This window comes from Setaria viridis, chromosome 2, assembly GCF_005286985.2.
Source record: "Setaria viridis chromosome 2, Setaria_viridis_v4.0, whole genome shotgun sequence".
NCBI classification, from domain to species: Eukaryota; Viridiplantae; Streptophyta; class Magnoliopsida; order Poales; family Poaceae; genus Setaria; species Setaria viridis.
In genome coordinates this window covers 7470270-7542136 of record NC_048264.2, presented here as the reverse complement: position 1 = coordinate 7542136, position 71867 = coordinate 7470270, and the positions used below count along the sequence as shown (strand labels likewise).

Below are 71867 nucleotides of genomic sequence, written 5' to 3'. Positions count from 1 at the left end.
GCCTTTGAGATTTATTTGGAATTTCTGAAATTGCAATGGGCTAATCCCATTATTTCATCAGCTCCTCCATCCCCGGTGAGCGCCATGGCAAACATCATCGATCACGACGACATGATAGGATGCACCTGAGCGTTATATATGATGTCACCCCTACACACCATAGCCGCCACCCACAAGCACCATCGCTGGTAACTAATAAACCAGCCTCGATACCCTGCCGAGCCGCAATCAGGCATCCCGGCGCAAGGCAAGCAGGTTGAGGCTGTAGGGTATTCCAAGTTGCCTTCCATTCCAATATACTAAATAGGAATAAATGAAAGAATCCTTTGCATACTAAAGCTACTTTTTCTTTCACCTCCATCTTGTATTTGCGTATTGCTAGTTCTGAGCAGCACGGACAAGGTGGTGGTGCCAATTTATAGTCCTACCCTCAAGGCATTGCTCTGGGTATTACTAGTCGATCAGCAAGGAAGCGTGCATGTGACTGCATTTGTAACACTCAACCGCAAGGGTATATACAATTTGCGACAAACATAATGCTGGCACAACCAACAAGCGTAGCCAAAATATTTAAGAACCAACTCCCCAGAATGCAACCGATGAAAGTTTAGTGCGACCGGGATACATTCTCCGTATAATTTGGATATAGACACACGACTGAATGATGACTCCAGGCAAGCTATGTGCACAAACACGGTTCTCCATCCCAATGTCTCCTATTACCACTCTCTCATCAGATTAGATCCTATATTTGTCTCAATTATATTCCTCTCATCCATTCCTATGTTACCGTACGTGGACATGCCAAAAAAGAACTTTTTGTGCTAGATGTGGATGGACTGAAACATTATGCTTGCTTGCATGCTTCACTTGAGAAATATGGAACAGTATGTATAACGGAAGACATCATATTTTTTCTTTAAAGAAAACACATTATAGTTTTTTTTCTTTAAAGAAAACACATTATATATGGTTGGTGGGGAACTCATATGGATCTGATTGTGTTTTAGATATCAGGTTTGAGCATATCTTCTTGCTCCAAAAGATTCTACACCACTATTCACGCCAATTCCAAACTCATCTGAAGTCAATTGTATCGTTGATTATTATTAGTCAGAGAAAGATGAGTAATACATACAAATTATGATTGCTTAATTTACTAGCTAGCAGGCAGGCCTCATTCAACTGATTGATCGTTCGGTACGATGATGCATCTGTAAGGTTCTAGGTAGCTTGATTTTGTGGAAGAGTAGCCTGCACACATCTACACCACATCCCGCTGGCTCTGAGGCGTTCACAGGGTAGCTGGCTGTCAAGGATATTTCTTGAAACCAAGGAGGATCCACACAGTCTGCTGCTGCATGGACTTCCAATTTCTCTAAGGTCTCTTCATGCATCCACGTTGATCCAACCTCCCAGGCCGCACTCAGCTTCTAATGAGACAGTCCCATGATACAGCAATAATACCTGTGGAAGAAGAGGAGACAAAGCCTCGCAGTAACCTATTTCCTAGTGCCTATCATTTCTACGAGAGAAGCTTTGTGCTTTTTCCTAGCTAACTTTCCCTGCAGCATCTTACCCAACTTCAGTGCGGTTGCTCTTGGTAGTGACATCTAAAGGGCATACATAAAGGACAAGTAAGATCATGTCGTTGGCGTGATATATAATCAAATACATTATAGTGCGGATAAAGCAGATAATTAAGCTTGTTGTCGCATCATCCAGGGCAGCACATAAAACCTTCTTTGGGGTCTGATTTGCCTCAGTTTTCCGTACCAGGCAAAAAAAGTCTCACGGTAGCAAGTTTCCTAGTGCCTATCATTCCTTTGACTGAGGTTTTGTGTTTTTCTCCTATCTCCCTGATGCACCTTACCGTCAGGGGCGGATCCAGAACGGGACTGCGCCCCGGGCTGAGCTGTTGAATCACACCTAAAATAATCTAATTTTATCTCCTAAACCTCATTTTGTTAGGCTAAACAGCACATAGGTTAAAGGGACTCCATGGTCTCGCCCCGGGCTGCAGCCCGGGCAGCCCGGGCCCTGGATCCGCCCCTGCTTACCGTCTATGGCTCCCTCGTTAGTTTGCGTTAGCTATTACTAGCTCTTAGTACCGACAACCAAAGGGCATAAAGGATAAATAAAACGTGTCCACAGTGATATATGATCAGTCATATAATAGGGTGGGTAAAACTGATAGAGTATGTTTTTGTCGTCACATCATTCAGTCCAATACATAAAATCCTTCGTTGGAATATGTTACTGACACTCTAACTAGGGACTGAATTGAAGAAGCACCGTGCTGTGACGAACAAACCATGTATGTACCATGCTGGTACATGCTCGTGTGGAATTCCTAGTGTACTCTACTGTACGCTTGTGCACTGTGCTGATGCATACGGAGAGTCTGTTTTTAGCAAAAGACTAATTAAGTGAACTGGCTGGAAAGACTTTCTCTATCGTGTTCCATTAATTGCTCCTCGTGGTGCATATATATGCTACAGCTACCTTTTCTTTCTCTTCCATTTGGTATTAAGTAGAGGGGTTGTATGGCATTGTTCGTCGCTAGCTCCTACATCAAAGACATGGCTACAGCCGGCCAACCGGAAATTTTTTTTCTTGTGCTGCGCTCCATTCCCATTCTACGCAGCGCAAGACAGCAATGTTCACAAATGTGCAGTATGCAATGCGTTCACAAATGGGAAACTAGCTTTAGAAATAAAAAATGAACAATAAGTTAAGAGGTTAATGCGTTTTTGAGAGCTACAGCTCCCACTTTCGTCGTCCTTGAACCCACACTAAATTGACAAGAGATTCGACATGTCACTGCTGTGAATCCATTGGAGCGAAGGTTGTAACACTCAAATTGATCTTTTTACATGCTTCTTAAGACATCTTTCAAGAGTGAACCAGAAGCTTTTTTCTTTGCTTTAGTGTATTATGATCTCTTTAGAGTTAGTACTCCGCCGTTCCAAGATATTCTTTTACGAGATTCCTTTTGTTGGAAAGAGGAGAGATAGTTTTTCTGAAATTGTTGATGAGCGATGACATTGTTGAATTATGTCCCCACATTGTTGTTAGTATATATGGATAGGAAAATATGTCCTTGAAAGAGATCCGAGGCCACGGACCCAGGGCCGCTGTGGTGGTGTGGTGATGGTGACAGCGAGCAAGGCTTGGAAATACGTGCTTTTTTCAGGTTAGGACTTGTGCTTCATTAATCACACGATATTACAATATATAGTTGTCTGTTCTTCTCTCGAGTGCAAAATTGTCAAGACTCCAAACTATTGCCAGCTCTAGCTCTAGAGTCAAACTAATCCAAGCTAGCTAACTTGATGAAGTTGTTGCTGCCGGGGCTCCTGCCTCTCCAGAGTGCGCAAGTTGTAACCGGTGCCGTCGGTAGGTCATCTCGGCCAGCATTTTCAAGTTGTAGTTATGAATGGATGCTCTGTCACAGCACGCACCGTCGAGTGTTCTTCTAAGCCCCGGGATGTGCACACAAGCATCGAGTATAATGACCGTACGGTACATCCTCGAGGCCGTTCCTGTATGCCTTCCATTCCAATAGACTAAGTAAGAATATATGTGTTCTTTGGAACACTATATATAGAGCCTACTTTATCTTTCTCCTTCAATTTATATTTGGGTGTAGCTCTGAGTACTAGTGGAGACGGGTGAAGGTGCTACATATCAAATATATTGTGTTACTTAAAGGCGTCGGGTACAATCTGAAATAAATTAATATGTTCACATCCACAAGTCTGAAATCAATAGACATAATCGAAACATAAGGGCCCCAGCCCACTCCCGAATTACGTAGAGCGACACCATTCATAATCCCTCGCTAAATACAGCCCACTACTATGGCCTCGAACACTAGATATATATGCTAAGTCTTATGATCTGTGCTGAGTGTAAAGATTGGGCTGCAAAGATTGCTGAGGTGATGAAGAATCAGTTTGGCTTGAAACTAAGGGAGCAGGCCTACATGTACCAGCGCCCATATCCTGGATGGTTTGATCAAGTGGCAATGCCACATCGGTACCGTGTTCCTGACTTCGCTAAGTTCTCTGCGGAGGACAACATGTCTACAAGGAACACGCCAGCCGATTCTTGGCTCAGTGCAGGAAAGCAGCTTCTATAGATGCACTTAAAGTACGGATGTTTCCGTTATCACTAACAGGTCCCGCCTTCACATGGTTTTCAACATTGGCACCCAATTCCATTAATAGTTGGGAAGATTTGGAGATGATGTTCCATAAGCATTACTATGTGGAGGCTTAGAAGATGAAGCTGACGGATCTCATAATGATGAAGCAGACAAACAGAGAGCTAGTGGCTGCGTTTGTCCAAAGGTTCGGAGAAGTGCACAACAAGTGCTATAACATGTACTTAACCGCTGGACAGTTAGTGTAATTGGCTTATCAAGGGCTGCTAGACTCTACTAAGGAAAAGTTTACTCATCAGGATTTTGACAGTCCAGCACATATGGTGCATAAGGTTTTGGTTCATGAGAGCTGATTCCAAAGTCCATGCAGGAATAAGTATGGGGTCTCCAACCTCAAAGCATATGATTCATCCGATGAAGACTCTGATGCTGATGCAGAAGTTAGTGTTGCAGAGTGGGTTAAGAGCAAGAAGCCAATCTCATGCCCATGGATCAAAACTAATACAAAGACATATGACTTCGACATCACCAAAGCCGCAAGATCTTTGACCTGCTGTTACAAGGACAGATCAAGTTACCTTCGGGTCACAAGATTCCATCGGCTGAGAAGCTCAAAAAGAGGAAGTATGGCAAGTTCCATAACTCTATCACACATCATACTAATGACTGCAAGACTTTCCGTCAATAGATCCAAATGGCTATAGAGCAAGGAAGGCTTAAAGTTGATGACTCAAACAAGCCGATGAAGATCGACAAGCATCCGTTTCCAACTGTCAATATGGTGGATCCTGCATCAGTTGACAAGAAAGATGAATCAAGACTTCGGACAATTTTGCTCACGTCAAAGAGGGCAAAGGAATCTAGCGCAGTAGACCCAAGGGTGCAAGTATCATCCGAGGAGTTCGAAAAGAGAGTGAGTTGGGCTCAGGAAGTTGAGGAAGCTGAAGTCAACCGATCTGTCAGGAAACCAAAGGTGACTTCCAAGTTGCTAATTAACAAATACCAGCATAGACAGGAGGCTCGTGAAGATAGGGAGGAGGACAACAGAAGCAAGTTTGAGTCACATTGAAATTGTCCTTTCTTCCAATACTGTTGGAATCCGAAGCTGAGGCTACCATCGGCTGTTAATTGCCCAGAGTGCATCTCACAATATCAAGAATATCGTGATTCCAAGAGACAATGCCGATCAGTGCATGAACATTTGGAGTATCAGTCTCCAAGGCATCGTTAGACAGTTGAGGAATTTGATGGAGAGAACGAGGTCAATCTATGCATGATAGGTTGAGTTATCCTCCAAGGCGCAGATTTGTGGTCATTGATGAATCCAAGGAAGAGCATATCAAGTAACAAGAGAAGTTGATTCCTGGAGAACGTTGGTGTCCAGAAGGTTTGACCAAGACTCAAAGAAGAAGGGTTCAACACTTATGCTACAAGGACCAGCACTAGGAGTGGTGCGTCAAGCAATCAGACAAAGGCAAAGAGGTATCGGCTGAAATTAATATGGTTTTTATATTGCCTACTGAATTTGGGATCTGTCATAGTGATGAAGAGGAGGTTACACAGTTGGTCCTGCCGGCCTAGCAAGCTACATTTGATAAACTGGAGGTGGAAAAGCATCAACACTTGAAGCCTTTATATATGAAGGGACATGTTGATGGTCAACCGATGTCCAAGATGCTGGTTGATGGTGGTGGTGCTGTCAACATTATGTCATACGCTACTTACTGCAAACTTGGCAAGACTCTAGAAGATTTGATTAAGACAAACATGGTCCTAAAAGACTTTGAGGGGAAGAGATCAGAAGTCAAAGGGGTCCTGAACGTTTAATTGATGATTGGTAACAAAACCTTGCTTACTACCTTCTTCGTCATCGATGGCAAGGGTTCATACAATCTTCTAGGTCAAGATTGGATTCATGCAAATTGTTGTATTCCATCCACAATGCATCCGCTGCTTATTCAATGGGATGGAGATATGGTGAAAATCGTGCTGGCTGATGAAACCACTATCATCGCAGCAGCTGATATTCCTTTCTGGGAGTGTGACAAAGTGCATTGCTTGTCTGGAAGAGTCTGGGAGGAATATGAATTCATGGATGCTGCAAGGTTCTTGTTCCAGATGGATCAAGTAGATGATGAGGAAGCATAGATGAAAATATGTCTATCGGCTGACTTGTTAAATTTTAATATTCATAGGCAATAAGTTAGAGCTGACAGTATGTAAAAGCCGATGACCAGCTCATCGCCTTAGATAGCCAATATCTATTGATATCGCCTTTAGCACAAATGTGTTTTCATTTGGAATGGAAAGTATTGTTGATACAAGTTGCATTGATAAGTTTTGTCGTGTGAACTTTTTTCATACTACTGGATTACAGAAGCTGATGATTGTAGTCATCATCTCTAAGATAGCCGATATCTTGGGATATCACCTCTAGAACAAAAATACAAAGAAGATACAAGAGGAAGCGCAAGTTTGACAAGAGGAAATCTTCTTCTATCCCGGCATCTTCGAGAAGCTTGCTGGAGATGATAATGGAGGTACACCACAAGAATTCTTCTCACATCGTGATCTCCTAGCTTCACAAAAGAGGGTGTGAAGGAAAGGAGCATCCTAGTCTATTTCACGAGAATTCTTCTAGCATCTAGAGGTCATGGGTCTTTTATGAGCTTCAAATATTATGAGCTTCCAGCCTACAAGTCCTATTCTTTGAGCCATGGTTCTTGGTGATGGAAGTGCTAACGCTAGTGGCATATTTATAGCAAGATTGCTAGAGTGCAACCAAGGCAGTACAGAGAACTTGTGAGTTGTAATGGCGGGAATCTTTCAGCTTTCACGGATTGCTAGAGTAACAATGTTCTCGTGGAGTTAGGCCTGGCCTAGAGTGGTAAAAGATGATTCATTGCGATAGGTGAAGAAAAGTAAAGATGGTATTGAAGGGTCGCTTTCAAGGGGTGAAATAATTGCGCACAAGTTGAGGATAGAGATTAAAGCAGAATTAATTGTTCTTTACAAGACCTTTTCAATGGCCTCTACTGCGCGCAGGTGGATCTAGCCAACATCAGCTATCAACTTCAGGTCTTCTTCGTCAGAGCCTGGGATATCATTAACTTGCTGATGTTGACAACGCATTTGGTTGATGGAGTGAACTAGTTCTTTCTTCTTCTCCTGGATGGCAATCGGATAATCATTGAGCCGACCTTGAGCTTCTGCTATTACTTTGTTCATCCAGTCAAGTTCAAGCATCAGCTAGTCTCTTTCAGTCTCCAAGGCCTTTAGACTTTGCGCATCTGAGGAGAGAGAGGCGTCAAGGCTATCAATTTCTTGTTTCAACTCTTTGGCCTTCAACTTGACAGAGTCCAATTGAGCACTGGCCTGACGATTAGCTTGTCTGTCGGCTATGCGCTTTTTGGCTCTCTGGACTTCGAAATAATGCAATTCAATGAAGGCCGCAGGAGTCAATGATGCCATTAATTCATCGGTCAAGTGGGTCCTGATTTGCCTGAATAACCTTTGGATCGGCTTAGCATTTTCTAGCAACACAGATGTGTCTTGACGCAGCAATTGTAGAAAAGTTGATAGCTGATCCCTGATGTCTGGATAGTTCTACATTGAATGGCTTGTGCCACTATCCTTCTATGCTGAATGAGAAGAGGTCTAACATTGAGGGATTGGTAGCCTGTGGAGAAAATTGGTTAGAATAAGAGTTGAATATTTTAACAAGTGTAGACAATTTACATACCTAAATAGGGATTTCTTGTTGTTGGATGCGGCATTCAGAATCTTCCTCGTCGGTTATGATTTTTGGGGGTTGTAGAGCCGATGGAGATGTTTCTAGCTGAGTAGTCCTTTCTTTAGCTGATAGTTCGTCCTGCAAATAAGCATGGGTTAGAATACGTTCACACAGAAGCATTGGATTGCATGGACTAAGATATTACCAAGGGAATCTCTTGGATCAGTGATTGTTGTCGGTTCAGCACAAGTTGCTCTTCTGGGATTTCTACGTCCAACGTTGGAGCCGATGCTGATGTTGATACCGATGTTGTCGCTGATGTTTTCATTAAGAGCTGGTTGAAAGAGTTCATCAATGCAAAACAAGGAGTAAAATAATTACTAACTAATACTATTGTAGTCCCTTTAACTATGCTTTTGAATTTTTAGTTGTAGATACTGTATTTGGACAACCTAGAATGCCAACATTAGATTGAGCACATGGACACTCCTCGTGCAAAGTCCTTTGATCAAAACATGATAAAAAAGATAATCAGTGCCGATAGGACCAAAGATCAACAAGGAAAGGCTACATTTGGACTGGAACTGGTTCGGTCTATTCACACATGTTCTCTTTTATTATGTAAATTATTCTCCGGTATTTTCGACATGTATTAACACTCCCCCTAATTCATTTGGTGTGTGCAGCTTAGGAACAGCATCGATACTTGCTACCATACAACTCAGAACCCATCTTCAAATACCCTACCAAGCATTGAACCATTGGCCACAACACGTTTCCCTAGTTGATCAGATTAGTTTCGGGCCTAGGAAGACATAGGCAATGCTAGCCTTGGCAAGTTTTGATGCCAAAGCCAAGAAAGCATCGAGCCATGTTACCATTGGGCAACAGATGCTATCGGATGCACATCAGGCAGCCATTCGTACTCTGCAGGCAATTTTGAATGACGAGATGCATAGCAACAATAGTGAAGATCAAGATAATCAACCCCATGCTTGCGATGGAGGTAGTGAAAATAATATTGTCCGCTGCCATCATATTGATTTACTATTTCAATATTTTCCATATTCTATCTTAATGTATGCAGCTCAAGCCAATGATGTCGACATGTATGATGGCCACAGTGCACAGAATGTTGGATCTGAACATGTATTTGGTGTGCCAATTATTTGACATAAACTAATGGAAAATGACATGTCTTCTGGTATATCCCATGGCAATTGTTTGTTGACAGGTCCAAAAAATTAGAGCATGCATTTGAGAAATTATGTCATCCCTTATTTCTTCCCGAAAACGATATTTTGCAGTTGATGGTTTGACCCAACAAACATGGCTAAAGGCATGCTATACATGTTTGTCTTGTATGTGGTGTCGAATGTAACCACATCTCCAAAATCTCTATATTCTGCACGCTGGCTTGCATGACTCCAGACCACATTCTTGATCACATTTTTACTATCTACTTGTAGCTCGTAGTATAAATAGTCATTCTGGGCCTTCATCTCCCTGAAAAACTCAAGCAGCTTTGGTATATCATTTTTCCCTCTCCTCCCTGGCAGTTGTAGCTTTCCTGGAACCATGAACACATACATCACCTGAATTACAATGATTTCCATGTATTCAACCATAACATCAACACTAGTAAATCTGAAGACATTACCTGTTCCTTAAGTCCATTTCAGTGAATGTGAAGTTTTGCTGACCACCACATAATTCCGCCAGAACATTTATTGTAGTGTTGTGGGAAGCATCACACCTATGCATTTGATCAACAATACCCATTACTATAGGGTCCTTGTCCTTCTGTATCCTTAAGAACTGTGTTACGGTCGGCGAGGGATGCAATGGATGATTGTGCTCCAACCTTATCCTCTCAAAGAACCAATAGTCCTTCTTCAGGTTCCATTTAATCTTCACAAAAGCCTTGCATTCACACCTCATTGACATTTTCTCACGTACCCTCTCCTCACCAGGCTTCTAGTAATCCCAGTGTCTATGTTTGTTGGTGCGCCAATTATTCGACATAAACCAATGGAAAATGATATGTCTTCCAGTATATCCCATGACAATTGTTTGTTGATAGGTCCAAAAAATTAGAGCATGCATATGAGAAATTATGCCATCCCATATTTCTTCCTTGTGTTTCAGGTGGCACAAACCAGGAGCTTAACCAGGGCATTCCCGAGGGGTTGCAACAGAACAGGACCGAAGAACAAGATTTACCACCCTCCGAGGCACTACACGATAGTTTTGCTTATCACAATGTAATTCACTAAACCTAACTACATGTTCACTTCTGGTTCTCATAAAAAAAATTCACTCATTTAATGTCCCAACTGTTATTTACCATAACTCACCCCCTCCCATCAGGAGAATGTTGACCTTGACAAGGAAATGGAAGGTGATCTTTCACCCATTTGTACTCAGGTTACAAATTCAGTAACAACACTACTATTTTAGCGTCAACCGTGGCATCTATTACACACATATTTGATTCTTCATATCTAGGTTTACACAGATGTGACGATTGATCACATCGTGCCTCCTATTCCAGCTAAAGGAGACTCTGTCGCAGCCTTGCCAAATGGCAGTATGCATTCTTCTTAATTCTTTTCATCATCATTTCTCCTGCTACTTATTTTATATCACTTGTAGGCACCCACAATATTGTTGCCAAAGCACCCCCACACCTGGATTCCCTAGTTGACCTCGTAGATGCATCTACTACCGTTACTATCCACCCACAAGCTGCAACTACTGACTTGAATATATTTTTGAATACTATATCTTTTTGAATGATGCATCAATCTGACAGTAAATTAATCATTCTTGAGTAAATTACCAGGCTTCCACTTAGTAGGCAACCACACTACTTAATTCTCGTGCATTTTCTTACTGGTGCCTCAATCATACAGTAAATTTACTGGAAGATTTAACTACTTCCTAAAAAACTGTGAATTTACCACTTCAATTACTGAAAATAAAATGTGGTAAGCTAACCATATAGTTTACTATTTTAAAAAACTTAAACTAATTTACCGGATTATAGTCTGAAAGTTCCGTCAATGGTTGTTTGTGTTACTGTAGTTTTGAATGGTAAACTATGTTGCAAATTAACCGTACAATTTATTAGATGACCATGTGGTACACTATTTTTCCACTGCATTTACCATGTGTTAAGTTAATTATATTTTACTATTTCTTAGATGACTTACATTTATTTACCAAGACATAGTTTGGAAGTTTTGACAGATAAATTATGGTAAGTCTTGATCGATAAATTATGTTGTGCAAATATACATGTTACGTTGTTTCCTGCAATCATACTGGTGTCCACAGTACAAAATATAATACTCTTTTTAAAAAACAGGAGATGAGGAAAATATACAAGCTGCAACTGTTGACATGACTATACTTTCCGTACAGGGAAAATATATATATGTATGTGTGTGTGTATACGTACGTACGTACGCAGGCAGGCATGCATGCATGTATGCATGCATGCATGCATGCATGTATGTATGTATGAACGAACGAACATAGGGTACGGTTGAAATTGAATGGATAGCGTGTGGAAGGCCATCCTGCTGCTTGGCACCGGCAAGAATGCAACTGCAGCCAGTTATCATAAGACAAGCTCAGGGGCGACAGCATGCCGAGATAGCCATGGAGCAGGAAGTCGTACTGTCACGATGGATGGACCCAACACAAAAAGGAATATGGCTGGCCAATTATAAATTTCCGAAATGACGCCCCCAATTTGGAAATTATTATATGGCTTTGTGGAAATTGAGTATCCACGTTTGAATACAGAGATTTGATCGTCCACGTTTGAACGCAGAGGTAGCCTCAGTGTACAACATGCGGGGTGTTTGGAAGGTGGGGACAAAATTTTAGTCTCCCACTACCGGAAACAGTAAATTCGCCGAGTGTAAAACGTGTGCCGAGTGCATTTTTTCGGGTACTCGGCAAACACAGTCTTTGCCGAGTGTATACAACGAGGCACTCGGCGAACATAATACACTCGGCAAAAAGGAGGTTTGCCGTGTGCCAAAAAACAGGCACTCGGCAAACAACTCCTGGACACTCGGCAAAGAAGACACACTCGATAAATCAACAGTGCGTGCGTCGCACGTGCGTCGTCCGTTACCAGGTTGGGCCGGCCGTTAGACCTTTGCCGAGTGCTTGCCGTTCGACACTCGGCAAAGTGTCGTTCGCCGATTGCAACCCGCACACACTCGGCACACTCAAAACTTCGCCGAGTGCCTCGCCCGGACACTCGGCAAACTCAACACATTGCCGAGTGCCACCATAAAGGCACTCGGCAATACCAAAATTTCGCCGAGTGTTTTGTTCGGCACTCGGCAAAAAAAACAAAAAATTCCCTCCAACAGCTTCCACACTTTTTCTACTCCCCACGTAGGACATTTGGTTATACATATTAAAAGTTGGTCTATTTTCGGGTCTGTTTGGTATTTTTAATGCTTTGTTTGCATTAATAGGGATTTTTTGATTGAAGTCAAATTTTAACTTCAAGTACTTGAAATAATGGATTGAAATCAGTGAAAAAATCATATTCATATTATGGAGACCGGATTGAGGTCTCAACCAGAAAATGAAAAGAAATTTTGAACATTGTTTTTAAAAAACACGACCACGAACCTGTGGTTCAATGGTTGTTAAATTGTAAAAAAACCAAACGAAATCTGAAAATCACAAGATTTGTCAAGATGTCATGATATTATGTATGGAGGTTGTGGTAAAAAATTGAGAACGTTTCGCCCAATTTCTGACATATGATGCTTAGAAACCGACTAATCTCCTAGAAGGATTCATAGAAGTTAGAAAGGAGCCAATAAGATTTGGTGTCCAAGTGACACTTGAATTAAGGAGTGCCTTCAAATCTTTTTGTATAGGCAACATACAACACAGATTGGTTCATGTCAAAATTTGGAAATTTTTCGGATGCGTTTGATATCTTTTATTGATTAAATGCAATTATAGATTTTTATTAGATATAAATGGAATTTGAGCTATAACTGCATGAAATAATGGAATAATATCGGTAGAAAACTAATTTAACAATTTTTGAGTGATTTTGACACGATTTTGAACAAGTATATTAGAAAAAGGTCACTAAAATACGTTATTTCATGTAACGTTTGCCAAGTGCACCCATAAAACACTCGGCAAAAAGGATAGTTTGCCGAGTGTTTTCTGGGTGCACTCGGCAAACTAGTTGCACGGGCCCACTCCCTCCGCCTCGCTTCAAATAAAAAAATCCCTCCTTAACTTTGCCGAGTGTCGTAGATCTCAGCACTCGGCAAACACTACGGCTTTGCCGAGTGCCCCCGATCTGGCACTCGGCAAAGGACATGCCCTGCGCGGTTTCGGCCCTTTGCCGAGTGCCAGATCCCGGGCACTCGGCAAAGATTCGAAGATATGTCCAGCACTTAGCGTTTCGTCGAATCATTTCCGCGCCCTGTTGCCCCACCCGCCGGCCCCCGCGCCCGCCTGTGCCCCGCCCCGCCGGCGGCCACCGCCCCGCCCGCCGTCCGCCACGTCCCCGCCCGCGCCCCCGGCCCACCCGTCTCATCCGGCGCGTGCGCCCCCTACCCGGCGCGAAGCCCGACCGGCCACCCCGGCCGCCCGTCTCCCCCGGCGCGTGCGCTCCCTGCCCGGCGCACCGCCCGATGGACCGCCGACGCCCCGGCCCCGGCGCCCCGCCACCGGCGTCCCTTGCCCCGCCGGCCGCCCATGTCCCGGCCCCAACGTCCCTTGCCCGGCGGCCCCGGCCCACCGGCCGCCCCCAGCGCCCCTTGCCCGGCGGCCCCGGCCCACCGGCCGCCCCCGGCACCCCTTGCCCGGGCCCGGCACCCCTTGCCCGGCGGCCCCGGCCCACCGGCCGCCCCCGGCGCCCCCTGCCCGGCGGCCCCGGCCCACCGGCCGCCCCCGTTCCGGCCCCGGCGCCCCCTGCCCCTGCGTCCCGGCGTCCCTCACCCGGTAATGAATTTTTCTTTTTGAATTTAGGAAATCTGAATTAGAAAGGAGGTTAAAATTAGAAATTAGATATTAGAAATTAGATATTAGAAATTAGAAATTGTAGGGCTTTAGTTGTTGAAATTATGAAATTGTAGGGCTTTAGTTGTTGAAATTAGAAAATGATGGTTGGCTTGGGAATTTAAGCTATAAGAATGTTTGTGGAAGTGAGCCATCGTGCCATTCCTTGTTCTGTACGTGTGGTTGTCGGCCATCGTGCCGTTTCATTTGATGCAGGTTATGGAAACCTCCACGTGCAGGGGAGGTGCTGCCGAAAATTTTAGTTGACAGTTGTATGTTTTTTTTTTGCAGGAGAGGCTACGTTACCGTCCTCGAGTCGTCACTTTGTACGATAGCAAGGTGAGTCATCCTACACATCTATTTCCGTATGATGGTCGTATATCACGTAACCTAGTGATGGTCGTATGTACGAGATTAATTACGCTTAATTCCGTTATTTATATGTCACACACTTCATATAGGTGCCTCCGTGGTGGTGCCGATCCTTTACCCGGTGCTAGGAACAAATGGTGGACGTGTGGTTGCAGCCTGGGTGGTTGGAGAACCACAATGCCTGCCGGGAGCGGCGTCTGCAGATGCCATATGCATCACACCATCAAGGCAGCCTGAGCCTTGATGAGTACAAGGAAAAATGGGTACGTGAATTCATTTCTGTTTTCTCAGACATAATACTGCATATTTTGTAATCATTTCACATTTTTTCCGCAGACTTCATCACATGATGGTCAGGAGTGCTCCCGGTTCAAGGCATGGGTTATGTCCAAAAAGGGCAAGGCCACGGCAGACATCGAATTCAACCCGGAGGACCCGCCCGAGGCGTACAGCCATCCCAGCATCCACAACCGCGTAACCGAGTACACAGCCATGGCGAGGGAGGTTCACGGGCTAGAGTTTGATCCGAGCTCTCAGGATATCGATGCTGAAATAGTGATGAGGGTAGGAGGAGGGAAGAAGCATGGCAGGTATTGGATTGGAGATAGCGTGATCGACACTGCCAGTACTCCCACTCTCTCCCAGATCCGAGCAAGGAGCACGGACTCGAGCCCCGCGATACGGCCACGGCCTACCGCTGCACAGCTACAGATGCAGGCTCTGCAGGTTATTTCTGTTTCTTTAATTTTTCATTCATTTTGTACTTACCTTTTGCTTGACAATAAGTGGTTGGGATGAAATATTGTAGGCCCAGGTGGAGGTAGAATGGAAGCAGCGGGAGGAACTAGAGGCGAGGATCGAGGCGGATCGGCAGCTTGAAAGGCAGAGGACGGAGCAGATGTTCCAATATATGCAGAGTGTTTTCCACAATTTAGGTCAAACTCCACCACCTATGCCACCGAACCTCTTCCCGCCACCTCCACCACCTCCTGCAGCTACTCCTGTGAGTCAATCTCAACCTTACAATCAATCTAGACTTAAACTAAAAACTACAGGCACTACAAACTTCCACTAGAATTACTTGTTTAGACTATGAAATCTCTTTAACTAAATTTGTGCAGAATCAATCGGCGGCGTCCAATGCAGAATCTTCCTGGGGGCAGTGGCCACCTGCACGTCCTCCTCATCCTCCTCAGTGACTTGTCATTTCTGTGTTTGTGATGCAAAACTTGTGAATTACTTCTTTAGACGAGAACTTATGAATGCTATTTGTGTGCTTATGAATCCTGTGGTGCAATTTATATGCTTGTGGTGCAATTAATATGCCTGTGCTTCTGTGGTTGTTTTTTGAGAGGGGTCCTTTATACCTAACATTTCTATTTTGTAGTAGGTATTAGGACACTTTGCCGAGTGTTAACACTCGGCAAAGAGGCCATTTCTGGTACTAGGAGACCCCTTTGCCGAGTGTATTCGCCAAACACTCGGCAAAGGGGTCATACATTTTGGCGGGAGGGCTTGTTTGCCGAGTGCCACAGGGTAGGCACTCGGCAAACAGGGTCATTTTGCCGAGTGTTTTGAAAAAAGCTCTCGGCAAAGGGGTCATAAAAAATGGCGGGCCGGGCTTGTTCACCGAGTGCCTACCCCGTGGCACTCGGTGAAATTATCCATTTTGCCAAGTGTCTGGCAAAAACTGCACTCGGCAAAGGATAAAATAAAAATAGCGGGTGGGGCTTCTTCGCCGAGTGTTTGGCTAAAATACACTCGGCAAACAAGTAGACTTCGCCGAGTGCCTTTAGGAATACACTCAGCAAAGCTAACGTCTTCACCGAGTGTCGGCCGTCAGACACTCGGCAAAGCTTCCGTTGCCGTACAGACTGTTAACGTCTTTGTGCCGAGTGTTTAATTTTGCCGAGTGTATTTTGGCACTCGGCAAAAAGTTTGCCGAGTGCCCGACGATCGACACTCGGCAAACAGCCTGTTTGCCGAGAAAAACTTTGCCGAGTATACTTCGCCGAGTGTTACACTCGGCAAACCTTTTGCCGAGTGTAATGGGGCCTTCGCCGAGTGCCTGGGGCACTCGGCAAAATAACTGTTTCCGGTAGTGCCCGTCACATAGAATGTTTTGACACTAATTAGAAGTATTAAACCTAGACTAATTATAAAACTAATTACACAACTCCTAGGCTAAATCGCGAGACGAATCTATTAAGCTAATTAGTCCATAATTTGACAATGTTGTGCTACAGTAACCATTCGCTAATGATGGATTAATTAGGCTCAATAGATTCATCTCGTGATTTAGCCTAGGGGTTCTGCTATTAGTTTTATAATTAGCTCATATTTAGTCCTTCTAATTAGCATCCGAACATCCGATGTGACAGGGCTAAAGTTTAGCCCCTGTTTCCCGAACAACCCCGTAGTCGGGAGCTCTTGCATATATAGTATATGCAACTTTGATTTTGCAGGACTAGTGAATAAGTGGCAGTAAACTATTGATTAAACTAGGAAAGCAATTAGTGCTCTTAGGAAATAGAAAAAAATGTCATGATCCGAAGATGACGACGTGCAATTATTTTACTGAAAAATAGAATGGGAACAAATTGTATGTATCAACATGATTTAATGCGACGGAAGATATGCAACGGTAATATCATTGTCATATGGTTCTTAGAGACTGCCATTTAGACATGATATAAATCTCTCATATAACAAGACAATAACAAAGATACCCCCATCAAATGGATGGTTAGATTGGATCTATAAAATACTCTACCTACCAACGAGTGGACACCATAATTAATAAAGAAGATCTATACGTTTTAGTACAAGCACCGTCGTAATTCATGCCCCTAGCTGCCCTTTAGTTCACTGCCATGAGGAGCATGAGCAATATAAAGTGGAGGAGATAGAGCAGCCCTTTAGTTCGTCACCACTGGGAGAGCAACAGTAACATATAACGGCTGGGAAAAAGTGGGTAAGGTGCAGAACTAGAGGAAGAAGAAGAAGAAAAAGATGTGTGTAAATCGACATATAGGAATAAAAGGCTCCAGGAAATTGGCTAATACAATAGTATCCTAATCCATCACTGACAGCATCGGTCGCACTAGCTAGGAGAAGATTCACACCTTATGCAACAAGGGAGTACAGCAGCACATAATCAATGTGTCAGCCACGACCTTGCGGAAACTAAGCTATATATGGCTCGTGCTCCAAGCGGTCTTGCGGGAGCCCACAGACCCATCTCCTTCAGGAACCACGACCGGACCCCCTAGCGGCACCAGGAACGGGCCACATTGCTTGGAAAAACTGTCAGACAGTTGCATCCATCGATCGCTGAATTGAATCCAGTGTGAAACTTCAGCATGCAGTAAAATTCCCTGCCACGTTTAATGGACATGGAGAGATTTCAGTGTTACTGTTTATGTACTACTATTATGGGGCAATGCAGCAGTCCTCTGTTTCTTATTTTCTTTTTTAATTAATATTGTACCTGTTCATGCAAAACTAGGTTACACCATACCGAACTAACGAAGACCTTCACGGGGAAGGTCAGAATTGGGGAAACTAGCAAGGCGAGAATGCATGGCACTAGCCGTCGTGTTTCTTTCCTTGGAAGAAATTGAGGCGCTCTCTCTCTCTACCGGTCTCTAAGGGAGAGGAGTTTATATTCATGCATGGGAATAGATTATAAATGGCATGATACGAGGGTTCGAGAATATTTACATAATCTTTAGCTGCTGATACATGCATGGCACTCATGTAGGGGTAAAAGAAGGTAAAAACTTAGGCTGCCCAAATGTGGCACAATCCTCCTATGGACAGGCTGTACGTCTTGGTAACCGTGATAAATCCTCACCTAGGCCTCGGTCTTGGTGGCTGATGTGACTTGACTTGTGCTGTGATGCAGATCAAAGAGTAAACATACTCTTGTTCTATCCCAAGGATAGCCACCCAATTTCTCTTGGCCAGCTACGCCATCTTGACTGGCGAGGATCTCCGATCTTGAACACCATGTACATCGCGTCAATTATAAGGGTGTTAGCCCACAGACACCAATCTAAGTAGACTTCCCCGGGCTTGGGCCCTTAGCGTTGCTTTCCAAGGCTTAGCATCCTGCCTACCTGCTTCTCGACCGTATGCTCAATGCTTCGAGGCTGTGAACCCAAGATATCTTTGAACTTTTTAATGTCTGTGTTGCATGAACTCCCATGTAACAATATTTTCCCAATAGTACTTGTTACATGATATTTTGCACATTTGCGTTCAGTGACGGAGCCAGCCATGACTCCAGGGGGCTCTTCTTTTTCCTGTTTCTCCTAAAAAATGGAGGAGGGCTTCATTGTTTTTGGGAGGTAGGGGGACTTGAGCCCTCCCCCGGGACCCACCGCTGAATCCGCCGCTATTTGCGTTAGTTCTTAATTAAAGTTTAAGAATCATGTAAAAATATTGTTACTCGTCTTTCTGGCAAAGAACATATCAACTACATGAGCAACCATATATATTAACCCTAGGATCAGAGTCCCCACTTTTGCCTGGTTGTCGGAGGCATTTGATATGCTGCAATAATTAAGATCCACCGGACAGTTTGAGACTTGCACACGTGAAATCACTGATGGCAGAGACCTGCTTGATAGCATATATTAGTTCACTCATCTCTCATCTCTGTGCTGCTCCGTAACAATTCTCAGGTCTTGCATTTAATTTTTCGTTCATCCATTGTCGTTTGGAATGAGGATCAATATATGCAAGTAATAAGCGAATCTGGAAACCATGTGCGATGTTTACGACACCACTTTTTTTTTTGTAATTCTTGCACTCACGAGCATAAACCTTCTCCCACAAAGAGATGAAGTGCAAATACTGCAAGCGTAATTCTAATTTGTTTTTCAATTAATATGCAAATTACAACCTATGCTGTTAAAGATGATACAGCCTCAAAGGCTGAAAAGCTAAGCACGGGTGTTGATTTGACAGTGAGCAGTGTACATGAAAATCTTCTGACGGTCGTTTCTTAAAAGGAAATTCAGCTGTAAGCTTGCCAAAAAAAAAAATCTTTCCATATATCTGTGTTGCAATGACAGGCAGCTTACTACCGTTCTGTTAGTTGATGGGAAATTATTTTGGTTTGCATCTGACACTCTTTGACGAATTATTGTTAATCTGTTTCTGCTACAACTAATTTATGCAATTTATACAACTACTGTAGTATTGTATCGAGATCTTATTTTAGGTTCTTTCCCTCACAAAACTCTATAATTAAGAAGCACAACTGAATATTAAAGAAGGAGATGTGATTTCAGGATTATTGCAGCTAGTAGTGTTACTTGTGATCAGGAAGCAAAGGAGTTGCAGAATAGCAAGTCCTCTGTATGCAGTAAAGGCAGTTCAGGCACTTAGGTAGGTCTCCAGACGCAGGGCCCTATTCCTATTTATTTGTGAAAATACATAAAGATGGCATGCACTGATGCACTACAATATATAACCAGAGCTAGAACAAGAATTATTCCAAATATCACGTCGTTTTGGTCTCACTCCTCAACTCTCTTGCGCTAAAAGTTCTTGCCTGCTGAACAAGATCGATGGTCTCATGTTTGTCAGAAACCTGTTTGAGATATGTGTCACTCATGAGAAATACTGCAAGGCCAACTCATCAGCATCCATCACCAGTTGGAATGAGGATCAATGGATGGACGTAAGCGAATCTAGATATGATTTGCAATGTTTTTGGCACTATGTTTTTTTTAATTATTCTTACACTCGTAAGCATAAAACTTACCCCCGCAAAGAATTGAAGTGCAAATACTCAAGTAAATGACAACCTACACTTTTAAAGATGATGTAGCCTCAAAGGCTTGAAAAACATCCAGGCGACCATTTTTAAAAATTAAATTCAGTTGTAAGCTTGCAAAAAAAATTAGTCCTTCAACGTAATTGTGTTACATACTTACATGACTTCTTTTAACTATTTGGCTTCGATGTCATGATAACTTTGCACAAAAAATTTGATGTTACAATTTATTGGTTATGGTATACTGAAGTGTGGTAGTTAAAGGCAAATAGGAACGGCAGTAAAGGCTGCTCAGAAATATTACTCAGGATAAACTATAGAACAAATGCATCACAGACAAAATGCCCCATTGCTCTTGATTTTTTATCTTTCTTTCCTAAAAGTTGCCTGGCATCTTAAAGTAGCATCTTTACAAAAAAAAATTCCTAGAAGTCCAAAATCATCTTGACCTACACTGTGCACGTGCTCTTATTGACCATTAACCAAGATCACAATGAATGCAGATCACTCGCGGTAAGCCAGCAATTCAGATGGCCTAGTTTTTTCCCCCAGATCAATACAGCATCAGAAGGACAGGACCATATATATTCCAACCATGGTGAACTCTCTTAAAATTCGGACGTGGTACTATGCCATAAGTCCATAGTAACGCAATTTTGCCAATTCCCCACTATTTTCCTTGATACAGTAAATGCCTAATGGGACTGAGAAGTGTCAGGAAATTTGTCCTCACCAAAACTGAAAGTTTGGCCGCACACACATGAAGGTACTCGTCTACTATAGGACCAGATGTGCACAATGTTTCATTATACTTCAGCAGGGTGCCTAGTAACTGGACAACACTGCAGATGTCATGAATCTCATTCTGAGCATCGAAGGACAGGTGAGCTTACATTTTTTGAAAGGAAGGAATGTACTCTCGTTGATCAGAAACTTGAAGGTTTAGCTCCTACATCATAATGTTTATAACTTTTAAGTTTTGATTCCGTATTTATTAACTCAGCTACGTCGAACCTCTTTGTAACTCGACTGCACAAATGAAGTGCAGTGCACGTGTGAAATAGAATGAATCGAGTAAATCCCAGAGTAAAGATGTCATTTTAGCAGGTAAGCTTACATATGGGTTTTAGCATATCAAACATTTGGGAAGAGAGGTAGAAAGGCAAGGCCTTCAAGCATCTTAATCACTTTACAAATTCTTTTTTCTAAAAATTTATTGTAGCGTGGACTATTTCAGTGTGTACTAACACAGTTATCTACATGTAACCTATATGTGCCAGCTGAGCTGATTGAACAAGATCGCATTTAGTGAGGAGCAATTGTAGCAGGGCAGCATCTTAGATGCTCTTTTATTTCAATATTAAAATGTTGTAAAAACAGTGTAGTTACTTATATACCAACCATGGTGACCTCTCTAAAACTTCAGACCTCTGGATAAAGCAATTGTGCCGATTCAATCACTAGTCACCTGTATTCTGTGTTAGGAATTAGAAGCATCAAGAAATTTCTCAGCACTGAAATCCTCCAAATTCCACTTCTTCGACCTTGGAACACCATGCTACCAGTGGCCTGTATGCAATGCCATGGGATTGAGAAGCATCAGGAAGTTTCTCCTCACTAGTTTCTTCTACCTAGGAACACCACACTTTCAGTTTGCACTGACTTGCGATGAAGACTACTACTTTAATAGCTCCAAAATAGTCTTCAACGCATTTCAAGAACCTCCAATGTTTGACAAAAAAAAGAGAGAGAGAAACAATGAACATGATAGCATTCAAAGGGTCATGCAATCAAAATAACTTTGAATAATTAACTGCTGCCAAAGCTATATTACAGAGCCAATTAACAAGACATTTCTGATTTCTTGGCCTCCTCAAATCAATCAATTCAAATACAAGCTACATACCATCGTTATCAATACATAGTGTAGGTAAAAAATCCCAATTAACTCTAGGAGTTTCCTATCAAGCAACAATTTTACAGCTGCAACAGCATGAAACATATGTGACGCCTAAAAGCAAATGCCAAACTCCAACCACATGCATATGGAAGAAAGAACTTCTAGATCATAAAACATAAGTTACGATGCATTAGAACTTAGAAATGCAAATTTAGGCAAGCATAGTACTAAAGCTTGGAAACATGCTACAAATAGTTTCTGCAACTATATGGTTCTACAACTGGCAGTACAAAATTTTCTTTTGGGATACATAACATTGGATCTTTTATCAGAGCCTCAATCACCCCAAATCTACCGCTTGCCACCACCTCCACCAAGCTTTGGGCCTTTACCGGGCTTGGGGGCATTGCCTTTCCCAGCAGTCTTCTGAGATTTTGCCATCTCGGCCTTCTTAGCTTTCTTCTCGTCCTTGGTCTTCTTGATGCGTTCCTTGATCTCACTGTCACAAAAAGTAATGTATTTAGAGGTCGCCCTAATTTGCCATGGCAATAATGTGGTAAGAACATGAATAGAGTTTAGAAAACACAATGCTATCAACACTATACTTAACCAGCCGTCAGTTATAAGATTGTCTCAAAGACTCGGACAAGTCAAATTATTTTCAGGACTCTGACAAGAACTGAACTTTTAAAAAACAGAATAGAATGGTGGGCTAAACATGCTTACAAAATAGTTGGCACTGGAGGATCAGGAAAAAGAGATAAATATCATCAATTGATTACTAACAACGAAAAACTGGCATAAAAACAAGTAGGCTACACTAAGGCATCTATGAAAGATTGAAAGGTAGCATACCGGAGGGCAGCTTCCCTAGCAGCATCGCGAACCTCTGGTTTCTCAGTTCTCTTCTTCTGGATGACTTCAAGGGTGGCACCAACAATTGACCTGGAGTATGGTTTCTTGGTGGTGCGGCGCCTCTTCTTAGCAGCTTCAGCATGGATGTCCTTCAAACACAAATGACCACAGTTAGTAAATATAGGCATTAGCAGTATAAAGCACATGAGCATAGCACTAATGGATTTTTTTTTTAGGGAAAGGCCTCCCCCGCTTTATTTGCAACGAAACAAAGTATACAATAGGTTCACAGCATTTAAGCGCAGAGACTATTCAAGGCGTGCCCAACAAACATAGCATAGCAACAATGAATCAATGATAGATGCTCAGACAGATAAAGTATAAACTTCTGCAGTACAACTCATATTATGAAAAATCAGCACCACTGACCACTAAAAACTATCAAACCAAACTATTCTGTTTTTCACAATTTGTTGGCAGTGCAACCAGAGTTGTAATCCTGTAACAGAGTTTATCATAATCCAGTGCAAATAGATCATTACAACAAAACATACTCAGCTGGACAACAACGATACCTTCTTGTGCTGCTTCCTGTACATGGCGGTCCATGTGAGCTTGGCTGGCTTCAGGCGGTTGTGGAAGTAGCGCTTGCACTTTGAGTTCGAAAAAAGGAACACCTGAAAAGTTTAGAAAAATAGGCTCAGACACTATATTTAATTCCCATCATCTATCCGAGAATTCACAATGTAAAGAAATCACCTGTGAATCTGCACGGATAAATCTGATACCCTTCCCAGGGTAGATCTTGGCACCACTGAAACGGCACAGCTCTGTCCTGCAAAACAGAAATTCCGTTGCATATTACGTATCAAAATATCCATCCATCATAGTCATAGAGGATATAACCAACAACATAAATATGAGCACGGAGGGAAAATACATACTTGAGAACCATCTTTACTGCTGCCTTGACAAATCTTCAATGTCCCTTGGCCTGTAGATTGTAAAGACAAAATCACTATCAGTGACAATAAAACTAGATGGCATCAGACACTAAAATGTATACATTGCAAATATAAATTACACACCAATGTTGAAATCACAAGGCTGTGTTTTATCATTACAGGTGGCAAAAAAGAAAATAACACAAGAATAGCAGAAAAGGTGCAATGTGGCACAGCACGAGACAGCTATAAATACTGCATTGCTTAAAGCAGCAACATTGAGAAATCTGACATCAACAAAATCAGAAACTTCCCACCTCATCATGCCATCTTCAATCCAACACTACAACATTACAGCAAATGTGATACCGGAAGAATTGCTACACTGACGGAATACAATCAGAAATGAGTGCCGAACAGCACCAACGGATCCATCACAAAATTCCTCATGGCAGCGTCAATCAAACACTACAGCAACATGGCAGTAACCAAGCGAGTACATACTACGCACGAACAAATCACCCGAGGAATATAACTAAGGCACCGGATTCAGACAGATCAGACCGTCAACAAACCTACCACCCGGGATTACAGGAACCACGAACTTCACAAACTAACAACAACTGCACGCCTAATCATAGAACAAACACAGTAAGGGGTGGAGCAGGAGACGCCATCGCGTGGCGAAATCGCTGGAACAATGCGTCTGATAGGAGATGGGAGAATCGGGACTCACCTGCAGCAAACCCTAGCGCCTCCGCCGCCGCCTCCGGTGCGGCGCGCATGAGAGTTGAGAGGCGTCTTTATACTAGGGCCAGTGGAGGAGGGAGTGGATCCGGGCCGTTTGATCGGTGGGAGATGCGTCATGGACGGCAAGATTGGATTGTACAGTTGACGGGCTGGGCCAAGAACAATCAACATTGGGTCCAGATCAGCCTTGTGGGCCTCAAGGCCTTGCTATTGCATGTCAACGGGCCTGCCAAGTTCCAACTGTGTTTCCTGCTTTTTTTTTCCTTGTATCTATGTATAAATATAAATACGATGCCCACTGCTTCCTGAAATGAAAATTGCAAATAGCAACGGAGCTACGATGAAAATAATTCAAAGACAAACTATAAACATGCAACCCCCTACTGCCTCCGTCCCTGATTGTTGCAAATACAACTGCTCCACTGCTTCCTGAAAGTTAAGTGAAATGAAAATTGCAAAACTTATGAAAAAGCAGAATACTCAAGTGAGAAAAGATTAATGCAACCATAGTTACTGGGGAAGTTTTCCTGATAAAAGATTAATTTAAGTGTCACGCTTGGTTTCGACGCAAAAAAAAAATCTCTCCTCGATGGTCCATTAACGGATATAATTGTTAAAAAAAGTATGAATAAACGTAAGGTCCCTAGCTAATCAATATTACTTTTCATCTCTTACCGATTCATATTGTAATACAATACTTACATAGATTTCTTTTATTCTTACCTCGTTGTGATTTATTTTAGTTACTCACTGTAACACCCTAATTTTTATCTTTTGCAATTTAATAAAATTAATTAGAATTCTCTAGAATTTGTTTGAGTTTGTTTAAAGCCTTAAGGTTTCTTTGTGAATTTATTAGGCATTAAAATCTTTTTTCTAAATTAACTTAATGAACAATAAGTTTATGTGTGTTGCATTAATGATGGTTGCATTTCTTATTCCTTTAGTGCAAAATGGTTTAAAAATGCGTTTATACGATTGTTAGGTTCTCTGAGAATTCTTTCGAATTTTACTGGAATTAATTCTCTTTTTTCTAGAGCTAAATCTATTTATTAGAAGGCTCTAGATTCTTATTCATGGGATCCGAGTATTTTATTTGGATTCCTTGTGTCCCAATCTATCTCTAGGAATTTACCTAGGATTTTTAGGATTTTCAGAGTATTTTCACGGTTTAAATGAATTATCTAGAATTTTTTGGATTTTTCTTTCACGAGAAATCATTTCTAAAAATCTAATCCTATCCTACCGGGCCAAGCCTATGGACTCGACGCAATCGCCCCACCTCCTAGCCTAGCCGACCCACTTTGGCCCGCCAAGGCCCATCTGAGCCCAGTTGCACTGCAGGGCTGCCGCGCAGATGAGCCATGCGCCGCCGCCGCCAGCCATCCTTGGCTTCCACACCAAGGCAGCCGCGCCGTCCCTGCGCCCTATAAAACACGAATCCCTTGGCCTGCTGCCTCCGCCTCCGCCTCCGCCTGAGGACTCGCCTGTGTAGCGTCGCCACCTTGCAAGCACACTGGCGTCGCCTGACGCGGCGATGCGTTCCGACAGCCGCTTCGTGTCGGAGATCCTCGTCCGCGAGTGCGGCGAGGTGTTCGCGGGGGTGGCGTCGCTGGTGGACGCCGGTGGCGGCGACGGGACGACGGCGATGGCCATTGCAAGGGCGTTCCCGCACGTGAGGTGCTCGGTGCTGGAGCTGCCGCACGTGGTGGACGCCGCTGCGGCTGCTGGTAGCACGGTTGAGTTCGTTGCAGGCGACATGTTGGAGTTCATCCCTCCGGCTGAGCTGGTTTTGAAAACACTAGGATGAAGCTCCTGAGACATGTTTCTTTTGTTGATTGCCCGGTATGGTCACTCTTAACCATTTTTGTCCTATCGATAATTCAATATTCTGCTGTGCTCGGTTTTAAAGATTCCGGTCCTAATTAAACTGTGCTATCCGAAATCCTTATTAACATCACCACATACAAGTGAACAAGCAATAAGCTTTATACTTTGCTGCATATAGTTCAAAATTTATTTTGCTTTCTGTTACGATTCTAGTTGCATTAAGCTTTTGGTGATTAATGATGTTTCGACTAAAAGGGATATGATAAACTACTTGTTGGTAATGGTTACCATGGGAAATTGCTAAATTAGATTATGTTAATTTTCTGATGTTTCATTTGATATTGGTTGTATAATTTTATTGGTCACATGATATAAGGAAATAATTATATGAGTAACCTATCTCCTTGGATAGGGGCATGACATTCTCATGGCTACAATGCTTAATGGAGCTGCTATCATGGATGGAGCACTGCTTTTGATTGCAGCAAATGAAAGTTGCCCCCAGCCCCAGACATCCGAGCATCTTGTAGCTGTTGAGATCATGCGTGTCCAGCATATCACCATTTTGCAGAACAAGATTGACCTTATCCAGGAAAGTGCAGCGATGAATCAGCATGAAGCAATCCAAAAATTCATCCAGGTCAATACTTGTCACCATCTCGTTATAGCACGTGTCTTGTCTTTCAAGATCTGATCCTTTTTTGCTCATTGAGCAGGGGACTATAGCTGAAGGTGCTCCTGTGGTGCCTATATCTGCCCAGCTGAAATACAACATTGATGTGATCTGTGAATACATTGTGAAGAAAATCCCCATCCCTGAAAGGAACTTCACCTCACCTCCTAATATGATTGTTATTCGCTCCTTTGATCAGAGGTTGATGAAATTAAGGGTGGTGTAGCTGGTGGCAGTATCCTTAGGGTATGTACGTCTCAATCATGGTGCTATTGTTTTGTTTTCCTTGTGGTTGATATGAACAAAACAGCAATGCTTCTTTACAGGGAGTTCTGAGGGTTAACCAGAAGATTGAAGTTCGCCCTGGCATTGTCATGAAAGATGAAAATGGCAACATCAAATGCACCCCAATCTACTCAAGGATTGTCTCGCTATATGCTGAGCAGAATGAGCTCCAGTTTGCTGTGCCAGGAGGGCTGATTGGTGTGGGAACCACAATGGACCCAACTCTAACACGTGCTGATAGACTGGTGGGCCAAGTTCTCGGTGAAGTTGGCTTGCTACCTGATGTTTATGTAGAGCTTGAGGTTTGCACAATCTTTGTCCCTTCATAATTTCGGATGGACGGAAATAGTCGTGTGCATCATCGAACCTTTGCTTTGCATCAATTTCTTCCTTCTCCGGAGGCTCCTGGGTGTAAGGACGAAAGGTACAGAGAAGGCAGGGAAGGTGTCCAAGCTCACCAAGGGCGAGATCCTCATGCTTAACATGGGATCCATGTCCACAGGCGCCCGCGTGCTCGCTGTTAAGAACGATCTTGCCAAGCTACAGCTCACTGCCCCTGTCTGAACAAGCAGAGGAGAGAAGGTTGCCTTTAGTCTAGTCGTCGTGTTGAGAAGCATTGGCGCCTTATCGGATGGGGCCAGATCCAGGCCGGTACGACACTTGAAGTACCACCCTGCCCGTTGTGAAGCATCATCCTCGACGGTGAGCTGAAATTCAGTGCTGAGGAGAGAACATGAGTCTGTTGGTAGACCTGTTTCCGTGTTACTGCTGATTCAGTCTTAGCCACTAGTTTGATTTTGTTTCTTCGAAGTTACCATGAAATCCTGTGAACATTAGCAGGTTGGAGATCAGTATTATTTTGTCGACGTTGATGGTAGTGTCATCTCGGGTTGAATGTTATCGCACCTACTTTTCACTATTTTTGGGTTGGCTACTTCAAGAAGCCTACGGCGCCGGAATCTATGTCATTGTGCAAATTTGCAATTCAATTGCAATGTTCATTGATCACGAATCAGGGCAATTCAGGAATCTAGCGCCGGAAAAAAAATCATCTCATCAACATACATTTCATGTTTCCAGAGGGTGGTGTCATCTATGTTGATGAGAGCTAGGGTGTGGGTGGTGAATTGCCGAGATAGCGGCAAGCGAGCCCTGCAACGCCGTGAGAGCCACGCCTCCTTTGCAGTCGCAGCCCTTATGCATGGTCAATGGGGCGGCGGCGGCAGCAACGGGATCCAGATCCAGTAGAGCTCTACGCTCCATCCAACAGGAGACCCGATCCCGTTAAGGTTACGGGTTCAAGTGGTTTGCAATTCCGAGTCCGAGTTGCAGTAGTTTGCGATTCCTTTGCATCACATACCATCAAATACATATCTTCCATAATTCCGGTAGTATTTGCAAGCCGCAGAAGTGAAGTCGTTGGATCTCAGGCTCGGCGGCGCCTACCCACTGTCCAGAATTGTAGATGGAGCAGGGCACAACGCCGGCGACCTACCTTCCGGACGAGCTCGTCGTCGAGATCCTCGCGCGCCTGCCGGCCAAGTCGCTCTGCCGCTTCAAATGCGTCTCCCACCGTTGGCGCCGCCTCATCTCCGACCCCGTCCACCGCGCCCGGTTCGTGCAGACCCTTTCCGGCTTCTTCTTCCTTTCCGACGAAGGCCCCAGATTTCGCTTCGCTGCTTTACCGTCGTCTGTTACTCCTCTCGAGGAAGACGGTGACGGCCCGCCTCTGGTGGACGCCGCCCTCTCCTTCCTGCCCCCTAGATGCGGGAAGATCGAGATGCTGGACTCCTGCAACGGGCTCCTCCTCCTCCGCTGCTACAACGAGCTCTCATCTTCTCCCCCGCCCCCGTTCTACGTCGTGTGCAATCCTGCCACCAGGGAGTGGGTGGCCTTGCCGCAGCCGAGGTACAACGGTTACGGACAAGGCGCCAGGACCTGGTACGCTGCGGTAGGCTTCGATCCGGCCATCTCCTCGCATTTCTATGTGTTTCAGGTGGTGGAGGTGGATTGGCATGACCCGATGTTCCATCGCGGCGGTGGAGGTCTACTCATCTGAAACTGGCACATGGGTTCTAAGGGAATGCAAGCCTGAATGGATCGACTTTTATGGCCGTATGACCTACTTCAATGGCTCCCTACATCTTCCTATCGAGCACGAAGAAGTTGTGTCGGTGGATCCCAACGGTCAGTCATGGAAGGTAACCCAAGTACGTCACTGTGAGGATCATGGCCATAGGGAAGGCCGTGGTTATGTAGGCCATTGTCGAGGGCGCTTGATTTACGCGAACAATGACCGCAAGTATGATGTGCTGTCAATATATGTTCGTGAGGACCAAGCCAGTAGGGAGTGGATCATGAAGCACAACGTTAGCAAGTCCGATCTACTTTTTGAGCCATGGAAGCATATGCTGAAACCAACCTACTACATAGCTGGATTTCATCCGGATGGTGATTTGGTTTTCTTCTACGACCGGACACGGAACATGCTGATTTCCTATGATATGAATCACGGTGATTGGCATGTTGTTTGCACTCTCGAAGACTTCAAACACGCCCATCACCCGTTTTTTCCATACGTCCCATGGTACTCAAGGGGACTGGCATCACCAAATATCAACTAGAAGTGCTTCACGTTCTCCACACTACAAGGCTGATATTTCTAATCTCTATTGTTCATATGACATCGACGCCTTGAGAAAGATAGCGAACAAATTTTGGTACTCCTTTGTGTCACTCAGTAGAGATAAGTGCCATAGATGAAATTCAGAAATTCCGAACTTTTCTTGTTTTTATAAAATAGAAACTAGATCTTCTTGTTTTATATATCCTTGGAAAATCGACTGATGGTGAGACGGTGGTGTCCATTTTGTTAATTAAATCGGTTTTGTGTTGAGGAATTAGTTGTACTGATCTTTAGTTTCACTTGTCGACTTGTAAGACAAAATTCGGTGTTGTTTAGACTTTAGACCCAGTGGTGTTTGTGTTAGTCTGATGCTCGTTTCTGGTACCCGCCGTGAATTCAACGAGTCCAATTAATCCGCTTCTTCTTCTTGTTTGGGAGTATATACTTTTTTTTTTGGAAAGTTCCAGTTCTTCTACCATTCTGCTGCGATTTCTCTACGAGCAGTTTTTCAATCTCTTCGCGCAGATTCCGCCGTCCCCACCTCGAGGATGGAGGCAGGGAGCTGGTGCCCGGCGCGGCCTACCTCCCCGATGACCTCATCGTCGAGATCATCTTCTCGGCTGCCGGCCAAGTTGCTCTGCCGCTTCAAGTGGCAGTCAGTGGTGTGGGGATTCGCTCTTACCGCCGGGGCAGAAGGCGGCAGTGCCAGCCAGAGAAGGAGCCGGTGAGGGGCAGAGGGCGAGATCCAACCGGGGGTACTCTGCAAACTTTCGATCACAACAAAGGGGCTATATGCATATATTCGGATAGCGATTATTGATTGCGATCCAAAATAGGGGGTTATTTGCATATAACAGGGGGTTAAATACAAATCTTCGGATCGATCCAATCCAGGAGTCTTTCTGAAAATGCTCCTAGCCGGACGCCGGCGACATGGCATCCGGCGAACTCGCGCCGCCTCCGGCCGCGTGACCCCCGCTGGCTCCGTGGCCAAGCATCTCGCGCTCTCCTCCGCGACCAAGCCGCTGCTTCCGGTCTCGGGCGCGGGCCACGGCGGCCTCCGCCGTAGTCTGCTGCGGTCGGGGAGGAGACGTCGCAGGAGAGGAAGACGCACTCGCCGAAGCTCACGCGGTTGGCTCCGCTTGTCGTCGCCCCGCGAAAACCGGCCGCCGGTTCTAGATTTTCACCTCCAGGTATTTATCCATAGCCCAAACTCTACTATGCACACAGTCATATCTAAAAATCTCAGTATGTGTACTCCAATCTGAGTTATGTCGGTTCAAAACTGAAACTCGATCAGGCCCTCGCGTCGTCCTCCCTAGGCAGCACGAGGGCGCTCCGCGCGTCGGAAAAAAAAAGGCGCCGCCACCCTCACTAGCTGGCCGCCACGGCCGCCGGCAGCCCCTCCCACCCTCCTCTTCCCTCGCCTCCCCTCCTTTCCCCTCTCTCCTTCTCTTCTTTTTTCCTTATGCTTCTTCCCATGGTAGTTATGGTGGCGCGGCGGTCGGCTCTTGCGGCTTCGCGGCGTGGCTGCCGACGGCTCCCGATCTGTGCTTGGGGTGGACGGATCCACATCTCCTCTAGCCGGATCCGGCCTTTCCCCCTGTCGTGGCGTCCCTGTTGGCCTCTGAGCCAGCGCTAGCCAGCGACGGCGAGCTGGCTCATGGCGCCCGCAGCGAGGACGCCTGCGCGCGTGCGGGGTCGGCTGGTGACGACGGGGACGCCCGCGCCCGTCACCAATGCCCAGGGACACAGGGTGGCCGCTGCTATGTTGCAAGATGGCGTCGCGGCTGCCGCTTTGGTGGGTCGATGCGCGCGAAGATGCGTCCGTGGTGCCATGGTGGCGTGGCCGGTGTCTGTGAGACGGCACTCGGCAAAATTTAGACTCTTCGCCGAGTGTTCTTCCGTCTAGCACTCGGCAAAGGTGCCGTTACCGTGACTGTCCGTCAACGCCTTTTTGCCGAGTATTTTGTTTTGCCGAGTGTTTTTTGGTACTCGGCAAAGCGTTTGCCGAGTGCCCAACGTTTGACACTCGGCAAATCCACTGTTTGCCGAGGGAAAGTTCGCCGAGTCCAGTTCGCCGAGTGTTACACTCGGCAAACTCTTTGCCGAGTGTTTTTGGGCCTTCGCCGAGTGCCTGGGGCACTCGGGAAACGTCCTGTTTCCGGTAGTGGATGCTGTCTTACTCAAGGTATATGAGTAACCATTTATCACAAATGATGCAAGTGTGTAGATGACTAGGATTAGTAGTTTTAGTTGATGGAGATATAAGAAATTTTGATGCTACCAAAAACGAGTATAGTTATTTTATTTATTCAAATATTTGTTTTTGTTGTTTCGCGATACACATATATTATATTTACTTCAAGAGATTTTTCGCCACATGCTTAGATGGACGATGATGTCTTGTAATCATAGGCTTTGTTACTTGTGATTACTGAACAATCTTTTGACAGTTTGTGCTACACTGGAGCGACGAGGATTGTGTTCGGATCTTGAAACGATCCAAAGAAGCTATTTCGACTCGAGAACCAAAGGGGAAGGTGATCATAATTGATGTCGTGTTAGGATCGTCTCCGTCTAAACAGACATTGGAAGCTCAACTTTCTCTGGATCTATGCATGATGGTGCTATTTCCAGGTAAACAGAGAGAGGAGGAGAAATGGCACAAGATCTTCTTAGAAGCAGGGTTTAGTCGATACAAGATTAGTCCTGTCTTAGGATCTCGATCGTTCATTGAGGTCTATCCATAAGTAGCACCTTAATTAAAATAGTTTCCTCTCTTACAATCGAGTTTCCTGTTATATTAGCATTTTTCTGCAAGATGCGCATGTTTATTACATTAAGCTACTTTGCTTGCCACTATGCGCGTGTGAATTGACGACGGTAAGATTTAATACATTTCGTTTAGAGGGACTGTAGTGGAAGGCTTGGAGTAGGGGCAAAAAGGTGTGGATGGGCAGTGCAGGCTAGCATTGCAAGGACTCACGAGAACTACAATCTTTGAATGTTTCAATGGTTAGTGCTGTCACGTGTAGGAAGTGATCACTTTTGTCTGGCTCATGAATATAACAACCAGCGGCAGTGCCATGATTGTACCATGCCCTGAGCAGAGTACTGAAGATGCTATTAGTAACTTAGGAGTATTTATTAGCTGATGTTTTAGACAACAAAAATCAACCTAAAAACTATCTTGTTCGTGTCCGAATGTCAAGTATATATATTCATTCCGTCCCAAACTACAGGCCTTTTGAACATTTCTAGAGTGTGTTTGGTTTTGGAACGATATGGGTTGGGTTGGAGCCGACCCCCTTTTATGGGTTGGGGTCGACCCATCTCGTGTTTGGATGAGAGTGATGGAAAGGGATGGGTTCGTTCCAATCTTTTGTTTGGTTGGAGGTGTTGTGAGGGGTGGGCTGGATGCCATTTTAATACCGTTAGCAACGGGTCCCACCTCTCAGATGCAGGGCCCACATGTCATCCTCACCCACCTTATCTTCCTCCTCTGGCCACCCTCCCTCTCCCCCGCGCCACCGCTCCTCCCTCCCCCATGCTCTCCCCACGCCGGCCGCCGGTCCCCGCGCTGTTGCTCTTCCCCCTCCCCCGCACCGCCGCCGCTCCCTCTGCCCGCGCCGCTCCTCCCCTGCGCCGGCCGCCACTCCTCTCACCGCATCCTCCTCCGCTGCTCCCCGTGATGCAAGCGGAGGGCGGCGGCGGGGGCGGTGAACAGGCGGCGGGAGTAGGCGGGGCCGGTGGGAGGGCGGAGGGGACGGGTGGCGGCAGGCAGCGGGCAAGCGGCGGCGTTAGCCGAGGCAGACGCGGGGGCGGGGAGACGCATGCATGGGAGAGCACGACGTCCGTGCAGGTCGAGTGCGTCCGCTCGTTTTGGACGGACGCTTTTGTTGGGATACGAGGTAGGCTACACTAGCGCAAATCAAAATTTCTACCGCGTATAACCAGGAAGAACTGCCGTATAAGGATCACGGGATTACCACTCGACGCACTACTGGTGCGGAAGATGTAGATATGCGTCGATGCAGTGAAGACGATCACGTAGTCGTACGTAGTCGATCAACGTAGTCGTACGTAGTCGATCACGTCCAGCAGCTCGTCCACGTGCACAGCAAGATCACCTCCGGTGCCGCGGCTCGTCGTCGGCTCGTCGTGGCTCGTCGGCGGCTCGTCGATGGCTCGTCCAAGTGCTGCAGGCGCAACACCTCCAAGGTATCCACACGTGCAGGGAGGAAGCGTCGCAAGCCGGACTGCTAGATCCGCGAGTTACAACAGGCGAGGGCGTGGGAGGCGCGGCAGGTGTGTTTCGCCAAAAAGGTGTAAACCCTAGGGCGCCCCCACCCCTCTATTTATAGAGGTTCCTGATGGGCCTCTGGATCCGAGGCCCATTAGTACTCCTAAACCTAATCCAACTCGGATCAGATCCGAATTGGGCTTCCAGCCCCTTAAGTGTGTGACCCTATGGGTTCGGATACGTACAGACATGGCCCGAGTACTCCTACTCGGCCCAATAGTCGGTAGCGGCCTCTAGCAAGACGTGCCAACTCCTATACGCACACGAAGATCATATCAGACGAACCATCACAACATAATATACATGCTATTCCCTTTGCCTCACGATATTTGGTCTAGCTTCAAGCCGACCGCTCTTTCTCGATCCTGTGATTCGGAATCCCTTTGTAGGTTAACTCTTAACCGTACGTAGCATGGCCATGCATTTTTGGATCCGATCACTCGAGGGGCCCAGAGATATCACTCTCAATCAGAGAGGGGCAAATCCCATCTTGATTGACCATGTCTCATAGCATGCTTCTTGACAAACCCGAAAGCTACCTTTATAACTACCCTGTTACGGCGTAGCGTTTGATAGCCCCTAAGTAGGTCGATCCACATCTAGAATACATGCGACAATCTCAGGTCTAAGGACAAAGCGTATATGTTGTTTAAAGAGAGAACTACTTCTCATGTTGGGTCAGTCCTAACACATGTCTTCACATGTGTCCACATTATTAGTTCAACATCTCCATGTCTATGACTTGTGAAACATAGTCATCAACTAATACATGTGCTAGTCTAATATTCATGTGTGTCCTCACATGAACTCCGACTAGGGACAACTTTAGAATAACCATACAAGTAAAGAGTTTCACATACAATTCACATAATTGCAAATCAATTCAAGTGGCCTTTAATGGATATTCAATGAACACAATATACAAATCATGGATACAAATGGAATATCATCATCTCTATGATTGCCTCTAGGGCATACCTCCAACAGCTTTGACCCGCATCTACAGGGAATATTCTCCTATTGAGTCCGACCCAACCCTCTCCCTCTCCAACCAAACACGGATCCATAGGGGTCGAACCCATTCTAACCACCTCCGACCCCAAACCAAACACACCCCTAGGTTCATAGTTTTAGCTATATACCTAGATATACACTATATCTAAATACATAGTAAAAGTTATAAATTTAAAATATCAAAAGGAGCTACAATTTGGGATGGAGAGATTACTAAGTAATAAGGCAATTACTTACAAATGCTCTTAAACTTGGCCTTCAGAGCCCCATGTGATTGCTGCTTGTTATATCAAAATAGTAACCACAGAATGAATTTTGAGGCCAAACAAGCCCTGGAATCGGCCATACCTAATCCTAATAGGTGGCTCTGCTGCCACTACAAGGTGGTCTCATATCTGCTGTTGCATTGCAAGAGCGCATGCTGATCTGAGGTTGCTTGTTTTAGAACAGTGTAACGGCCAGGTTGAGCCAGCAAATGGAAGCACGGGCCTTCTATATAATGGTAAGTTGGTAACCTTATCAAAAGTTGGTGGACATTATATAGCCAAATAAAAGGCCACCATTGACATGGACAACCAAAAATGGCGATGAACAGAAAACTCAAGAAACCATTACTCGCGAGAAAATGAAAATGGTACGATGAGGTGAGATATAAAATGGTACGATGATGTGAGAGAACTCAAAGGTCGATTATATTGCCAAATCCACAGCAAGAAAATGAAAATGGTATGATGAGGTGAGATATAAAATATCAGCAAGCTACCATCATGGAAAAATATCATCACTCTCATCCAAAATATTTGGTACATGGACTAGTCATCAAAATAGCTCGACGTGTTGGTATTGACGGCCATACCACGGGAAGCACATCAAAGCGGACAGCGGTGCCCACAGCATCATATGCATGTGAGACCATAGCTGCCTAGGTGCCCCTCCTTTCTTCTCCTGTCACCGTACATTTCACGAGAGCACGCGGCAAAGGGACATCACTTTTGTGATCATCGTAATTCATTGGTGGGCCACAGGTTGCACCAATCACTATAGTTCATGTTCCACCAATCACTTGTGGTGCTCAACTTGGCACTGGTTCTCGTATTTTCATAGATTTATTCTACAAATTAACGGTGATGTTCTTTTCAATGGGGTGACGTGCCCCTCGACAGCAAGAAACCTATATTGACTTTGTCCCTTTTAAGATTTGCTAGTCCAATCTCATTCAGGTACTATAGTTTATACCAAAAAGAAATTTCATTCGATGCCCTAAAGCGCAAAAAAAACATTGATCCTTTGCATTATAGGTAGTGCACTTCTTGTTTTTCTAGTGTACTACAAAACCTCCGCACCCAAATGGAAGGCAAGAAGGCACATGCTACATTTAAAGACAGTCTTCAATTGAAACGAGTGCGTTTTGTGAGACATAATTCAACATTTTAAAGAGTCAGGTTCAACGGTTGTGAGGCCTACCACAACATTTTATGATGATACACGATCGTTAAACAACAGTCAATTGTATGTCTGAATCTCATCACTGAATTGGGCGTCACTGGATGCGCTGCAAGCCTCATGCTCATAATTTTGTTGTTCAAACATGGTAGTACCATTGTCGGTAATTTCCAAACCAATAGGCAGGGTACTTCGATGAGGTACAACAATAGTGTACACTACTTATACATATGAGAGTGGATTGTACTTATAATCTACTCCCTCCGTTCCAAATTGTAAGTCATTCCAAGAATCTTGGAGAGTCAAAGTATCTTAAGTTTGATCAAATTTATATGATAATACAATAACATTTAAGATGTCAACTAAGTATCATTAGATTCTTTATCAATTATATTTTCATAGTATATCTATTTGATGTCATAAATCTTTATATTTTTCTCTAAAATTTTAGTCAAACTTGAGATACTTTGACTCTCCAAGATTCTTGGAATGACTTACAATTTAGGACGGAGGGAGTAATATATTACAATCTATATATATATCAGATGCCATGTCTCTCTGTATCTATCTATTTAATAATTGTGAAGACAGACATAAGTGTAACCATCCATCCAACGTGCTCATGCAAGAGCAAGAACACAATTAGTGCTACGTGATCAAAATAATTGTAACCAATAATCTGCGCTAAAAAGAATTGGTAGATTCCTACGCATCTGTCTCACACTCTTCGTTTTCCTCTCATTGAAAAGAAGCACATTTGTATTGATCTGTATGAAAGAAAAAATATCTTCAAGTCGCCAAGTCGGTACCTCCAAAGGCAATGCTAGTGGAATATAAAACTCCATCTGTAAGACAATGCAAGTGTAGATGACTAGGATTAGTAGTTTTAGTTGATGGAGATATAAGAAATTTTGATGCTACTAAAAACTAGTAAAGTGGTTATTTTATTTATTCAAATATTTGTGCACATATATTATATTTACTTTAAGAGATTTTTCACCACATGCTTAGATGGACGATGATGTCTTGTAATCATAGGCTTTGTTACTTATGTGATTACTGAACAACCTTTTGACAGTTTGTGCTACATAACTGGAGCGACGAGGATTGTGTTCGGATCTTGAAACGATCCAAAGAAGCTATTTCGACTCGAGAACCAAAGGGGAAGGTGATAATAATTGATGTCGTGTTAGGATCATCTCCGTCTAAACAGACATTGGAAGCTCAACTCTCGCTGGATCTATGCATGATGGTGCAATTTCCAGGTAAACAGAGAGGAGGACAAATGGCAGAAGATCTTAGAAGCAGGGTTTACTCGATACAAGATTAGCCCTGTCTTAGGATCTCGGTCGCTCATTGAGGTCTATCCGTAACTGGCCTTCAGATGTAACCAGATGACCAGTCCATAGGGGAGTGAAAGAATGAAAGTCTTCAGTGCACTGCACCTTATACAAATATATATTCTTCACTTACAATCAAGATAGCTTTCCCTGTCGACAGCTCTGAATTTTAATGGTCCCATGACGCTACCATCTAGCTTGAAAGATAGAAGTAGAATTATCAATCATGCATGCCAACATGAATGGAGCTATTGGCTCTAAACGAACCCTAACTCTATACAGTGAAAGCAATATAGTTCACAAACACCCTGACTCCTTAACATTTGGGGTGGCTTTGTAGTCAAAGCATGTATGCAAGCACAACTTTACTACCTACCTAATTCATCCTTAAGAAATCGGAGTTAATCACTTAAACCGCGATGGTTGGTCATAGCAGGGGCGCAGGTCACTAAAAGTACACTACAAAGAGCATAAGATTCATTCTCCCTTCTTAGACAACACCGAAAACCTAGTTGATACGAGAATCTAATACAATGACACTGCACGCAACGAGGGGCAGACTTATTGGATGGTCCATGGAACACCTTAAGGGACCTCTACGGCTCCGCTCCTTCAAAAAACACCATGACGAGGACCTGTTTCTGCAGAAAAAGACAATTCAGTTCATCCGAAATGGAACTCTGAGAAAAATATGTTGACTAGCAGAGATGCACAGGTGTATGTGAAAGAACAGATATACAGCTCCAATTCTGTTGATCCTATGGCAATAAAATAAACGTGCACATTTAGTAAATAAGCTCACTAAATAAAATGCTCTTACAAGGGCAGAATTTTAAGAAAGGTCCTGAAGATAGTCCATGAATGACAGAATGAGTACAAAACAACACTACATCACACCTGGTGCACCTTTGGACTTTGGTCATATTATTTGTATATGATGCTACAAAAAACACTACATACACTGGATTGGATTTTTATTCCTAGTCTATCTGCCAGTTACAAGTAAACCAGTTCCTTTCAGGAAATATATATTATACACATTTGTTTCGGATTTTCTACAACTCCAGATCCAAATAACATAGATCATCAAGCAGTTCACAGATCATCACAAAAAGGCTAAATAAGAACTTATGTTAATTGGCTACATTTGCTGGAGATCTTGGTGCCTGTAGTATTAATAGAGAGAAATATTCCATACTTCGAGTTTAGATGTTAAAAACTTAATATTATTAGTATCTATATTCAGATTTTCGAACACCTAGAGTTTGCCTCACTTGTTTAACCTGACCTTGAGGAATCACTCCGCTCAGATGAAAACCCATAAATATGAATCACACATATCAAATCACATTTCAGAAATGATAAACATATAGGGAACATAAATAAATAGCCAACTCCCACATATCGAGAGTTTCAGTTTCCTAGAAGGGTATCAAGACCATGCAGGACCAAATTCCAATTTATTACCCGAAGGCACTAAATAATATCTCCCAATCGGAATGTATCATATGCATTATCACAACCACCCCAGAACGAAAAGGTAGCACAGTTTTACTAGCAATGAACTCCGAAGCTGGAGTGCGGTAACTCAGAACGTATTTTGGGAAAGGAATGAAGATGAAGGAAATAGAAATCACCAACCTTGTCTAGCCAAAGGAACCTCTGCACTTACGGGACCAACAGAAGCAACTTTTAGACTTCCGACAACCAGAATTAGATCCCACTTGACTATTACCTTGGCTCTGACCATAATCATATGTGAGCTCTGTCATCGGGGGTATGTGCTTAATTGCAAAAAATGCAATATGTGGATATCCTTCATCACCGTGATCATACAAGACTGGTTGCCAAAAAACATTAGGTGAGCAACTGTGGTTCATAAAGCGAGCCACATTCCCTGTTCGCTTTGCACTGATGATGATTGGCAGTTGCTTGGGTGTCTCATTTGAGTCAGAAAGACTAGGTTCGCCCAGTAATTCTGGTGCATAGTTCCATCTTAAATTCTGCTCTGAAGGAGAGGTCTCAAAGATAAAGTCATCTTCGCTGTTCCCACTATTTCTGTCAATGATTTCACCTGCATATTCACAGATAAATGTGCCTGCTCGGATTGGATCCCAACTACGGAGGCCCCAACCACGATCTCCTGTCTTAAACACTTCAAAACGAATCTGGGTACCTTTCTGTACAACTCGGTTGCGGCAATTTTGTGAACAAGTGCAGGAATCATTACACTCATATAACATAGGCATGCGGCTAACAAGTATGCCTGAAGCACTGTAAGGAAGGTCACCGGCATTTCGATGCATACAAGAGCAGTTGTTATCACCAGGGAGGCATACACTTGTGCATTTGCAACCTTGCATCTTTCTCATGGAGCTCAGAGAATTTCCATAGGTCAATTTAGTAGTATATGTGAAATTGGTAGGACCCTTCTCATCATCAACCTCATTTACAAGGCAAATAGGTTTACTTTCCACACCATACGATATGTCAAGCAATATAACATGGTCTCTAGATGATGGATTTTCCCTCCATTTTTCAGTCTTCTTCCACACTGCAATGCCATCAGGCTGGCCAGGTTCTCTGAGCAACTTGTGTTTAAACACATTGAAACCAGATTTTCCTTTCTCCATCCAGGCTTCTTTAATCTTGTAAAGGCCATCATATACGTATATCTTGCCAGTTGGACAAGCCAAATCTTTTACACTACGAATGACTCTAATTGGATTACCTCTATGCAAACTCCTCTCCAGTGCAAGATTACCCCTTTCAAGTTTTTGGTCATCTTTGCCAGACATGCCCTGTCCAGTGTAAACTAGAACATCTGGATCGTCTTCACTGTTATCATACACACCAGCTGACACAACACTTATAGCCACAGGGTCCTCCTCATTACCAAACTTGGCTGACATGTAATCTATCCCTGCCATGCTCTGACTATTCAGCCCCACTAGGCACATCTCAATCCTGAAGTAGAACATATCACCAACCTCAACACCTGGAATCTCTCCAATCCTCTTGATCTTATTGACACGAAGTTCAGCATTAGTCATGATGCTCCCAGCCTTCAAGTTATGCTGCTGCTTTGCGACTTGCTTCACATCATCCAGCTGCACAAGTCTCCGCCGCAGTGCGTCAAACATCATGAGTACATTATCTGCAGTTTCCCTAGGATCATCTGAAGACAAAGATGGAAGCTGCAACAGATTGGTGTCAATTTTCCTAGGTCGCCCACGTTTTGTTGTCTCAACAGCATCATCATCCATTGAATAACCTGAATGACTTGATGGAGTCACTGAACCATCAAGAATGCGCTTTGGACGTCCCCTCTTCCTCTTACCACTTTCAGGTGAGGTGGCTGAACTAGGGAGCTGGGGAGGGGGTACACTATCTTTTGAGTGAATTGGAGGAGTTATAATATCTGAACTATCCTGCAAACGTTTGGGTCGTCCTCTTTTTCTCGTACCAGATTCATGTACAATGGGCCCAGGAAGTGCCTGAACAACAGGTGTACTATCTGCTTGAGGAGCTGGAGGACCCTGTACAGGAACATCTTGTACACGTTTGGGCCGTCCCCTCTTCCTTTTGCCAGATTCCTGTGGGGTGGCTGAAGGAGTCAGGGAAACAACATTGTCACTTTCCTGAGGAGCTGAAGGAACCAAAGGAAATGAAGTAACTGGAGGAACTGTAGGAGCCAGAGGAGCTGAAGAAGCGGAAGGAGCTGAAGGACCAGCAGCATCTGGCACACGCTTTGGCCTGCCCCTCTTCCTCTTACCAGATTCCTGCATGCCAGCTGACAGAGGAGTTTGCAAAGGAGGTACCAAACTGTTGACTGCGGTACCATTAGCTTGAGCAGCTCCATTCGTATTAGCAGTATGCAGCTGTGTCTGGCTGGGTTCTGCAGCAGGTGTTGATGCTGCAAACGTTGATGGAACAGCAGCCGTACCCAATTCAGTGCCTCCGGCATATGGTCCAAATGGGGTCACACAGATAAATGAAGGGGAGTTTTGAGGAGTGAATGTGTGGAGCCCTAGTGGTGCAGGGAACATGGGAGTCAATGTACGCAAGGGTTGGGCATCAAGAACTGTGTCATCCAATGGAGCTGAAGCCATCTGCTGAGCCATTTCAAGTCACCAATTGATCTTTTTGACAAATCAAGTTTTATGTCACTATTTCCTTCGTGACTTCCTGTAACACTAGTTCACAGCTCATACTTTGGAGAAGTCTGACAAAAGAGGGAACAGGGGAAGACACATCAGTGCTGTGGTATAAAATTGAACAAGAATTTAAACATGCCATTACTTATTGCTTGATGCATCATTTTGGGAAAGCTTTCTAGTACTGCCCAGGAAGAAATATCAAATTAGGAAACATTAAACAACTGTTTTACAGGTTTCTAGCTTGCTAATTAGGGAACAGGAGATAGCAACACCAATAGCATAAGCGAGTTAAAGATGCAATTTCAATTGTAAGTACCACCTACCAACTTAAAATCACATCCACCAAAGATTATCTAAAGCAATAGGATATACACACAAGGTATGATTGCCAGATGAGTCAATTTCAAGAACCAAGAGTTGCACAGAACATAGATTTCTGTAAGCAAGTAGGGGCAGACCGGACTAAAAATGTCACTGCAGGCACCTTGGCACTAAGTAACTACACGTGTGTTTGGTTCCAAGGACGGGACAGGACGGGATGGGACGGTCCCAATTTTAGAGGTGTTTGGATGGGAGTCAGGTGGGATGGGGCCATCCCCTTAGAGGAATATTCCTCTAATATGCGGGACAACCCCATCCCTCCAAATCGAGCAGACGGGGTCATCCCGATTCGACACTGTGGCTCTCCGTTACGCACGAGCAAGCAGGTGCTGGAGAAAGGCGAGAGCAGGGCGGCCACCAGCAGGGACGAGCAGCGGGGGTGAGCTCGGGCAGCCACGGGAGCCCCGAGGGGATGAGCGGCGGGCGACGAGCTCGGGCGACCGCTGCGCCACCGGCAGGGCGACGAGCTCGGGCGACCGCTGTGCCACCGGCAGGGCAAGCGGAAGCTCCGCCGCAGGTCGCGGAACGACGAGATCCGGTGCGGGCGGCGGGGGCAAGGTCCCCAGGCGGCACGGCCAGGGCACGAGGCCGGCGGGGGTGGGTCCTCGGGCGAGGCAGCCGGGGTCCGAAGCAGGCGGGGGCAGGGTTCCCTGGCGGTGCGGCAAGGGGCCAAAGCTCCACGAGCGGCGCGCGGCGTGGTCCCAAGGCGGCATGGCTGGTGCCCCGGGCCGATGGGGCGACCTCCCCGCGCGTCGCGGCCGGGGCCTAGTGCCGGCGGGGCAAGCTCCCCTGGGGGGCCGCCGTCACACCGAGGAAGATGTACTTGTTAGAATGACAGGTGGGGCTCGCTAACGGTAGCTAATAGAAGCTGAAAACGGTGCTCGTCCCATCTACTGTAAAACCTCCAACCAAACAAAAAATGGGGATGAACCTGTCCTTCTCAACCAAACACGAGTCGGGACGATCCCATCCCAAAAATCAGGGCCAGGACCAACCCATCCCATCTCGTCTCCAAACCAAACACACGCTACTACTTCCAGTATAATAAATTGAATGTTGCTTTTGTACATGCGTTTGTCAAACTATTTTAACTCAGTCAGTTGATCTATTTGCAAGTACTGAAGCTGTATAATAGAAACTGGCACAGGTATAATATCATCAAAAATACTTTCATATCACTAATAAATTTATATCTCTTTCCTAATTTATAGCAACAAAATACCAACTGAGCTGAGATAACTTCTCATTATTACAATTTTAGAACCAAATTTTTGGTTAGAACCTACATATAATAAGTTTACTGTTTAAATTTTGTATAAGCACAGAACCAAAACTAGAAATATTTTCCCATTTTTCGTAGCAGCATATGGAACAAGAATAACAAATTGTGATGGGCAGCAATATAAAGAAAGACTGAAGATCATTTGAACACAATTAAAAAAGGTAAAACATGCTTAGTTGTAACAGCGGGGGGCAGCTAGTTCTTCGTTAAATTTTCCAAAAAGCATGACCAGGTGATAAGTTTTGCTGCTTCCATGTTTGGCGTGCAATGGTTCACAATGCTCTGCAGCATTACGTGTCCAGCACGGAAAAATGATGTGTTTCCTGAGGCTGGAATGGTGCAACAGCAGGTGGTTATGAGTCGGGGTGCAGCCATAGGAGCATAAATAGAAATAATGCTAGACAACTAAATGAGTGATATGATTATTCCCTGACATATCACAGGAGCATACCGACAAGTTTGTGCACCTTTACATAAATACTCAAAAAGGCTTTTCCTCTGGCGCTACAGGCTAAAAGTTTCCTAGTTTCCGCCTTCCCTGCTAACGTTCATTTTATTTGAATACTTCGCGCCAAATACTGAACCAAAGAGGCTCTAACGCATGCATCTTGCTCCACTATATCTAGATAGCACTGGCAGGAATAGAGCCGACTCTAACTTGAGGTTTCCACCACAAATTTAACCGCGTAATGCCCGGCGCCTAAACCCTCACAAGATTTGGCCAATCCGTGTGGGCACATGCGGCCTAATCACCACAAACTACCGATGCCTCATGCTTGAGCCTTACAGCAAAGATTCAGGAATGAAAAAACATCCAATCCATACCCATACAGTCATACTGAAATTTATTTCCCTTCTAATCGACACGTAATTGGGGGGTTAGGCTGAAGTTGGTGCTGCAGAAACGAGATGGGTTCAGTTAATCCCTCAAAAACTTATGGATAATCCTGCACAGAAAAACGGATCCGCCACGAAGCGTCTGGATGGACTGAAGTACACAATCCCAGGAACAACTATCCGGATCGGTTGCTATTAGCGGAAAACAAAAGATCGCGCGGAACGGAACCAATTATCCATCCAGGCGAGAGGTAGGTTAGCGGATGCTTACCGAGCAGAAAGGGTATCAGTGAAATCCGCGCGGATCTCCACCCCAGGACAGCGCGACCGAGGGCGAGGAAGATCACAGCCACGAGGACGCCTGCAGGAGGAGAGGGACTCCCTCTGTGCGGACGGCGTGCCGCGCTCCGGCGGACGGAGGAGGGGAGGCGGGCGCGGATGGGAGTGGAGTGTGACCGGCGGCCGATCTGCTCAGACTTCACAAGGACCGAGATTGAGAAGGTGCGTTGTTCAGGGGGTGGAGAGTAAATGTTCCATCTGCCAGAAACGTCGCTGCCGAGTCACACGTGCGCGACTAACAACTTCTCCCTGAAATCACTCGATTGCGAGAACGAGCCACTTTCGGCGCGTGGTGGGCCAACTGGGCCTTTGTCTGGTAGTAGGCCTCCATCAGCACAAGTCAGCCAGCAGCCCAAAGACACCTAAGCCCACGTCGTGGCCGACAGGCCCCTGTTGGCTATGGGCTGGCTCTGCAGGCCCGTTGACACTTGTTGAGTGAGACAGCAGTAGCAGCAATGCCTGTATTTGAAAGGATTTTTCAACGTCTATGCTAACAGCTGGTGAAAATATTCTATTTCAAATTATAGGTCATTTTAACTTTTCTACATTTATAGATATTATTATACATCTAGACATATATACATAGCTATGCACTAAAAAATTATAACGACCTATAATTTGAAACGGAGTGAGTACCTTGTAACAAACGCCTGTAGAATTTGAAAGCAATTGTACCTTGTATAATAATTAAGTAATTGGGGCAATGTTTGGGTAATTGAATCTAAATGTAACATTGGTAGTTCCGTAGTTTTTTTTTAAGGGAGATTGGTAGTCCCATAGTTGAGCATAATACTTAACCATGTTTGAAGCTAAATAATACAGATTATATCGCACCATTTTGAGTAAAATATATACTGTACGAAATAGAATAAACGCCCAACATTTAACGTAGCTGCTGAGTTCGGAGGTTATTAAAAACTTAGAGCTCATTGGATGTTTATTTGAGGGATAGAAGAGGACAAAAGGAGAACATTTATACAATTTCCATTTTGCATTTTTCCAATTTGGAAATCCTGTTAAACTATTTGAGTTGCGGATAATTTTGTCTATCACAAAAGTTGACTGATGACAATAGGAGGAACAGCCTCTCCTGCTTTCGCAGCAAAAGAAAAAAAGAAAAGGAAAGGAAAGGGAAAGGGAAAAAAAAACTCTCCTGCTCCTAAGTCCCTAACAATTGTACGTGAATGGATCCTGCAGGATGTCTTTTGAGTGTTCTAATCTAGTTTGCACCCTTGTCATTTCAGCATTAACAACATTCAACAAAGTAACAACAGCAGGCAGAAATTGCGTGAAGATCAAATTGTGTTTTGATGCCCACTAATTTGCAAGCGCAACCGCTAATTGCAACAGCTCGGATATCACACATTATCTGTCATGGTGGTAGGAGTCTCTTCTGCATACATCTATACCGCTCTAAAAAGCAAGTAACGTCCGCGTCGACACCCCCGTGGTTGCTCGCGCGCGCCGTCACGGCTCCTGGCGCGCGACGGGAGCTCCCGGCCAGCCTGCCCACTGCCCACGTGGCCGGTGCTGCGAACGTGCACCTGCTTGCTGCCCGTCCGTGCGACCGCGCGTGGCTTTTTTTTTTCTTTTCCATTTTTCATCCAATTTCCCACAACATTTTATACGTATAACATAAGTGCATAAATTGTTTCATAAATTGTTTAACAACACTCCAGTAAAAGTTGTGGTAAATATTATGCTTACAATTTGTGCTATAAAATTATCATGTAAGTTGTTGTTAGGAAAAAAGTTATACGTATAAATTATGTAAATAAGTTACATTTTTAAAAAATATAAAATTCAAGTTGTTCTTTTTAGAAATTGTACACAAATTTTACATGCCATCAAAGTTGTGTTAAACATTATCTCATAATTTTTGTTAGTACGAAATTATATATTAAAATTATGTGTATAAATTATGATATTATAAAATAGAGAGGAACGAAACTTTCTAAAAATGGAAAGTTCGGGGGAAGCTGAGTGGACCGTTGGGATCGATGGTTCAGCATGGCAGAACCACGGCGCGCGGGTCTGCCAACTCTGCCGCGCTCTGCTCTCGTACGTTCCTGGCCGCACTCACCAATCAGGGCACCCGCGCCGCCCCTCATCAACCAGCAGCACTCGCCCCTCTCCTCCCCAGCCGCGCTCCACCGCGATTGGCGATACACGACGGTTCCCAATCACCGCCCCGGGGCGGCCGCTCCTCCAATCCACGCGCGCCCCGGCCACCGCCTCAATCTCCCCCTCGACCCGTGGCACCACACCGTCGACCCATCTGGGCAGGAGAAGGGAAGCGGAGGATCCATCCGTCCAGGCCCCATCGACGGCGAGGCAACCGCCGGCGGTGGTCCCAACTCCCGAGCGACGCGTCCGAGGAGCAGCCGACGCCACTGCCAAGCGCGGGTCGACCATCCTTGGTGCGGTCCTCGACTGCTCCCCGGAACAAGCGGCAGAACAGAATCCCCCCTGGCAGGCAGCTCCTCCCAGCTCGGCTGGCCCCGCGCGCCCCAGCCACTAGACGGTGGCGTCGGCGGCGGGTGCGTGGAAAGGACGTCGGAGCCGGGCGGGCAAATGAACTGAGCCGCCGGATCTAAAAATACCAGTTCCCCGAGGTTCCTCCCTCCGGCCTGCGGCAAACAAAATCCATCTACCCTTTCTCTTATCTCAGACTGATTTAGTTTGGATAGTGTTGGAGGCTTTTGAGGAAGAATTTTGTGCGGTGGCGATGCGATCTAGGGAGATCGAGCATTGTTTTCATTATTTCGCTGCCGCTGCAACGTGTGGCTTCTACAGTTCGCTGTCGCTGCACATGAGCTACCTAGCTGTTCAGTGTTTCCTGCTCCATCTAATCTTCTTTATGTTCTACAGATACAACGATTGCTTTTCACAAAATATGGTCAAAATAAAATTAAGTTTGTTTAGAGGTTCTAAACAATCGTGGAAACTTTACTAGGTTCTAAAATTAAGTTTAAGTAAGATGATATTGGGCATGTTGGATACTCCTTATCTCTTCCACTTTACTATGTATTTTTTGTAGAAATATGTGGCTCAAACAACTTGTTAGTGCACATGTTGGTTTTCTGCAATCATAAGAGTTTCATTTTTTCCACTTTACTATGTTGTCTTGAATGGCTTGGCATATATAATGTATAAACGATTCTTCAATTTTGATTTCAAATCACCTGAGGCATTAGCTGCAAGAAATCAATACATAACCAAACCAACGATTAACTTAAGGCACGGTACCATTGTCTTAGCAAGTACGTCTTTGTGCAAATTGGACTATATTTTTGCTTGGCGCAGTTTTAGTCTTTTTTGTCGGTTCCTTGCTTTTGTGTGTTGTATCAATCATGACCTAATCATCATATCTTTTGCATGAATTTTTTAAAATAACAGTCGTTTCCATTTAAATTGGTGTGCACGCAGCAACGCACGGGCTATTATCTAGTCATATGAAAATTCTGCAACATCATGTGAAAATTCTGCAACATTTTTTTACAGAATTCATGCATCCAATCATCAGAATTTAAATAGAGTCCCAAAACAGAATTCTTTCAAGAACCTAATGAAATTCACTTTTCTTTTCCTTTACTGATCCAGATGTGCACCTTGTCAAGATAAACGCTATGAACAATGACCAAAATGCTAGGGAAGAAGCAACTGCCAGCCTAAAGCTAGAGTAGAACCAAGTGACTAAAGAACTAATGAACTACCATCTTCGTTTTCTTTGACAGCTCAGAGAAATGAGGCAGGCCAGAGGTCTGAAAAATGGACCATACTGAGCAGGAAAACAAGTCCCATGGCATAAACAGATGTGCAACATCAACACTCAACTGCTCTTTCTGAAACCAATCCGGCTCAAGTACGCCTAACAGAAATGGCGCTCCACAATGGCACCAAGACTCTTGTAGTCTTGTGGATAGTGGACACCCAGCAACACAGGCCATCACTGTTAATGTGCCGATCTCCTTTTGTCGGGCCACCCCCCCTGGTTTGACAAATGAACTTTGCGCTGTACAAATCTCTATGCTTCAAAAAGAACGATAGCTACAGGACTTTGGTTTGCAAAATAATCTGTCTTCAACGTGAGCCCTAGGGGTTCAGGGGTCTTCTTACTCCACTTTCCACCTGTTAAAGAAAAGAGTCAGAACCATGTCTGAAAAAGTGAAAATATGTGTCTGAGCAAATAAAACTGCATCCCTAAATAAAGGCAACAAGTGCAATCTAGTTTTACAGTGTAATTCAAATCCAAAATTCTAAAAAAAGTATTGAAGAGGGTAATCCATGTAGTATCATAGAAGTAGCACAAAAAGTTGAAATTTTTAATTTTTTAAATGCATATAAAAACTGCACCTGCTATGTTGCCCTACAGAAATGCATGCAATTAATAATCCGTATTCTTCACTTCAACTAATATGTGCAGCTCCAACTGCAGTTAGCCAAAAGTGCCTAAGGTGTCTAGTGTTAATGAAAATTTGCCTTTGCCACTAAGCTGGCCCCTGTTCGTCATTATGCCATTCAAATTTCAGTCATTTCCTTTTTACCAGTAAGTCCGTGTTCCCGTAAGAGCTGGTTACTAGTCTGGAGATGGACCATCACCTAGTGGGGCTAAGCATCCACCTAGGGGAATACATTGTCATTCTTCCGTTATGCGCTAATTTGTTTTACTGTCACTGTCAGTTTGACTGAAGAAAAGCATGCAAAATTTTGATCATTACGAGTACAACCAAGATACCCTCCATAATTGACAAAAGAACCACCCAATGTATTGTTTCTGTTCATAACTAATGGATGTTTTCTATAAGTTCAAAATAGTCTTATGCCACCTTGACAGACTTCAGCCGAAAATGGTGAAAAAATGCTGAAATCAAAAGGAGCAAATAAAGGAAGTGTAGCAAAAGGAAAATGAGCAAAATTTTAGAGGCAAAATGGACAACTGGTTCACCCTCAGCAGTAAAAACACAATCCTCTATTTGTCACTGTGAGCAGCATAAAATATGTGCATTCTCATGAAACTCTCAGCCAATGGGCAGGTACCATATAGAAGATGGCTTGAAACTCAGAGAGCACGTGGTTCAGATTGGATTAGCGAGCAGTGGCTCACTGCGGAGTGTTGCTTATTTTTCCAAGCAGACTTACAAAGAATACTAAGATGACAGATAGGCAATCACAAACATTGATGAGCCAAAGAAAAAAAAACACACCTATATCCACACTTTGTATATGTCAAGGCAGAAATTACCACTGGATATCAATAAACTAATGAAACAATTCATGAGAACATCAAAGAATCAGGGACCCATAGCAATAAGATAATAGCATCATAGGTTACTTTGTACATTAAGTTCTCATACTACCATACTGATTTATTAAGAATTCAAGATTAGCTTTCAAATTTTTTGCAGAACCTAATGAATTCATAAAATCAACTCAACCTTAAATTTATATAAGGTTCCTAACACGGATATATAGACATCGTCTCAGAACGAACAGATTCTTTTGTACTTCCAATTATCAGGCATCACTTACATCATTAGTCAGAAGAGATCTACAAGAGAAAGATTTAAGTCGTGGAGATTGTCCCGCCGATGTTGAACCACTGTCATTACTACCACTTTGTTTATCACCCTGCAAACGGAAAGGTATTTGTAAATTAACACACTCCAAACTTGCAAATATAGCAATGTTGACAAGAGTTGCAACATTGATTAATGCCTGAAAAGAGTGTTGTACCCTAGACGATACATTTGCCACATTTGTTACAGAAGACTACAAAACATTCTCATGAAAAATGCCTCAACAATTCTTTTGCCCCCATTTGTTCCAGAAGACCATTTGCAACTGAGGGAGTGGAAACTAACAACCTCAGCCTTGGCTGATGTAACATGAAAACATTCAAATTTGGCATGGAAAGATGTACTCCCCAGTTTGTGTTATGTGATACAGTGATAATTTAGGAGTGAAAGGGGGATATTATTCATTTAGATTTGAATTTCTAAGACTCCGAGAAGATATAAACTACATTTTCTAAAGTGCCCATAGCATATTCAGTAAATGCTGCATTCTACAAGACTCGGTTTCTTAGTTTATTGGTTTCTTAGTTTATTTGTTGGCTTGTCGCTAAGATTAAAGGTAGGCAGAAAAGACAGATTTATTGAGGTAGCAAGATACACAAATTTGGCAGAAGTACTTGGTCATCCTATGCTTTGCTCAGCAAGTCTAAAACAAGGAATGAAGAAAGGAAAGATGGAGTAACATCAACTAGATGGTACCTGATGATTGCATGCATTGTTTCGACCATCCTCAAAGAGTGACGAGTAATAAGAAGGATCATAAATTGAACCTCCCAATATATCGTCTGCCATGGAACTCCGTCTAACTGAATCAGATCTTGGGCTTAAGAAACTATTTCGTACTTCATGATTTGCGTCAAAATATGTTGGTGTGCTGGAAGAGGCCCCTAACCTATACATCTGGATCCATATGAATGAAGACAAGAACCTGACTGAAAACCCAATGATTTGCATCCATAATGCTAATCTGAGTGAGAAAACAAAAAGTTCGCCATACTTCTCATCAGGAGTAATAGTCCTGTACAAGCAGATGAGAGAGTTAGGGAAATAAAAAAAAAAGTATGGTACTAGAACATTTTCATTGTTGCGCAAGAAGAAGATATCCAAGCAAACATTCATCAAACAGAACTCATATGCTCTTCCCAGTGACAAATAAGTAGCTTTGGATATTGACACATTGTGCCAAACTCATATCTAACCACTAACCTCTATTGTGACATCTTTACAAAACTTAGTGAAATTAAAATATTACAAAAATAAACTTTGAGAAGAATCTACACATATCGTTATAAAGGTCAAATCAAAATATCCCTAAATATGTTGCTGCAAAAGGTTAGACAAATATAATTACACGAATAGTAATCTTTTACTTGATGGAGCGCCAAATAACTTATGCTCCCAAGTTCCAAGTTTTAATAATCATAGTAACAACCAGTTAGATAGAAGCCAAAACCCATATAGGTACTCATTGCATAAAAAAACATTGGCAAATCAATTATTATACAGTGCTGAAATTTGAAAATGCAGCATCCAGTGGAATTAACTTCAGATAATTAATTACGCCACAGTGAAAGATTGATAAAAAACACACACAAAAACAATTTTCAGTCAATTAGGCATAAGATGAGAGTCATAACTCTTCATAAGATTCAAGAACAAGGTTATGCCTAAGCCTCCAACAAAATCCAATACCATGTCCCAGTATAGAGGAAGAACAGGGAAACAGTTTGGCATGGCGATTCAGTATGTTAGGCTCTAACAGATGAGATTAAAACTTGCAGATTGGTTAGTACTTGTGCCAATGAATGGTTTCATTAAAACATGTATTTTACAAGGTATTCCATTCATTAAAACATACAAAAGTATAAACACAAAACAACACCATCCAAAGTCACTAGTAATTGATACTGAACATCATATTCCTTTCTCTATGCATACATGCACAGTACATGAAAAGGCAACTAGACTGAAAGATGCTGGTTGCAGAAGACATACCAGATAGCATGTGAGAAGAGTATAAACCAAGCAACATCAAGGACGACAGCGAAGAAGAGAAGGACAGCATATGTCCGGCCAAGTCTCTGGCTACTGCTCTCAATCGCAACAACAGCAAATAGACCAATCACCAGGTTGATGACAAGAACCCCATTGAACAATGCCCCAAGTGATCCGATAAGTGCACAACCAATCTAAAACGAGAATTGAAGAAATATTTATGAACATGAATACCACAGCTTCATGAAATTCAATTTCTGATGAATGAGGGTCCATTTCAACATTATAAGCATTAAAATCACATACTGATCAAGGGAACCTAACATAAAGCTAGGTACCAGCTGAGCTAACTATATAGGATGCTAACCAATGGCGAGCATCATCACATTGTAAACATACAAGTTTCCCCTTATAATTCACCAGCTTCATAGCTAATTCAACAAAACCACGTCTAAGAGATGAACTAAGTCGCATCCCAACAAAAGCTAACATGTTTGATTGTTTCCAACAAAGTAAGAATCACAAAGGCAACAACAGGAACTGCCCAAATTCAGAGGAAAAACCGCAATATTAAGCTGCAAGGCATAGTTATCCCTAAAGGCAACTGAACGTTGAAGCTTCATCCAGAAGAACACTAGGTCAAAACCCAAGCATCAAGTTATGGCCCCTTCCTCTCATTTCACGCCTAAAAGAGGAAAAAGTGGAGCCCCATCTGAATCGCATTCAACCAAAACTACAATTCCACATCGCATTCAACAACTTGTATTACTGGACAAAACTTGGGGCACCCAAAACCGCGGAACTACCACTACGGTTGGAAAAATTACGGCACGCTCAAACCCGATACCATAACCAGGTTTCACACCGCGTATACTAAAGGCAGCAGCAGCAGCGAGGACACGAGCGAGAAGTAGGCCGATCTCGTGGGGCCCGGGTAAGCGGCCGAGCGGGGCCAAGGCCGATCCGACCGCCGGAGGCGACGCGAGGGGAGGGGGAATGCGCACCTGGAGGTAGATGAGCGCGAGGGCGAGGGACTGGAGCGCGTCGTAGTCGCGGAGGAAGGAGCGCAGCCGCGGCCCGACTCCGAGCAGCAGCGGCGGGCAGCAGGGCATCCCGGAACCCCCCGGCGAGCCCGGGCGGGCGGGGAGAAGGCGCGCGCGACGGAGCCCGGTGGCGTCTCGAGGGCGGCGGCGGGGGAGGCGAGGAGGGATTCCGCCGCGGATTCGCGTCGGGCGGGCTGGGGAGGAGGAGGAATCTGCTGCCCTCCGGGCTCCGGCGGATGGTTTGGTTTTTCTCGGCTAATCGAGGGAGTGATGGCCGAGATGGAAGGTTGCCTCGAGGCTTTGTTTGATTTGTTAGGGAAAATCTTTGTCTTTATTTTTCTTTTTTTTTTAATATGACCACATTGCCAAACTAACGAGCATAATGGGCCACACTCATGTTAAATCCGATAATCGAACAAACATATTTTTCTAAAATATAAAATCTAACTCAGTTTGTTTTCTAATTTACATATTACTAGATTATGAGGGGGAAATAAACTCAGAGTGGAATCTTACTGTGGATTTATCTTCTCTACGATACTCCCTTTAATCGTATGATACAATGAGCTTCAAATCAAATCTAGAGATTGAAGCATAACGCATATCAATTCAACAGGATTAGAGGGATAGGCAGGGAGAATGAATAGCTAGATAGTGATAATGATGAAATATGATTCAAGACAGTAAATGAATAGTAAGGAGTGAATTTAGAATGGGAACATCAAATCGAGGTGGGTTAAAAACTAATTATGAGAAAGTAGATAGTCACGAGCTCACGTATGTGGGGAAGAGATTGGAGCAAAAGTATAATGAAAACTTGCCAGCACAGAGGAAAGAGGTTGTACATGCTCGATCAAATGCTCTTTATCATGGTGATGATCACCAGTGTCATACATAGAAAGTAAAACACAACTATCTGAAGGTAGTCTTTAGCTTCTTCTTTAGGTTTGAGGCCGATACAAATTTGATTTTATAGAAATATTTGGATTTTAGGATTTGAGATATAGTCTATGACCACTTTATAGGCTGGGTTGGAGTACTGTTGAACTCTATTTATTAAAGAAATCTTCTGTGCATTTTACTATGGCTTTTACTTGAAAAAACTTTTAAGGTACTTTCAGTTTTCACATTTATCATTTTCAGGATAAGTATCACAATTTATTGCTAGGTGATAATTTCTATCGAATTACTAAGCTTAGCTAATTGAAGTATCACTAGATGGTTTTCCGATATACACAATAAAAATTCCTAAAGACACGCATTTAAAAAGTTGTACTGCAAAACGGCAAAACCAAAACCCACAGGCTATTTCGAAAAGCTACTTATTTAATTATCGGCCGGCATAATGTGCCGTGCTTAGATTGGAGTTTATGCTGCTATGAACTTCCCTCCATGTTTCAAAAGGAATCATATGCTTTCTCATCAACATTAGTTTACGTATCCACGTACTACCAGTTCACAACACGTAAGAATGGAACTATCTATACGTGCTATTCGGCAGCCTAACCTACAGGTGTCAGTCCCTTGACGATGACTCGAAGGCCCAGCTCAACCTGCTCAAAACGCACCGGCCCACTGGTCGGCTTGTCCCGCCCCGGCTCGTGAAGCAGGCAAACGAGGCCATGATCGCTCGCGACTTACACGTGTGAGCCCAGCCAGCGTCAAACGGTCAAGCGCCACCCGACTGCTCCCACGTGTATACAAAGTACAAACTACCATCCTCCACAAAGATGATGGAATGGATCGACGAATTTACAGTAGAAAATTTGCCGTCAATTTCGTCTACTGTGAAGTCGTGTAGTTATGTAGTGTGATCTATAATAGGCATGCAGTTGCAGTAATACCAGCACAGTATCTTCGCGCAGTCAAATGTATTCACAAACATTTGCCTATCGCTACTCTAGAACCTTTTTTGGAGTAAGAGTAATATTGTTTACCGGAGTTAGTTAATAGTAGTATTATTTTTTAGTGCAGAGCTTATCCATGCATGATTGGCTCGAGAGAGAGAGGATAGATCAAAAGAGACAACGTTAACCACCAGCAGCGTATCACGGGATTTATTTGGACTGTTGTGACGATCAGGATCGCCGAGGCCTCCAAACTACCGACACTTGTCGTGACACGCAAAGCTGAAAGCGACTTGTCGTTCGTGACACACCTAGACAGACCTCACTGCCGAAAAACACCTATAATCCTGCTTAGATAAAGTTATAGATCCTGAAAATCCAACCGAAACTAATCATTCGGAAAAAAAGTCCTCCAACCTCCTTTAATCCCAGTTAATCTTACCAACCGGGACTAAAGGTTCAAAAAAAAAAATGCCCGCTTCAAGCCCATGCCCGCCGCCGCCGAGGTGGCGCCGCTCTGCTCACGCCTACCCATGCCGTGGCGGCACCACTCTGCCCGCACCGCGCCACCCTTGCCCGCCCGCGCCATGCCGCTCGCCCTCCCTCTGCTCCCTCCCTTCCTCGCCCGCCCGCACCGCGCCGCGCCGCCCTCGCCTGCCCGCGCCGAGCTAGGAGGAGGAGGTCGGGGAGGCGGGAAGGGAGAGGGAGCAGAGGGAGAGGAGGAGGCGGGGAGGAAGGGAGGGGGAGGGAGGAGCACTAGGAGATAAGGGGGAGAGAGAGGAGAGGGCCGGCCAGGTCGCGGGTCGCTAGGAGATAAAGGTGGAGCGTGAGAGGAGAGGATTAGATAAGGGAGAGAGAGAGAGGAGTCGGAGAGCTGAGATAAATCCTGGTTGGAGCCACTAAAAGATTTAGTCCCGGTTGGAGGACCCTTTTAGTCCCAGTTGGAGCTACCAATCGGGACTAATTCATTTGTCCAGGCTGGTGGCTCCAACCAGAATTAAAAGCTCTACTTTTGCCACTGTTGAAACCACCAACCAGGATTAAAAGGGCTCCAACATTCTACAAAATTTAGACCTGGGACTAAAGGCCCTTTAGTCCCGGGTCCAAAGTCAACCGGGGCAAAAAGGGTTGGATGAAAGATGAGTTCTCTAGTAGTGCCTGTTTAGAACAGTCTCCCAAATCGGTCAGACCAGTTTAGTCAAAGTGCTCAAAATACAAATTGGACTTCACTATTGTGTATCTCTCATCGAGTAGACCAAAATGCATATGTAGAACATCCGATTTGGAGTTCGGATGAGAGAGTTATGATCTCGAAAAGATCTGCTCCTAAGGAGACAGGTCAGATCCGTTTGCAAACTGGTTAGACCGGTTTAAGTCTGTAGAGTCCGAGTAGGCATTGTATTTTCTCATGAGATTTGTAAGGGTTTCAACTCGATCAGAGGCAAGACCTCCCCTCCCTATAAATATAAAAGGCCACGGCTGATTGAGGGTATCCAATCGATCAAAACACATCTTTTTATCTTTTTTACCTCTTCCCTTTGCCCTAGCTTTTCCAATCTATTATTTGTTGTTCCTCCTTCATCTCTACATCAACTGAGGGCACTCTAGGTGGCCTGTCAATCCTAGAGCAACCCTGCGTGAGCTTACCCCAATGGGATCCTTCCCGGGTGAGCGTTCGTTGGTCCATCGCTAGGTTACCTTGGCGAACCAGTCTGACCGGTCTGACCGACCTGTGTGGAGCTGCTGCAAGGAGCCCCTCCACACACCGCACGTTCGAGTGCGTTCATGTGTTGGCCCTAGATTTGCGCCAACTCATTTTGGCGACTCCGCTGGGGAAAAAGGAAGATCAATCGGCTTCCATGGCCGGTAAGATACCTAAACTCGCTGAGATTGACGCCAAAAACATACAAAGGCTGAAGGTTGAGCAACTGTCGGCCGAAGATCAGAAGCCACTTGATGAAATCAGAAGGAAGATCCATGAGAAAAAAGGAGCGAGAGATCCAGGAGCAGAAGGAAGAAGCTGTAAGGCAATATGTATCAAACTTCTCCGTGGATCGATAAGGGAATGTCAAGAAGATCAAGGATGTCATCATTTATATTTTGCAAGCTGAGGTAAAATCTGATGCATCTCCTGGTGTTAATTCAGAAATTGCAAATTTAATTGATGTTGATGTTGCTGCTCATATGAACGACAAGTTTGATGCTAGGAGTGAAAATTTTGCAAAACTTGTTGGTCAGTTAGATGCTAAAGTTAATCAATTGATTTGTGGCAAAGATCCTAATGTTACTACTTCTAATGCCAAAAACAATAAGGATAGTGTCGTTGTTAAGATTTGCGGATCGAGACTTAGACTAGTAAATTTCTTTTATGCGCGTAAGGCTTCGGATGGTGGCGTGGGAGACACGAGGTTAGACTGGTTCGGGCAAAGAAAGGCCCTACGTCCAGTATCGGGAGCTGCTCGTGTTACCCACGCGGGGTTCTGTAGTAGGGGTTACAGTAGTGCGAGAGAGGGAACTGATCCCAGGTCTCTTGAGAGTGCGCTCGTGCTCTAAGTGGGTGTGGGTGTGTTCTATTTTCTTGAGAGAGTCCCCTATCTCAGAACCCCCGGTCCTCCTTTTATAGCGCGAAGGGGGAGCTCGGGGTTACAGATGGGCCAGACATGAGGGGAAGTAAAAGGGATAAGCTAAGTAAAATATAGCATAAGGAGAGGGTCCCAGGGCCGCCGTTCTCGCTCCGGCCTCCGGTCCCTGTCAGCGTGTCCGTCGAGGGAGGGCGGTTTCTTCCAGATCCTGTCGATGATCTCCCCGGTCGCCGTTGCTGCCGAGCACGATGATGATCCTCAACCTTGGCATCTGTGCCCGCCGGGGAGGATGGCCGATTCTGTTACCCCGCTGATTACCCGTGAGACGCGGATGTCGCATCCCTGTCATCGGGAGCGCGGGGCGCGAGAACGAGCGGAGCGCCCTCCTGTGCCGTTCGGCGCAGGCCATGAGTACCCAGCAGCAAATCAGAGGGAGCCGCGGCCACTGCAGCTCGCGCCGCATGACCGCGCATGGGTATTCGTGACAGGTTACATTGGGGGCGCCACTCCCTTTCTGCATGACAGGGCCGCGGCGCATTTACGGTGAGGTCGATAGGAGGACCCACGAGATCGGCACCCTGATCCTCCAGTCCGCGCCCGAGGCGGATATTTATCTTGTGGACCCGAGCGAGTCCGACCCCCGCGCCCAGGGTCGGGCGCTCCCGACCTCGGTCCTCTGGGTCGGGCGAGGCGGAGTTTAGTCTTCAATGGGTCGGGAACGTCCGACCCCGGGACTCCGGGTCGGGCGAGGCGGAACGTGGCCTCTCCCTCCCATATTGGGCTGACGGCAATCTTGCCACCTTAGGTGGGCCTGGGCCTTTACATTTTGTTGATTCCATGGGCTAGGGGAGATCGTTAATATTTCCCCCCAACAGATAGCGACATTTTTGATACTTTGCAATTACCTAAAGTACCTATAGGACCTGGACCACCAATAAAAGAAATACATAGCCAAACTGTTGTTGGTAGCTCGGTCGAAATAGGAGGTATTGTGGTTACATATAGTGAATCCCCATATCTGCTCAAAACATAGGCATTATACCTAGCTCATCGCATGCTTTTAATAGTTCGTTGCAACATTCAATGACAAATCAATCTCAATAGCATGTTTATGGTTTACAACAGTACACATATAGTACAACACCTCCTAAGGTTGCTAGTGCCTCCAATTTAGCTTCTAATCGGCCTAGGGCTGATATGGAAGGATTAAGAGGGGAGATGCTTGAGATGTTCGGACAAACTTTTGGTAGAGATCCTAGAGTCCCAAAAATAACATATCAAAAGCCTTACCCTCAAACCTATGAGTTTGTTCAATTTCCACAAGGATTTAGGACTCCAGAATTTACTAAATTCACCGGTGATGATAATAGAACTACATTAGAACATATAGCACAATTTGTCATACAATGTGGTGAGGTCAGCTGCAATGATATTTATAAAATAAGGTTATTTCCTTTATCCTTGTCGGGTGCTGCATTTACATGGTTTGTTTCATTACTACCTAATTATGTTCGTAGTTGGCCTGATTAGAGCAAAAATTCCATGATTATTTCTTTACTGGTGAACCTGAATTAAAATTATCACATCTTACATCGGTTAAGCAAAAGTTGCATGAAACCGTTTCTGAATATATTAGAAGATTTAGAGATACTAGAAATCGATGCTATGGTTTGACAATTTTTGATAGAAATTTAGCTGATCTAGCTTATTCTGGTTTACTTGAATTTCATAAAGAAAACTTAGAAGGGCAGGAGTTTCTAGATGTTGGTCAAGTGTTAAAAAAGCTAGAAGGGTAGGAGTTTCTAGATGTTGGTCAAGTGTTACAAAAAGCTCTGGCTAATGAAAGTCGAGGTAAAGACTTTAGAAACTCACAAAAGGCTAGTGAAAAAGCTAATCGTCCTATTTATACCATTGAATCTGTTCATTCAGATGATGAAAGCAATAATGTTTTAGCTGCTGAATTTACATGGTCACACAAAGATAAACCTAGTACTTGTGCTTCTCTCAAGCTGGTCCATAAGAATCGGCAAGAAGAAATTAAGTATACTTTTGATGTAGCCAAGTGCAATAGGATTTTTGATGAATTGCTGAGAGTTGGGAAGGAATTGAAGCAGCATGCTTATTGCAAATGGCACAATTCTCATTCTTATGCAACCAATGATTGCAATATGTTTCGCCGACAAATACAATTAGCCATTAATGAAGGTTGTTTGGCTTTTCATGATGTGCACGTTGATCATAATCCGAGTAATCCAAAAGTGCTAATTCAGTCAGATCAAGCTGAAAAAGCCAATGGAAAGAATGTTGTCATTGGAGAGGAAAGGCCTACAATTCCAGATGTGATAAAGGTGAAAAAGAAGTTGTTGGAGAAGGCCCCTCAAGATATATTAAAGACTTCAACGCTCGGGAGGCAAGGCAAAAGTAAGAACGTTGGTGCTGCAAAGACCGGTCTGACCGGCTCCTCCAGGAACAGTGGAGCCAAGCGTGATATGAAGAACAAGGTGAGGCTGACCTTCAAGGATCTGTTGGCCAATTATGAGAAGGAGGGAGCTAGCCAGAAACAAGGGAGTCGGCTAAATAAAGGTAAAAAATCAAAATTTTCACCGAAACATCAAAAACAGCCATATTCTTGTGAATCTCATGTAAATTATGCTGCTGCATCATATATATATATATATTGGAACGACTACACCATGGTCTTGTTCATATCCTTGCTATTATTCACCTTTGGATTATGGTAGTTTACATATGCAACCATATATTATTCAATATCCTCCTACATATTCAAATTATGGTTCATTGCAAAGATCGGTTGTTGGTAACGATGATCTGGTCAGAAGTGCACCCATTGCTGCTAAAGGAGGTGAGAAAGACAGCAAGAAAGGTTCAAAATACCTACAGCTGAGGTGGTGTCCCTCAGGCTTGTCTCACACTCAAAAGAGAAGATTACAACGGATGCGGAAGCAAGGATCAATGGAGCAGCAGGCAATGATGATACCGGTAAGGTCAGTAGCTACTAAGAAGGTATGGAGGCCAAAGCAAGTTGTTCCTTGAGTTAAGAACAAGTTTTACGGCCGATAAGATGATTATCGCCCTTAGCAAAAATATATAGCCGATGCATTGTTCATCATCATTCTTAGGCAATTTGGTCTAGAAGAGTGTTTTCTGGCACGCATGCTTTGCTAGAAAAAGGGGGGGTATGTGTTTGTGACCGAAATTGACAAACCTGGACAGACCTATTCAGACCGGTCTCCCAAACCAGTCAAACCGGTTTGGTCAAAGTGCTCAAAATGCAAATTGGACTTCACCATTTTGTAGCTCTCATTGAGTAGATCAAAATGCATATGTAGAACGTCCGATTTGGAGTTCGGATGAGAGAGTTATGACCTCGGGAAGATCTGCCCCTGAGGAGACAGGCCACACCTGTTTGCAAACCGGTTAGACCAGTTTAGGTCCGTAGAGTCCAAGTAGGAGTTGTATTTTCTCACGAAATTTGTAAGGGTTTCGACTCTATTAGAGGCAAGACCTCCCCTCCCTATAAATATAAAGGACCACAGCTGATTGAGGGTGTCCAATCGATCAAAACACATCTTTTATCTTTTTTACCTTTTCTATTTGTCCTATCTTTTCCAATCTATTACTTGTTGTTTCTCCTTTATCTCTACGTTGATTGAGGGCGTTCTAGGTGGTTTGCTGATCCTAAAGCAACTCTGCGTGCGTTTGCCTCGCCGGGATCCTTCTTGGGCAAGCGTTCGTTGGTCCGTCGTCAGGTTGCCCTGGCGAACTGATCTGACCAGTCTATTGAACCCATGTGACTGGCCTGTGTGGAGCTGCTGCAAGGAGATCCTTCGCACACCACACGTTCAAGTGCATTCACGTGTGTTGATCGCCAACACTCGTCATAAAGCCACGCCGATGCAAAATGCGACAGTACCCTAGGGGAACGGACACCTGACAAGGACGATGGCTACTGTTTAGCCAACTGATGAGACATGTCAATGCTACATAATCAATCGACAAATGTACGCGAACTCTCAACTATAGATTGTAAAATCACATTTTTAAATAGGTTCTATAGACTCCGAGATGAACAAAACTAAAAACACGAAAGTACGAAACTCCGAGCTGTGCAGTGCAGCCCACCGAAAAATAAAACACGAAACCAAACTACCTGTTTTGGATTTGGCCAACGAGATTATTGGGCTAGCATGCCCGTGGCCCAATGTGCGCAGCGCAGCACGCCGCCACTGCTGTCCTCTTGTGTGCCAACGGGTTTGCGACTTGCCTAGGAAAAAGTAAAGGAAAGCAGATGGTTAAGAAAAGAATTGACATCATACAAAATCATGCGAGGAGGCATGTAAAATGCACTTGATGTGAAGATTGAAACTATACGAGCATGAAAAGATTTTAACGAGACAGAGTGTAAAACACTGCACACTTTGGAATACAGAAATTTCTCATTTACCATCGGGCAGTATGATTGACTGGTAACACATTCGGAGATGACTAAAGGATGGAGTAATAATATATTCCACGGATGAATGCAAATTCTGTTGCTTTAATTTGGACCAAATCATGAATTTATCTCTGTGGATACTTATACATATTCTTCTTTATGTGGTTTTTCAGAACTGCCTACCATTCTAAGGCTTCCTTTGGCAGTCAGGGGGCCAAGCCCCGGGCAGCACATCTCCACAGAGAAATCCCTATAGCATACACATCCCTCCCCAGCCCAGGGGAGATCCGTCCCTTTTCCGATATCATTGTTTGGGAGGTAGGGGAAATCTGCATATGCCTCGGTTGTACACATGCAGAAAAATAGCCCACAATTCAAAAATATCTCAAAATATCTAAAAATCAAAAGAAAAAAGTCTAGGAAATCAGAAAAAATAGCAACTTGATAAATAAAATCAGTAACATGTTTACAATATCAACAAGCAACATCAATCACCAAGTTACATTCGCATCCAGTCGGACTAAATGAACATATGTTCTTTACATGTTTTAAGCATCTATGCTGCATAATCTAATTATTGTACAAGAGATTAGCTAGTAAAATAAGCTAAGGACCTTCCCTCCAACATTCTTTCCCGTATTCATGTTTTCCAACACTTCACTGTTCATCGATTTTGAAAAAAACAATAAATAATAGTCAACATTGAAAAAATCATAAATGAAAACTAAATATACTATTTTATTAATCCATTGCTGATCATACCACAAACCAGCCACCACCACTACCATGCTAAACATACAGCGCAAACTTAGCATAGCCAAGAGCTAAATAATCCGTGATAAACTTAGCATAGCCAAGAGCTAAATAATCCGTGATAAGAGTGAGTTAAGCCAGCCATACATCATGTCTAGGTCAACAGTTAGTAACAATATCTTAGTGGTACATACATAGTAGTATCAGGTGTACTCTTCAGCTTTGAACCGATGTCAGCTATCTCATACGGCTTCTACAAGCCTTGCCTGAACAGAATACAAAGAACTGAAAGTGTGGCAAACTAGCAATACACAAGACTGAAAGGCATTTGTCTGAAACAACAGACACGGAGATGGAAAGAACTGATGCTCGTAAAAAAAAGAAGTAATCATCCAATGGACAGGTGCTCTTTGCATGTTTTAAGCATCTACTCAGCTATAAAACCATGATTTTAATTCAACTGTTGCCGCATGATATAATTATTGTATAAGAGATTTAGCATATGTTAGCAGCAGTCCAAACAAAGTTTTTAACTCAACTGTTGCCGCATGATATAATTACTGTATAAGAGATTTATCATATGTTAGCAGCAGTCCAAACAAAGTTTTTATCGCAGTAGTTTGTCATGATACTTCCACATATACACCATATTTGCAAGAAACAGATTGCAATCAACTATCTCAGGAGCAGTAATTATTTCAAATTAGTGGCATGATTCAAGCACAGAAAATTAAGGCATGACAAAGATGAAGTTGTCTATTCATCTCAGAGAATTACGCAAATTCAAATAGAACAGATGTCTACATGCAGCTATCTACAGATTAGTTGCAGCATAGGAAATCAAAAAGGCAATCAGTGACATTGACAATTATATATCTATGTTTCAGCTACTCGTAGTTGCTGCTTGGCAAACTGAAAGAACATTATCTATAGTGCAGGTGTAGCAGATGATAGATTATTGCTCACTGAAATAAAAAGGCACATTTACAAATTATTGCTCACTGAAAGAACATATGGAGATTGAGTGCCTAAGTCGCCATCATCAGGCCCCTATGCACCCTCCAGAGATCTTGTGCCTTGCCTGAGCTCCTCCTCTCAGTAGCCAAACTAAGCCTTCCTTTGGAAGCAAGGGGAGATTTAACCAGGGTATTTTATACAGTCACCTTCTCCGTCGTATGCAAACAATTATAAGCAGATGCATTGAGCAAGATATATAACATCAGTGCCAGTGTATCGCAGTATATGAAGATTCAAGAGACACTCTAGTAAGATTGCTTTCAAATGCTGCTTTTTAATCAGTACTACCGCTATCTTTTTTTTTCCTTAAAACAAAATGAAAGATAGTTCCAACCTCTGCACAGGTGTCTGATACACACAGCCCGAGTGTTACAACTTACAACCACCCTGATCTCAAAAAAAAAGAAACTTACAACCACCCTTGGTAGTATTCATCGTGATTAGACAATTGATTAAGTTACTAGTAACCAATAGTGTTAAGCAGAAAATTATTCAGTAGTAGCTCGTGAGATGTCAAAGTTAACTAAAATTCAGTTTAGTTAAGAAACAAGAAATGCATTTTTTATTGCAGTAAAGTTAACTAATTACTAGGATTGTGTAAAGACCAAAGATGACTTGTGCAGCATCAATGTAAATATTTTTTCCAATTCAGATAACCTACTGAAATGACAGCACAAATAAATGGATGGTTGACAAGGAGAATGCAATAAGCAAAATGAAATAGGCAAGAAACATATAACTATACATTCTTACTACAATGTTTGTGTTCATCTTAAAAATTTGATGAGTATATATCTGATTCATCTAGGACTTAAACATATATATCTAACTAAAAAAATTGAATCAGTGCTGGTGCTCGTGCTGGTTAGTTGATGTTCCCAGGATTGGATCTCAGACAGAAGAATTGGGAATCGAGATGTTAACTACAAGAACTCACATTGCAGCCATGAGAAGAGCAAACCCTAGGCAATCTGATAAGAGGAGGAAGGAGGAAGAACTCACATCGCAGTGGGTGTCGAGGAGGAAGATGAGGTTGAGGCGCCATGGTGGATGCGAAGGAGGCAGCAGAGGTAGAGATCCATGGGTAGAGGCGGCTTTGCAGACAACGGGGAGGGGACACGACGATGTATGGACACGGAGGCAGATTGACAGAGTCGGAGGGTAGGAGCGGCGGCAGTGCTTGGACGGGAGGCGGAGGGACAGTGGCGCCTAGATGAGGAGACGGAGGCTCGGAGCGGCGGCGGCGCTTGGATGAGGAGTCGGATCGGCGTCGCTTGAGGAGCCGCACGAGGAAGCAGCGTCCGGACCTTCGAGGTGGTGAGGATCTACTCGGGGAAAATGCGAGGAACGGATAGCCCAACCCCATGGCGTGCGCTTCCAAATGGCAACGAAATTCCGCTGTACATGTGGAACGGCAAGCATTGGACGATTCCGAGCGATAAGGCAATGCAGTGAACACATTTAGTACCTGTGCTTCCTAGCTTTGCAATTCACATTGTTTGTTGCCATACTGTAAGAGTAACTGCTAAGGGCATTTAACTAGTTCATATGAACTTGGATGCATATGGTTCAATGCATTGGTTCCTCTGAAATTTTTAACTTTTCATCCTACTCTGCAACTGAATTTGCATGATCCATCTTGGTATTTCTTTAATTATGCAGAGACAGGCTAACTTGAGGCAGCAATCTGCATCTGGGAAACGTCAAAGCTCACCTGTTGATGCCACATCTGGTGATGACGAACATAGTAGTGATCCTGAATCTTCAACAGCCAAAAAGTCAAGGAAAGAACCACAGCTCATATTAGATGAAGGCTCACAGCATGCTTCAGTCTCTGAGACGGATGCTTCTCCGTGCATTGGGCAAGTCTCTGGCAAGCGATCATTGTCCGAATTCATGCTTTCCGCTATTAGTCTTTCCGTACTTCCACCCAAGATAGTGAGTATCAGTTCAATGTCACAGAATGAGGCCTCAAACGATACCCATGCTAAAGTTTAGCACCTGTCACATTGGATGTTTGGATGCTAATTAAGAGTATTAAACATATGCTAATTACAAAACTAATTGCACAGATGGAGTCTAATTCGCGAGACGAATCTATTAAACCTAATTAGTTCATGATTTGACAATGTGGTGCTACAGTAACCATTTGCTAATAATGGATTAATTAGGCTTAATAGATTCGTCTCGCGAATTAGCACAGGGGTTCTGTAATTAGTTTTATAATTAAGTTATGTTTAGTCCTCTTAATTAGCATCCGAACATCCAATATGACACTGCAAAAGTCTAGCACCTAGTACCTAAGCTTCTTTGTGCTTCGTCAAGGCAGACAGCACCTCCGGTGGCAAGCAATCATCCTCTGGTTTCGTGCCCTCCGCTACCTGAAAAAAATGGTCTTTCCAATCTTGCACACAAGATAGTCAGTTCAATGTCGAAGAATAGGATTCTCTGTGCTTCCTCAGGAAATTCAGCATCTCCAGAGGTATCGGTACCAGATGTTATTGGCGAAGCAGAATTTAGTCGAGATGCCCAATCTGTGCCTTCCAATGGTCAGCTTAATACACTTGTCTGCGGAAGAAATGTTGATGAGGCCTGTGATATGCTTTCCATTCCAGAAGTAAGAAAACAGAACATCGGCATCGCTTCATCTCTCAGAAACCAGCAGATACAGGAAAGACCATTCATTGTCAAGGCACTCAGTGTGAAGAAAGGCATTTCCAAGAACAGAAGAGGGGAAACACACCCTAAAGCACATCCGGGGAAAAATGATGCCTCTGATCATGTGAGTTCCCTTCATGGTCTACTAAAGTTGCATGCAGGCTATTTACAGTTCTTGTCCATGCCAATATTTTTGCAGGTGCAAATTCAATTGTAGGAAAGCAGGAATTCCTCAGGTAAGGAAATTATTTGTGCTTCGAGTGCCTCTCCAGAATGTCAGAAAACTTCAACTTGGACTCGACAGGTAGATTCTTCTGATTGAAAAGTTTTGTGACTGTTTAACCCTGTCCTTTCTATATTATATAGAAAGGTCCCGTTTGGATACTCTGTGCTAAAGTTTAGCACCTGTCACATCAGATGTTTGGATGCTAATTAGAAATATTAAATATAGGCTAATTACAAAACTAATTATACAGATGGAGTCTAATTCGCGAGATGAATCTATTAAGCTTAATTAGTTCATGATTTGACAATGTGGTGCTACAGTAACCATTTGCTAATGATGGATTAATTAGGCTTAATAGATTCGTCTCGCAAATTAGTACAGGATTCTGCAATTAGTTTTATAATTAGCTCATGTTTAGTCCTCCTAATTAGCATCTGAACATCCGATGTGACACTGCTAAAGTTTAGCACCTAATATCCAAACATCCCGTATATTCATGCGGATCTTCTGTTTGTCAATCTATTGAAGGTGTCAGGAGGGACAAGTAGTTGTTCAGATACTGAAGGTGTTAACTCTAAGAAATGTAAGTAGCTCCTCTTACCATTTTTCATCATTGTGATGGTTTATTAAATTTGACAAGTGCTCTGCAATCTGCAGTGGCTAGAAAGGACGGTACTGGTCTGTTGGACAAAGAGCTGGCTGCTACGATCAACAGGGTTTGTCAAGCGAACAGAAATGCAGATGTGTGCACAGATACTGCTGCTACACTAGTGACAAAAAGCAACCGTCTTACAGAGATACCATGATCATATCAGTTACCTCACAGAAAAAGACCAGCTGAAAGCACGGTTGCTGGAGAAGACAACTTCCTTGTCCCAAATTGATGAGCGACTTGACAAAAAGGAACAAACTATAGCTAAGCTTGAGGAGGAACTTGGGCGCGCTCGCCGTGAAGCGCACAAGATAGCGGAGGAGAAAGAACGTGAAGACGAAGAGCTCTCAAGACTGAATGCGGCTAACAGCAGTGTCGAGGAAGCGTGTGCTGCAGAACTGCAGTTTCAGAGCATAGATCGAAACAATCTGGATTGAGCGATCTAGCATAGATCAGATCATGATCGTACTTCCACATGCTTTGTGCCAATGGCGTTTGTTCGATTCCCAATGTGCGTCTAGCTGTTGTAAGCTTCCAGCCGATCTTTAGATTCCTTCACCCGTAGTCAAATTGCCAATGCCAGGTTCTGTCTCTCTGGAAACATGAATGTTTGGCCAAATTACGGATATTTCAATCTTGGTGTCAAAAAATTTGTAATAATAAACTTTACAGTGACGAAAATTTTTAGAAAACTTTTACTGGTCTCGTTTTTATCCATTTAGCCTCTCTTTGGCAAGGCTCATCAAGCGGCTTCTCGAGCGGCTTTTATGAAGCCATGCGCTCATGAGAAGAAGCCAGACGGAAGCCCCACGCCGTGTCTGCGTTCCTCCGCGAGCGAGAAGCTTGAAATTGTAGCTTATACTGGCTCATCCGGTCATCCCAACCTAAAACGCTAAAAGATGCATGTGCCCCTGCTATTTCATGGAAACTAGTAGATTTGCCACTGGACCAAGCTGCGGTTGGGGCGGAGGCCAGCGGCCGGGGTGGAGCTGGGTGAGCGCGCACAGGCAGCGGCTGGGGCGGAGCTCGGCGGGGGGAGTGGATAAAGCGGTGGGCCGAAAGGAAAATGGAAAGAAGGGGTGGCGCTTACCCGCAGTGGATGGCGCGGTCACCCAGGGGACATCGTTGGCGACGGTGGCGCATCTGCGGAGCGTATGGGGAGCAGCACCGGAGGAGATGTGGTGCAGCAGGACAAGAGAGAGGTGGAGGGAGAAGCGCAGCCGGAGGGAGCAGCACGGGGTGACATGGCTAGAGGGAGCAGCGGCGCAGCGCCGAGAGACGAGGCCGGAGCGAGCGCCGCTCGTGGTGTGACAACGAAACAAGAAAGAATGGGCGTCGGGGAGGAAATTGAACGGATAAGGGAGAAATAGTGGCAGAGAGAAAAAAATGAAGGGAAATAGGAAGAAAAAAGAAAAATGAAAAATGAAAGGATAAAAAGAAGGAAGAAAATAGAATTAGAAAATAAGAAAGAAAAATAGATAAAGGTATTTTGAACATTTAACATCTTATAACCATCTTAAAAACAAAAGATAAGAGAAGATATTCTACCAAACGTTTTCCCACAGCCAAAACCCAGGTTATTTTCCTGCCAGACAATCCGCGCCAAACGGGACCTTACTCGTACTGTCCTAGTACATTCGGGTCCTGTTTAGTTGCCCGATTTCGGACAACCAAAATCACTGAGCACTGTAGCATACTGTAGCGTTTCGTTTGTATTTGTGAATTATTGTTCAAATATTGACTAATTAGGCTTAAAAGATTCGTCTCGCAAAGTACAACCAAATTGTGCAATTAGTTTTTAATTTCATCTACATTTAGTACTCCATACATGTACCGTAAGTTTGATATGACGGTGAATTTCCGTTTGCACAGTGCCAAAGCCTCGGTCGCACACGGCCGACTCCGACTCGGCCCGGCTCGTCCACCTGGCTCCGGCTGGCGCGTGCGTGAGGGCTACGCGACGCAACCCAACCGACTCACCCCAAGCGCGCGAAACAAAAACCCCCCAAGCGACGCCGCCTCCCCCTCCCCTCCTCCCCCCACCAAATCAATCCAATCCCGCGAGCTTTCGATTCCCCGCATCCCGATCTCGATCCCTACGCCACCAGAGCTCCGCGCGCCCTTCGCGATCTCTCGATTCGATCCGGCTCTCTCCCCCGATCCCCTGCTCCTCGATCTTGCCCCCCCCCTCCACACCCGCCCTGCGATGGCGCCGCCGCGGCCGGAGGAGGAGGACGACGAAGTGGAGGAGCGGCCGTGGCCGCCGCGGATGAAGATGAAGCTGGGTCCCTACGCGATGTACTGCGTCTTCTCCGGCGCGGGGCCCCGGGGGCAGCTGCTCGGCTGCGCCTACGCCGGGCTCCACTGCGCGCTCTACTTCGCCAGGTTCCTCTCCCTCTCCCCGGTCGCCGAGGTCGCCGCCCTATGGGGCCCCGTCCTCCGCGTCCTCCAGTGCCTGTGCTACGCCGCCACCGCGCTCATCATGTGGGTCTTCATCCGTTACCACATGGACGTCGACGGGGTCTACGTCGTCAAGTTCGATCCGCCGCCGCAGCTGGCGGCGCCGGCGACGACGACCGTGGTGGAGCAGCTCCCGCCTCCTCCGCCGGAGATGGACATGTGCTAGGGTTCGGTTTGGCCCCGTGAGGTATGTGTTTCCTAACCCGATTGCAGGTGTTGCTTTCCTTGCTCAAGGTACGTGCACTGCCATCCCCTTGCCCTGTCTTTCATTCAGCATTTGTTACTGCACAGCATCTTGGATCGTCGTATGTTGCTTAATTGTGCAGCTGCAAGTATTAACTTTTCATGTGCACTAGTTTTTCTGCAACTGAGATCTGAAATATTGCGTTTGAAACAGAAAAGCATGGGTTTTAGCTAGGTTCCATAAAGATATCTGTGTTGCAGATTGCAGTTAGATTGGTTGGCACACATTTCTTTGATTCAAAATTGTTGCTGCACACATCTTGGATTGTCGTATTGCTTAATTGTGCACATGTGCATTGGTATTTCTGTAACTGCGATCTGAAATATTGCATTTTAATCAGAAAAGATCTTGATTTTAGGTTCCATATAGTTACCATCACTGATGGCAGTTACTGGACAACGTCTTGGATCTTCATACATTGCTTAATGTGCAGCTGCAAGTATAGCTTTTCTTGTGCATTAGTTTCTGTCAAAATATGCTGAATTACTTCAATTAAAACCTGTTGGCACAAAGATGAAATCATTTTAATTTTTCAAAAGAAATTGTTTCAACAAAATGCTATCCTGGCCAGCAAACCATACCAGAAACTTTCCTTTCGAAATTGGCTTATTAAACTATGAATTCATCTAATGAAAAAGTATTGTCTTGGATCGATCCATCGGTGGCCATGGGTGTGCTATGATGCTGTTGAAAGTTAAAACTATGTTATATTTCTTAATGTTTACACAGTTTTCTCTTTTCTGTGACAGATAGCAGTTCTGATTATATCTTTTTTGTGAAATACATTGTTGTCATAATTGATTGCATGTGCATGAAATAGCAGTTATGATTGTCATCTTTTGCTAGCCATTTCTTTCCTAACCCATACTTGAAGTTTATGCTTGCTGCAGATTGTCTCCTTTGTTCCAGGTATGTGCACTTCCCCTTTTCTGCTCGAGTTACAATTTCGTTCTCTTAATTGCACAGATACAAATATTAGGTTTTCATACGCAATACATCTTCTGTAATTGATTGGGCTGCCAACAGATATAGGGTTGAACTCTACTGGTTGATGGACTCAGCATGTCAATTATACTCTAGTTGGGATATTACTCAAAAATGAAAACTGAACTATAGTGTATCGGTCCAAAATATTTTAAGTCCTGTAGAGTAACAAGAGATTTTCAAATCTGAAATGGCACTTAGATTGTTTTGGTGGAATTGCCTTGCCTCTGGTAGATTGAATGAAGTACGGTTCCATTTAGTCTAGTTCCCTGGTAGCTGTGGAACACA

General features: G+C 44.1%; 4 protein-coding genes and 1 pseudogene across 4 annotated transcripts; 2 read left to right on the top strand and 3 right to left on the bottom strand.

Moving 5' to 3' along the window:
- Positions 1 to 22190: 22190 nt before the first annotated feature.
- Positions 22191 to 24662, bottom strand: LOC117846359 (large ribosomal subunit protein eL24). Its single transcript, XM_034727501.2, has 6 exons — positions 24557 to 24662; positions 23821 to 23870; positions 23636 to 23711; positions 23452 to 23553; positions 22877 to 23025; positions 22191 to 22520 (listed from the first exon to the last, which is right to left on the bottom strand). The coding sequence occupies exons 2-6, from the start codon at positions 23829 to 23831 to the stop codon at positions 22373 to 22375; spliced, it is 486 nt and encodes a 161-aa protein (XP_034583392.1). The 5' UTR covers positions 23832 to 23870; positions 24557 to 24662; the 3' UTR covers positions 22191 to 22372.
- Positions 24663 to 25665: 1003 nt separating this feature from the next.
- LOC140221974 (acetylserotonin O-methyltransferase 3-like) lies at positions 25666 to 32853 on the top strand. The gene is made up of 2 exons (XM_072291932.1): positions 25666 to 26369; positions 32439 to 32853. The coding sequence occupies exons 1-2, from the start codon at positions 26108 to 26110 to the stop codon at positions 32735 to 32737; spliced, it is 561 nt and encodes a 186-aa protein (XP_072148033.1). The 5' UTR covers positions 25666 to 26107; the 3' UTR covers positions 32738 to 32853.
- Positions 26230 to 28408, top strand: LOC117845986 (uncharacterized; annotated as a pseudogene).
- Positions 32854 to 38161: 5308 nt separating the features above from the next.
- On the bottom strand, positions 38162 to 45275 carry LOC117843761 (histone-lysine N-methyltransferase, H3 lysine-9 specific SUVH3). Its single transcript, XM_034724458.1, has 3 exons — positions 45019 to 45275; positions 39729 to 42312; positions 38162 to 38728 (listed from the first exon to the last, which is right to left on the bottom strand). The coding sequence occupies exon 2, from the start codon at positions 42209 to 42211 to the stop codon at positions 39734 to 39736; it is 2478 nt and encodes an 825-aa protein (XP_034580349.1). The 5' UTR covers positions 42212 to 42312; positions 45019 to 45275; the 3' UTR covers positions 38162 to 38728; positions 39729 to 39733.
- Positions 45276 to 48638: 3363 nt separating this feature from the next.
- Positions 48639 to 53964, bottom strand: LOC117846208 (uncharacterized). Its single transcript, XM_034727333.2, has 5 exons — positions 53662 to 53964; positions 52658 to 52851; positions 51362 to 51680; positions 50619 to 50717; positions 48639 to 49217 (listed from the first exon to the last, which is right to left on the bottom strand). The coding sequence occupies exons 1-5, from the start codon at positions 53767 to 53769 to the stop codon at positions 49182 to 49184; spliced, it is 756 nt and encodes a 251-aa protein (XP_034583224.1). The 5' UTR covers positions 53770 to 53964; the 3' UTR covers positions 48639 to 49181.
- Between the last annotated feature and the right edge of the window lie 17903 nt (positions 53965 to 71867).

What these genes read in the sequence shown, in the direction of transcription:
- LOC117846359 (XM_034727501.2), bottom strand. An exon ending in TTATCCGTGCAGATTCACAG is followed by an intron (nt 23,554 to 23,635) that starts GTGATTTCTTTA and finishes TAAACTTTTCAG; the next exon opens with GTGTTCCTTTTTTCGAACTC. An exon ending in ACAGGAAGCAGCACAAGAAG is followed by an intron (nt 23,026 to 23,451) that starts GTATCGTTGTTG and finishes TTGTGTTTGAAG; the next exon opens with GACATCCATGCTGAAGCTGC.
- LOC117846208 (XM_034727333.2), bottom strand. Translation starts at nt 53,769, where the DNA reads ATGCCCTGCTGCCCGCCGCTGCTGCTCGGAGTCGGGCCGCGGCTGCGC. An exon ending in ACAATGCATGCAATCATCAG is followed by an intron (nt 50,718 to 51,361) that starts GTACCATCTAGT and finishes TTCCGTTTGCAG; the next exon opens with GGTGATAAACAAAGTGGTAG. An exon ending in GATCTCTTCTGACTAATGAT is followed by an intron (nt 49,218 to 50,618) that starts GTAAGTGATGCC and finishes TTTCTTTAACAG; the next exon opens with GTGGAAAGTGGAGTAAGAAG.
- LOC140221974 (XM_072291932.1), top strand. Translation starts at nt 26,108, where the DNA reads ATGCGTTCCGACAGCCGCTTCGTGTCGGAGATCCTCGTCCGCGAGTGC. An exon ending in GGCTGAGCTGGTTTTGAAAA is followed by an intron (nt 26,370 to 32,438) that starts CACTAGGATGAA and finishes CAATCTTTTGAC; the next exon opens with AGTTTGTGCTACACTGGAGC.
- LOC117843761 (XM_034724458.1), bottom strand. Translation starts at nt 42,211, where the DNA reads ATGGCTCAGCAGATGGCTTCAGCTCCATTGGATGACACAGTTCTTGAT.